Here is a 72,089-nt window from a genome sequence, read left to right as displayed (position 1 = left end):
GTCTAACCGTTAACTGTAACCGTCCGTTATGGTCTAACCGTTAACCGCAACCGTCCGTTACTGTCTAATCGTTAACTGTAACCGTCCGTTACTGTCTAACCGTTAACTGTAACCGTTCGTTACTGACTTCCACGATGGTTCATCATACATAGCCGTTAACCACTATACGAGTTTTCACCCGGGAGGCGATTGGTCCTGGAAATCTGTTCCTGGCTCGCGGTCTAAACAGAGAAAGTGTAATATAAAATGGCACCGCCATATCCAATATTCTTTCTCCTCGGCACAATATTATGTATTGCATATTCAGTAGCGATAAAAGGACGCCATCTTTTTATTTTTCCCTCTAGTGACAATCAACGTCTTGCCGGGATTTATTTATGGCGTAGACGTTACAGTTAAGGTCCCGTAAGTTCTTTCACTCTTACTGAGCATAAGTGTGAGCGAGATGGAAGGCTTGCCCGGTACCGCAGATATTCTGTTTCAACATGGGTCATGTAAATATAAAATCTTTTTCACCACACAAGCTAGTAAAGTCTCTCTTCATTGCTCAAAAACTGACGAAAAAGTTGCATTTTATCCACATGTGGAGATTGTGGAGCAAAACAATCTGATGTTAAATTTTGAGTTGTTTCCTTGTTAACTGAGTGCTTTAATGACGTTCATTTGAATTTGGTTTTGAGTATTTTCTTCGGATTGGTGTGATGAAAAATTTTGTTTCACTCGTGGGCAAAATTTGTTTAACCCTCGTGCCTTGAAAGCCTCGCACCGCGCAAGATTCCACTTTTCGAACCACTCGCTACGCGCGTGGTTCAATTTTGGAATCTTTCACTTGCTCGGGTATCAATATTAGCACGAGCGGTTAAACAACAATTTTGCCCCCTTGTAAAATAAGTAACTATATTTTCGTTACTTTGGTAAGTTCTTCTTAGTCGTATACTCTTGTCAGAGTGGTCGTGGTCATTGCGGTCGTTGTACGGCTTTTTTCGCTGTTTCCCGCCATGCTTCTCTATTTATTGCCTGCCGCGCGCACTGATTCAGAGGTGACCCGGTGAGAGCTTTCACTTGGTCGGTCCATCGCATTGAGGGCCGCGATCTGGGTCTTGTGCCATCCACTCTGCCCTGAACAACCAGCCTCTCCATCGCGTCGTCTTCCCTGCGCGTAACGTGACCGTAGTAGCTAAGGATGCGAGAGTGAACGATTGCCGTAAGTCTTTGTGTAACTTTGAGCTCCTGGAGAATTTTGGTAAGTTATATACAGGTATACCTACCCCCATAGGTAAGTAATAAAAGCAATCTCAAAAAGTTTTATTAATTATACAGTGTGTGCCACCACAAGCACAATAGATGCTAAATAAATAGGAAGTACGCATCACTAGAATAAAGGACTTACAGCATGGGGGCACTTTATTCCAGAGGCGTTGAAGCATAGACTAGCTTTGTCTATGGCTAAGCTGGAATAGGCATTGTGTAATGTCTAAGAGCAGGGTGTGCTTTTGTTTTAATTTATTGGATTGTTCTAAATTGTTAAAAAGTAAAAAATAATGTAGTGATATTCGTAATAGATTGGATTTGAATGAAACAATACCGTCTGTCGGTTGTCTAGAAGAGATCGATCTTTAGCGATAAGGCCGACGAAGAGAGAGAAGAATAACTTTGCGGTCCGAGCAAAATAACGGTACTTTTTCTAAGAAATTCCATTTCGGGAGAAACGTTTTCCACTAACTCAATCTTAACAAATCACTTTGATTTTGATGTCGATCGCTTCAGCATAATATATTCTAGGTTTACAGGTTTTGTTTTTTTTTAATAAAATATATTTGTATTGCAAAAAAAAGGTAAACCTACCTAACCTACCCTACCTACTAACCTAGTTTTTCATTGTGTCAATAAGATACTAAAAAACACCTTACAAGTGCGAGTCAGACTCGCCCGCCGAGGTTTCCGTACTTTTTAGTATTTGTTGTTATAGCGGCAACAGAAATACATCATCTGTGAAAATTTCTACTGTCTAACTATCACGGTTCATGAGATAAAGTCTGGTGACAGACGGATGGATGGACGGACGGACCGACGGACAGCGGAGTCTTAGTAATAGGGTCCCGTTTTACACTTTGGGTACGGAACCCTAAAAATCATGGAGAATAGAATATATTTAAAAGTGGTTCTTATCTTTCATAGTTAAAGATATGTGTTGTGACAATAAATAGTATTTTATCTATTTATCTATCGTTATCTAGATTATTAAACCCTATCTAATACCTAGATAATTATATCTTCTCAGTTAATTCCAGTTGTATAAGTTCAGCAAGTATTTTCTACAACAAGATGTATTTTTTTCCGCAAAGATATCGAAGACTTTTTTGTGTAGAATTTAATAAGCTTTAATGTTGTCTCACACTATATTTTCATATATTTAGATTTAGAGTAAAACTCGAATTTCTCCTGGATGGTACACATTTTCGAAGATGGCTGCGATTCCTCGACGTCCCCAAATGTCAAATAGTGTAAGCATGAAAAAGGGGCCTTTAACTTATATACATACCAAATTTCATGACTGTTCCAGATATTTAGAGCTTGGTCCTAATCCGATTATGCTACCTATAGATAGGTTAGGTTTGTTTTATGGCAAGTCTAAAAAGTTACGCGTTTCTGAGAAAAACCAAATTATGACTAACAAAAATGCGGACAAACAATACATTATGACTTAAAACTTTATAGGAAACAAAAGAGACCCAAAAAAATCATTAAAAAACCTTTCAAAACATACACCAAATACTAGTAATAGCCTAGACATTACCGGGGCAGCTGCGTCCAGCCAACTACCCTCTTTTCTTCCATAAAACGTCATATATGTATTAAAAAAAACTTTACTTACGCCCTTAGAATCTAACTACAGGACCTATATTGATCAAAAAGGCTTATGTAAGTAAAATGCCGGGTCGATTTAGGTCCTTAAAGAGTTGACAGAAAAGGGCACTACAGTGAATGGGGGCTTTAATAATTGATATGTTTACCCTTCGTCATGTTTGAGGTCCGGCCGGGCAAAGATTATTTCCGTTATTTGTGGTTTATGCCTACTAGTATAGTATGAATTTGTTCAAATTATTTTATTATTAATATAAATTATAAATTATTTTTACTCCTAAGATTCTAATTTGTTTAAGAAAAAGCCATTGTTTCTTTTGTGCGAGCGGTAGGCTCCTGTATTGGGCGCGTAAAGCAACAAAATGTCGTTTCGTTTAAAAAGGTTCAAATTCTTTGTAACATGTTTTGGAAATGTAGGACGATCGACCACCTCAATGTAGGCGAGCGCTCATATTATGACATAGATTTGAACATTAACATTATCAAAATATAATAGCTTTTTAAGATATTGTTGCTTTGCCACGTGGCTAATACAAGAGCTGACTCAACTGACCACTCGCATACTACAATGGTTGCTTTTTTTAATATTATAGGACATTATTACACAAATTGACTAAGTCCCACAGTAAACTTAGTAAGGCTTGTGTTGTAGGTACCTAGACAACGATATATATAATATATTATAATTATAAATACTTAAATACATAGAAAACACCCATGACTCGGAAACAAATATCCGTGTTCATCACACAAACATATGCTCTTACAAGGATTTGAACCCGGGACCATCAGCTTCATAGGCAGGGTCACTACCCACTAGGCCAGACCGGTCGTCAAAACTTTTTCATTGTGATTGACAATCTGCATATACAATTTATATATTACAAAAACACATTTTCATAATACTTTCAGAGAAATAATAAATTACTAATCAGGGCTAAGATGATAAATCTTACTTTTACAGTACATATGGGGCTACTTTATAGCACTAGTGCGAGAAGTAGCATATTATGTTACTGTGTCGAACATTTAAAGGGCCATATGTACTGTAAAACGTTGTACGATACATGTGCGAATAGGTAATTCGCAACTCGTGTCGATTTAAAACACTCCCTTCGGTCGTGTTTTAATTTATCGCCACTCGTTTCGAATTTCCTATTTTTCGCACTTGTATCGTAATGTACTATTTTAGGTAAAAAAAGTCTAACGATACTAAAAAGACAGTAAACTTTAAAAAAACAAGTTACATTATACTTTGCCCGTTCCAGTGACCAGTGCGTGCAGAAAAAGTAATTGTTCATTGTCTATGTTTTAAGTAGTATACGGCCTTAAAAACAAAAAAGTTATAACTCTATATTGTCATTTCAGTAAAAAAATACCTTAATTTTCAAGGCGCTTACGTCATTATTCACGATATTTCTAAACAAATGTGACATTATATGACGTAAGTAACTATTTTACTAAGGATCCTTTTCCCAAAACTCTTCACATTGAGGTTGAAATTGCACTTATGCTATTTTTAAATAAAGAACCTTATAGGCATTCGAGACATTTTATTTTTACAAACTTATTTCTATCGCCCTGAAAATACTGTTGAACTTTAATAACTAGACAGTAAGGTTCAAATTCTACGTATTTTATTAAATTAAGTGAAAATGTAAGTTAATGCGCCATATTCTATTCCTGCTTGACCATTAAGTTAAAGAGGACTTGAACAAACACTTAAACGGTTTTTGAAACGCTTTGGGAACTGCTTTCAAAGGAAATAAGGGAAATGAGTTTGAACTCATTATTGATTAGTTTAATAATACCGACATTATATGCCTGTAAATAGGAATATGTACTTACGAGGAAAGAATAGCTTTGCGATAGCGAAATAACGGTCCTTTTTCTATGAAACTCAATTTCGGGTGAAATAGTTTTCCACTGACTAAATCTTAACAAATAACTTTTATTTTAATGTTGATCGCTTGAAAATAATATATTCTAGGTTTATATGTTTCGATAAAACATATAAACCTAGTTTTTCATTGTGTCAATTGTATGAGTTCAAGTCTCACCCAAGACAGTAATCTCTGGCATATTTATTACATCCTTAGCAAACGCCAGTTATTTATTTATTCAAACTTTATTGCACAAACAAAGAAAAATGTACAAATGACGGACTTAATCCCAAAAGGCATCTACCAATTAACCATTGGGTCAAACAAGAGACATATAAGTTATTCACCCTAGCTTAATACATCGCCACTTTTTTTATACTACGTCGGTAGCAAACAAGCATACGGCCCGCCTGATGGTAAGCAGTCTCCGTAGCCTATGTACGCCTGCAACTCCAGAGGAGTTACATGCGCGTGCCGACCCTAACCCCCCCTCGTTGAGCTCTGGTAAGCTTACTCACCGGCAGGAACACAACACTATGAGTAGGGTCTAGTGTTATTTGGATGCAGTTTTCTGTAAGGTGGAGGTACCTCCACCAGTACTTCCACTTGATTCCTTCACCGTGGCCCAAGCCAAAAGCTCCATGAACAGACATCCATTGACATATATCTAAGGACGGGCCTTACGGGCAATAAGAATGGGGCCAGTACAGCGTCACGCACACGAATTCGAGCCAATCGTGCAGTCTAACGCCACAACGCGATTGGTTGATGAGTTCGCATCACGCGCGCGATTGGTCGCAACTAGTTGCGTTAGACTGCACGATTGGCTCGAATTCGTGTGCGTGACACCGCTGTACTGGCCCCATTCTTAGTGCCCGTAAGGCCCGTCTTTAGATATGTCAATGGTCTCAATTAGTTGCGTTAGACTGCACGATTGGCTCGAATTCGTGAGTGACACCACTGAACTTGCACCAGTCATTACTCATTAAAGGCGAATTCGGGGTACGTATTTTTGACAATTCTAAATTTCAATCAAGTCCGATATACATAGCAAAACTGTAAGAGTTCCTTGTTGCCTACGGAACTCTAAAAAGCTTCATATTTCCCGCAGTAATTTAAACGTTACGCACATTAAAAAAAACCGCGTTTAATACGGATTTAACCCATATCAAAACCATTAATTAGTAACACCACTTCGACCCTCAAAGAGAACTCACAACGCATTTAATTTCGCGGTGAAAATGCGTCCTGACTACACTGAATAAATCTCTTTAGGTTCAGTCTGAATCATAAATATATACACAACTTTTCACTTTTTTTCAATGGATAAAGGATAATAAATGTATACTTATTTATGAGCTAGATGGTACGCAACGCGTGGAAAAATTAAAACTAGAATGAGTACGCGAATAAAACGTAAAATAAAATAAAACTAGTTCATAAAACAAGCTTTTATTTAACTTGCCCTGTTATTAGGATGTAAATTTGTTAGTGTAGGTCTAATATTGGAAGCTAAATTTGACCCACTTCCCGATTTCCGATTGAGCCGAAAATTTGTATACATATGTAAGTCGGGTGACAATGCAATATTATGGTACCATCGAGTTGATCTGATGGAGATAGGAGGTGGCCATAGGAACTCTGTGATGAAACAATGTAACCTCTGTTTGGGTTTTTTTAAATCGTCTCGATGAGTATTAGTTGCCTGTGGTAAGAAGTACAGTCAGCAAGAAAAGCTTGTGCCAACAAAACGCTCTCAGTACCACAATATACAATAGATTATCTGTTTAATTACAATATAACTGCTAAAGTGCTTATTAATTTAGGTCAGTTTTTGCTACGTATTTTTTTAAACTTAATTTTGTAATTTTCTCTAGAATCAACCTTATAGGATTTATAATTATAAGTAAAACCTTATTTAAAAATATATGGATCTCAGATGAAGCAATAATTGGAAGAAGTGCGGTTATAATATGTATTTATATTTATTCATGTATTAATATAAATATTTTCTTTTACTGGGCGCCATAACCCCCTAGGGCGAGCCTTCAGTAAGATATACTTGGAAAATTTCGACCTTGGCCGCCGTGACCCCGGTGGCCGAATGGCTCAGGCACCTGCCGTGATAGTAGAGGAAGCTGGTTCGATTCCAGCCTGGGGCACTGGAGGCCTTGGTTACGTATTATTAGTATATGACATTTATTTCAGTTTATAATTTATTTTGTAGTGTTTTTACATGAAATAAAAACAAAGTAAAATATTTTCTGAAAATAATTTAATATGTTCTAATACTTCTAATAATGTATTATTACTTTTGTATGTTAAGTGGAAATGATCTCTCATAGGGATAAGTTCGTCTATGTACAGTCGCCATCAGATATATCGGAGCGGCCGGGGCGCTCACAAATATCTGAACACGCCTCTATTGTCAAGACGCTAGAGTGCATATCCAGATACATTTGAGCACCTCGGCCGCTCCGATATATCTGATGGCGACTGTACTGCACCATTATATTATCCTTTAATATTATTAATCCTTTTTCGTACAATGAAGTGTTTATTACTTACTATAGGGAATAAATATACTTAATCAAATATTTTATGTGAAAAGCGCTGGCGACCTAGCGGCAAGGAGCGTGCGACTTGCAATCCGAAGGTCGCGGGTTCAAAGTTCATCATGAGTTTTTCAGAATTGATGTACTAAATATCACTTGATATTGACCAGTCGCTTTTCGGTAAAGGAAAATATCGTGAGGAAACCGGACTAATCCTAATAAGGCCTAGTTTACCCTCTGGGTTGGAAGGTCAGATGGCAGTCGCTTTCGTAATAACTAGTGCCAACACCAATTCTCGGAATTAGTTGCTGAGCGGACCCTAGACTTCCATGAGCCGTGGCAAGATGCCGGGACCGCGAGGAAGAAGACGAGAATTTTATGTAGGATTTTTATAAAATCCAACTGTGGGAATGTTCTGTGGTGGGTCTATGGACAGGTTTGTTTTGGTTATATGTGTGAAAACATTTATTTACATAATAGATATATATATACAAGGGTACTACAGCGACTAAACTAAACTAATAACTAGCTTAAACCTAGCGGTTATTTTAATTTAAAATGTTAATGTTAGCTTGAATTACATAATACAATGACCTCTGATTAATAACAGTATGTGATAACCACTCTGAAGTTTAAGTTTTAACATACCAAGGTAATTATTAATATTTATTATACCTACTAGTTGATGGAGGGTAGATTTAGTTTTATCTGCCAACAAACTGTTCTACTCTTTAGCCGATTAGTAGTTTAAGGCTTTTTGTAATCTTCTTTTGATTCAAATAAAAAAAAAGTAGTGATACATTACATGTAAAAATCACGCGCTCTATGAAATACGCCTCTAAAAACTTTTAAAAATATTTTTTCTAAAATCGACGCGTCAACATTTATAAACTGGCAACATGAAAACAAAAGCTGAATGCGTGCTACAAATTAAATCAAAAAGTAATTTCTCAATTTCGACACAATTCTATTTGCAATACAGTTGAAAATTGAACAATTATTTTTTGGAGCGTATTTTCGTTATGGGCAACAGAAATCCTGTCAATATGAAATGTTGCGAACCGAACACAGGTTTTTTGGTTTTGTCATAGAACTACGATGGAAGTTTATAAATTAATTAAATATTAACGTTTGAACCATTAATCATACATAAACTTAAAAATAATAATAAAAACTATAAATAAACTTAAAATAAAGGTTCTATAAATAAAACACGTCCTCCAAGTCACTGCCGATGGGCAGTGTGCCCAGAAGGCTGGCCGCATTGCCACGTTGAATGGCAAATGCTAATGCGTTGAGCAAAATACTGGCCAGCCTTCTGGTCACCTGTGGCGTCTATAAGGCGCGCGGCTAAGTCCCTGTACAGCCGGCGCGCGCTTGGCCCCCACGGCCCCAGCGTTTCGACACTAAACGCCTCAAAAATATAACTACTGCCGAGGGTGGCATATTTGCGGCGTTTGAGGTCTTCTGCCATGGACGCGGCATGACCAGCATCATTTTTGGTGCCCGGAAGGTGAGACGGCGCGAGGGTGTCAACGCATGTAGCATCCCAGACTAGCGGCCGTCCCATCCTCCAAGGCACCAACGTCATACCGTCGGGCCTCTTGCCATCGTCACTAGCCAGACCGACGGGCTCAAGTATAGCCGGAACTTTGACGCTGACAAAGGCCCTTCGGATGACGTCGTTGATGCTGGCATGTCTAGGAATGCGTCCGGCGCTTCTGCTACAGGGAAGCCCATGATGCCCATGACTGTCCACCATGGCACCACAACGGTAGCGGTGGGGGACGTTTGTTACAGTCCCTATGCGCAAGCAGAACTGATAATTCCGCTACTCGATGCTAGACGTCGACTACGAAGATAATAGTCATTTTTGTACGAAAACTGATGTATGGAGTGAGCACTCTGTTACTTATTTTTCTATAGTTGTGGTTTTGTCAAAGAGATTCTAGATGCTTTTTATTTGATGCTTTCTATTTTGTTATTGAAATAACGTGAATACACGGTGTATGACGTTTTGGTTCATTTTCTGTAGACAATAAGCAGAGTAATCAATATCTAATAATAATAAAAAAACCGGCCAAGAGCATGTCGAGCCACGCTCAGTGTAGGGTTCCGTAGTTACTCTTCCGTCACAATAAGCTAAACTGGAGCTTAAAGTATAGTAAATTGTTAACCAAGGGATGAAACGGTACCTTTCACCCGAGTTAAACAAATAGACAAATTTGCATAATCAGTACCTAATTAAAGTAAGTCTTTTTACTATGAAGGGAAAACTTTTTGCGATAACTCAAAAACAGCTAAACTGATCATGTCCGCTAAAGTTTTAATTTAATGTTTTTCTTAAGCTCTACTTCCACGATTTTTTTCATATTTTTTGGACCTATGGTTTAAAAGTTAGAGGGGGGGGGGACATATTTTTTTTTCTTCCGGAGCGATTATTTCCGAATATATTCACTTTATCAAAAAATGTTTCTTGAAAACTCCTATTAGTTTTGAAAGACCTTTCCAACGATAACCCACACTCTAGGGTTGAAGGGAAAAAAAAAATTTCACCCCCCACTTTACGTGTAGGGGAGGTACCCTAAAAAAATTAAATTTACAGTACATATGGGGCTACTTTATAGCACTAGTGCGAGAAGTAGCATATTACGTTACTGTGTCGAACATTTAAAGGGCCATATGTACTGTAAAACGTTGTACGATACATGTGCGAATAGGTAATTCGCAACTCGTGTCGATTTAATTTATCGTCACTCGTTTCGAATTTCCTATTTTTCGCACTTGTATCGTAATGTACTATTTTAGAATTTATTGTACGACTGTCGGCTTTATTGATTTATATATCCATGCCAAATTTCAGCATTCTAGCACTAACGACCACGGAGCAAAGCCTCGGACAGACAGACAGACAGACAGACGGACATGGCGAAACTATAAGGGTTCCTAGTTGACTACGGAACCCTAAAAACACAATGATTCGTGTATGAGATACAACCATATCTATTTTTATGATAAATAGGACTATTTTGTTCATTTTCCTCTTACACAAATTCACAAAAAAAACAGAGTTACCTACCTATAAATAATTAAATTTTTGTTTAATATAAGATAGATAGATTAGTCTTTATTGGCACACCTCAGTAAAAATATACAAGAAAAATAAACAATTGATTAAATTTAGAGGCAGACAACAGGCGGTCGTATCGCTAAAAAGCGATTTTTTCCAGACAACCTTTGTGTAGCGGAAATAGAGAAGTTAATCGAAAAAGTAGGTGTTGCTAAACCGTTATGAAGCCTACATTCACACACACAATAAGACTACTTATTTACCTAGTAGTTTTGTAGTTTCAGAAAACTAAATCAACAATTCTTAATTTTTTTTGACCAAAGGTTATCTGAAAAGTCTTCATAGCATAAACATGAAATACAAAATAACCACAATATCCCTAAAAAAGGAAAAATAACGCAGTTTATGTGAGAAAAATACTATCATACAGTCAAATATGAATAGCGGGTATGATATGTGGTTACTTTTGTGTTATTCGCCGCGTTCTATATGACCAGATTTTCTTTTATATTCAGTACCCCTAGTGTAAATAAATTCGATTTCGAAACGTGACGTACGCGTTTGCGTTTAGTCTCATTTTGTATTGGATTTAGAAAGAGCGCGCCAAGCGGGACGTTTTGGAAAGTCAAAATCCTATACAAAATGAGACTTAACGCAAACGCGTTCGTCACGTTATGATGTCGATCAAAGTTACACTAGGGGTACTGATGCTGGCACATAGAGCGAAAGAAACGGGATTATTGGCGAAAAAACTGAATTTGGGAGGTGTATTCGTTTTAGGTTTTACCTGACGCGCGGTCTATATTTAGAAGCTTTTAGCAAAGAGTTGAAATAGAGATGGATTCAAAGAAAATTTTATAGCCGCAGTAAATTACAGCCATCTTTAGACACATGATTAAAACTTTTAGAACGCCATTTGACGTTGATCCTTATTTTTTCAATGATATGTGTTATATTTGTTAAATATCAAAAAGTGGCGCCATCTTACCGGGTATAGGCCAAAGGTTGTGGCGCCATTGCTCGAAACGATGCCGTCACACCTTAGGCTTTGATCTTTTTCTCGCCTTCGGCTTCAGGTTTAAAATTGACACTTATTCATAAATTCATGTCTACGGCCCTTATAACACACAATTTATTATTAAAACTTAAGGTAGTTTTATCTGGCAGTTAATTTATTTGATAATTAGCTATCCAACACTTACCTCAGACTTTGTGAAACGGGCCCTAACTGTCACAAAGCCTTTGAAAACGTCATCTTCTTTGAGGCCCTGTTTCAAAGCCTTTCAAAACGTCATCTTCTTTGAGGCCCTGTTTCAAAGCCTTTCAAAACGTCATCTTCTCTGAGGCCCTGTTTCAAAGCCTTTCAAAACGTCATCTTCTTTGAGGCCCTGTTTCAAAGCCTTTCAAAACGTCATCTTCTCTGAGGCCCTGTTTCAAAGCCTTTCAAAACGTCATCTTCTTTGAGGCCCTGTTTCAAAGCCTTTCAAAACGTCATCTTCTCTGAGGCCCTGTTTCAAAGCCTTTCAAAACGTCATCTTCTCTGAGCCCTGTTTCAAAGCCTTTCAAAACGTCATCTTCCTTGAGGCCCTGTTTCAAAGCCTTTCAAAACGTCATCTTCTTTGAGGCCCTGTTTCAAAGCCTTTCAAAACGTCATCTTCTTTGAGACCCTGTTTCAAAGCCTTTCAAAACGTCATCTTCTTTGAGGCCTTGTTTCACAGTGTCGAAGTAAAGTATTGGATAGCTAATTAACAAATAAATTAACTGCCAAATAAAATTTCCTGCAAAGCTTAGCACTTTATCTACCATTGCTTATTTAAAGTTTGTGAAACGCCAACGATTACTATTCGCCAGATAAGTGGCAAGTAGTTTATTCAGGACTTTACTTGGACATTGTGAAACAGGCCCTAAAACTTAAGGTTTTATCAGGCAGTTATTTGTATTTATTTTTTTGCTGAATATGGGTTTAAAAAGGTGTACAATAATATATTTTAGTTCAACCATATTCTGCTTAGTGTAGACTGCAATTGAAGTAGGTATAGAAATAAAATAAGAGAAATATTAAAAATAACATTAACATTTTCATTTGACGACCGGTCTGTCCTAGTGGATAGTGACCCTGCCTATGAATCTGATGGTGCCGGGTTCAAATCCTGGTAAGAGCATTTATTTGTGTGATGAGCATGAATATTTGTTCCTGAGTCATGGGTGTTTTTTATGTATTTAAGTATTTATATATTATATATATCGTTGTCTAAGTACCCACAACACAAGCCTTATTGAGCTTACTGTGGGACTTAGTCAATTTGTCTAATAATGTCCTATAGTATTCATGTATAGAATAAAAACACATTTCACAAAGCCATAAAAATAATTTCTTTTTAAACTTGTTGATTGGAAGGTCTTTTATGTCAGCTGGCAACCTGTTATAGTACATTACGATACAAGTGCGAAAAATAGGAAATTCGAAACGAGTGGCGATAAATTAAAACACGACCGAAGGGAGTGTTTTAAATCGACACGAGTTGCGAATTACCTATTCGCACATGTATCGTACAACGTTTTACAGTACATATGGCCCTTTAAATGTTCGACACAGTAACGTAATATGCTACTTCTCGCACTAGTGCTATAAAGTAGCCCCATATGTACTGTAAAATATTTTTATGCACATATAAAACGAACTTCTAGCTGTTTGTTTGAGACAAGTTTTTGGCAAAAATAGTAGATTGCGCTGTTAATTTATTTGATAATCAGCTATCCAATACTTTACTCAGACATAGAAACAGGCCCTCTCACAAAGTCTTTCATAGCGTCACCAACTTTAAGCATTATATCTTCCACTTTATAAATCTCTATTTTCCTCCCCTACGCATAGCAATATGGCGTCTTAAGTCTTGGCATACTTCCTTTTAAGTTAGATCAAAAGATCTTTACATAGGGGTGACGCCCTAGCCTAGGCTAGGGGACCTAGGCACATAGGTTTTAAGATATTTAAAGGGCTTGTTGTGCAAATATAGGTAGTTTTACAAGTATTAATTCGTTGGATGGAGTTCTATTTTTACGTATATAAAAAGATTGACTGCTATGTAGTACATTACGATACAAGTGACATTGTGTATGACATTTGACATGAGTGGCAATAAATTAAAACACTAAATCGACACGAGTTGCGAATTACCTGTTCGCACATGTATCGTACAACGTTTTACAGTACATATGGCCCTTTAAATTTTCGACATATTTATGTAATGTGCTAATTATCGCAACATATGTACTGTAAAAGTTATTACGATTTAAATGAGTACTTATTTCTTGTAATTAAAACCAGCTATTTATAATGATCCCTTAATAGTTATTAAGATCATTATAATAATAAAAATCCCTTAATAATAATAATAAAAATACTTTATTGTGCACTACAAAGAAAAATTCATGTTACAAACAAAAAAAAGGACATAAGTGAGTAGGTAACAACAGGCGGACTAATCGCTAAAAAGCGATCTCTTCCAGACAACCTGTTATTCTTATCTTATCTTATTTTAAATTTCATTTACAGTACATATGGGGCTACTTTATAGCACTAGTGCGAGAAGTAGCATATTATGTTACTGTGTCGAACATTTAAAGGGCCATATGTACTGTAAAACGTTGTACGATACATGTGCGAATAGGTAATTCGCAACTCGTGTCGATTTAAAACACTCCCTTCGGTCGTGTTTTAATTTATCGCCACTCGTTTCGAATTTCCTATTTTTCGCACTTGTATCGTAATGTACTATTCTGGTTCAAGCTTTTGTCGCTGACTGTACTTTTCTTACCACATGCAACTAATACTCATCGAGATAATTCTAAAAACCCCCAAACACAATTAGGTTGCGTTGTTTTATCACAGCGTTCCTGTGGTCATCTCCTGTCTCCATCATCAGATCGGCTCGATGGTACCATACTATGGCATTGACACTCGACTTACATATTACAGATGTATGCAATTTATTTGTGAAAATGCTTTAAGCCTAAATTCAACATCGAAAAATCTAAAATCGTTATCTGACTCTTTATCGCCCTTGCTTATTCGAGTGATAAAAAAAAAAATGATTTACCGATGTACATGTCACAATGTCATATGCATTTTGTACTAAGCATGTGTCGGAGCACTTTTTTTTTTTTATGGTAGAGGAGGCAAACGAGCAGACGGATCACGTGATGGTAAGCGATTACTGCCGCCCATGGACACCTGCAACACCAGAGGGGTTGTAAGTGCGTTGCCGGCCTTTGAGATGGGAGTACGCTCTTTTCTTGAAGGTTTGAAGGTCGTATCGGTCCGGAAATACCGCAGGCGACAGTTCATTTTGCACTTAGTGCAAAGATGCTGAATTTCAGTGGAACCTTAATCTTATAAAATACGAAATAAAATATTATTAACATGAAAATACTAAAAACAATCCGAACTAGGCAGTCATAAAAATAATTTAAACTATAAATAAAGATACCCAGGCGAGAATATTGATGTGTGAGAATATGAAGTTTTAATTTGTTTTTATATGAATAAAGTGAAGCAGCATTTGCGGAGGAATATTATTCCAGCATCGCGTGATAGAGAGGCAGGTAACGATTTTCGATGTTGGCGATAGGAGGTCTCTATTGTTTGACCGCATTTTCGTTAGTCATAAATTGCTTTCACTCTGAAATGCATAACTTTTCAGGATTGCCATAAAACAAACCTAACCTAACCTATCTATACGATAACCTTACGAAAATCCTGACAGTTTTTGTAGCAAAATTTATTGTTTGTTTTTGACAAAATGAAATATCGACATGTCTATTATCGATGTTACCTTAACGTTACCTATATATCTATATTTTATGAAGTGTAGATACGACTAATGATAATCTGACAATCATTATGATTTTCAATAATTATGACAAACAGAGGGATCCGGGCGATAGGCTATCTGCTGTTCTGTAGACAGTATGTAGGGCTACTGTCGCCTCAGACGTGGTAACATCCCTGTAATGCACATTAATGCGTGCGTGTGTTTAATCTGACAAGAAAAGTGCACCGCCGCGTCGCGATCAAAGGCCTACGTAGAACTAGTGAGGCTTAGTATTGCCACGGTACTGTCCTGTTAAGCGACGAGTAGGCTACGTTAATCTACATCTATAGCCATAGTGTGCCTGTAATTAAATTAAATGATCATTTACTTCGATAATCTAGGATCATACAACAAACAACAACATAATACCACAGAATAACTAATAGTACGATCACGTCTGAAAATATATATACGGAAGAGTGCCATAAAGATGTATACATCTTAATATACGGGCAATAAGGTCGTGTACCTACACATATTTTTGGGACTTTGTTCGCATCGATATTATTAGAAGTGCCTGTACTACCGTATTGTCTATCTATTTGTATACTTTTAAAGTGTTTATGTAGTGTTATGTGTATATGTACGGTCGAGGAAATTGATTCTTTGGCAATTTGCGGTTCAAGAAAATTTGGTTGTCATACTTACGCAATGAGCTGTCCAATATAAAGTGAACCGTAAACTGCCAAAGAATCAATTTCCTCGACCGTACATAACACACACTCAATTTTTTTGGAAATCGAGTAGTGTAATTTTACAAGCTTTTATTTAACTTGCCCTGTTAGTATGTATATTTGTGTAGGTCAAATTTTGGAAGTAAAATTTGACCCACTTTTCGATTTCTGATTAAGCTGAAATGTTACATACATATGTAAGTTGGATGACAATGAAATATTATAGTACCGTCGAGCTGCTCTGATGATGGAGACAGGAGCTGGCCATGAGAACTCTGTGATAAAACAACGCAACCCAATCGTGTTTGGGGTTTTTAGAATCGTCTCGATGAGTGCCTGTTGAATTAAAAGTACAGTCACCGATAAAAGCTTGTACCAAAAATGAAATTTTTGTCAAAAACTTATTTTCATTTCATTTCATTTCATTTAATCCATTGTTTTATCATGTTCATCAGTACATAAAGATCTTATTTTTAGACTTAGTAGGTACCTACATGATACTCTGTTAGGGCATACAATATGGGACATGTTACTTAATCCTAAATAAAAATTACAATAATAAAATTATCATGCAACACTTGGTTTAAACTAAATTTAAACATGAGAGCAATTACTAAGTTAGTTTATAATTATAACAAGTCGTGCTTGTCAACATAATTACGTACCTATATGCTAATGTTTTACATTAGAGTAAATATGTAGATAAATTCAATTCATTCTCAGTAAATATAAAATTAAATGTTTTATGTCATGTTCGCTAAAGATTGATCCTTAAAAAATTCGTCTATGGTATAATAACATTTCTCAATAAGTATCCTCCTTAATTTATTTTTAAATAACTTAATGTCGCTGAATTGTTTAACAGTATCGGGAATTTTTTGCATTATTTGGACACATCGATAGAAGGGACCATTTTTAACCATGACAAACTTGCTAGGCGGTAAGATAATTTGATTTTTCCGTCTACTCTCGGGTTTGAATACTTCCGTTCCGTTAAATAAGTGGGGGTGGCTCCTGACAAATACTGCTGCCTCCATAATATACATAGAGGGTAGTGTTAATATTTTAAGGTCTCTAAAATGTTGTTGACAACTATTTGGAATACGTGTATTGGTTAGAACAACTATATTGCTCCAAAAGACGACTCCATATCGTAGTAACCATAGAACAAAGTCATGATTAGTAACTATCTACCACTATCTTGAAAAGCGAATGGTGTTGGTGACTAACGTAATTTCTTGCAAATGTTATTTTCGACCATTATTGAAAAATGTGTATGTTTAATTGAAAATCAACAAAATATTACTGAAGCACAATAATAAGCAACCAAAAATAAAGGTTAGGTATAATAACTGAAAAAAAAAAACCTTAACAAAAACCCTATCATGATGGGGTTTTGAGATTACTCAGTTTAAGGTTAAGGTTATCCTTTCAAACTTTCAATAAGTAAGTTTATTGACATTACAATCAGGTAAAAGTATGTTAGGGTTACCAAATGATAAGGATACCGAATTGATTGGGCTACTGAATTGATAGTCAGCGTAAAGAGGGGTTTTTCGGTACTTGGTGTTTTGTAATGGCTTTTTATGTCAGTATATCGTGTCTGTCAAGCGCTGGTGACCTAGCGGCAAGAGCATACGACATGTAATCCGGAGGTCACGGGTTCAAACCCCGGCTCAATAAGTATTTCGGAACTATGTACGAAATATCATTTGATATTTACCAGTCACTTTTCGGTGAAGGAAAACATCGTTAGGAAACCGGGCTAATCCCTAGGCCTAGGCCTAGTTTACCCTTTGGGTTGGAAGATCAGATGGCAGCAGTGTTGGCCGAAACCGTTAAACCGTAAATTGTAACCGTTCGATACGGTTTACGTTTCAATTTGTAATGGTTATAGTCAATTGCAATAAACGTTCGGCCAACACTGGATGGCAGTCGCTTTCGTAAAAACTAGTGGCTATGCCAATTCTAGGAATTAATTGCCAAACGGAACCCCAGGCAGGCAGGCCGTGGCAAAATGCCCGGACAACGCGAGGAAAAAGATATCGTGTCTGTATGTATGTAAGTCTACGTTGCAAGAGCGAGCTCTAATAGGTGTTTAGCTGCGGCGCATAATGTCGCTATCTGGGCCTAGAGCCGGCCTAGAAACGTGTTTACATCTAGCCCTAGATTGATATACACTCTGTATTGAGTCCTTTTGAAGCCAGCTTTTAGGATACATTTCACAACATCTGTGTCTAAGATATACAGTGTGTATTTTTGATGTTATTGGTTTTACAAGGGCGCAAAGTTGTTGTTTAACCGCTCGTCTATATTGATACCCGAGCAAGCGAAAGATTCCAAAATTGAACCAAGAGCGTAGCGAGTGGTTCGAGAAGTGGAATCTTTAGCGTTGCAAGGGTTTCAAGGCACGAGGGTTAAACAAACTTTGCCTCCGAGTGAAACACAAACATTTTCACCACACCAACGCGAGGAAAAATATAATAAAACCAAATCAAATCCAAATACACTTACTTAATAAAAAACATATCATTCAAAATCATCATTTTTCTGACTTTAAGTCAGCTAACATGAGGAAAAAACTCAAAATTTGCATCTGATTACTTTGCCTCAAGTTTTGAACAGTCAAAAGGGCCTTTACCAGGTGGTGTGGTGAAAAAATCTTTCAGAACATTATAGTACTAAAACCTACGTCTAGTTTAAGTGTGCAGTTTTATCAAACATACACACTGTAGGTAAAGTAAGGATATTTAAAGATGTAAAGTAAAAAAACTCGTACAGTCACGCCTAAAAATATCGATACAAAAAATGTGCCAAAACTATATATACACTACTTAATTTTTTTTATTTTTTTATTATTCAAATTAGTTACACAGCATTACAGTATTACTACTAAGGCACTGCGAACTACAAAACATATTAAAAAAAATACAAAGCTACGAGATAAAACAAATAATAACAAATACAATTTAAACATTGGATTTGGGCGACGACACGTAACAGCGTGGCTCCGTAGCGTCGTCTGACTCGGCGTAGGATTCGGCAGGTTGCCCCGGAACCGCCGAAACATCACACCCAAATATATGAGCAATAAAGTCGTGTATACATATTTATGCCACTTTTTTCGTATCGATATTTACAGACGTGTCCGTACACACCTTTTTTGGGTTTCGAGTACTGCATCTCTTACAACGGCATTAAAAATGACATCTATGATAATCAATAAATCCTGGGTTAAACGATAGATATATAGAAGCGAAATTCAATAACTGCGGGTTTCGAGGTAAACTAAGAAATAATGCAGCCGCCATCGCCATTTTGCACCGCACGCTACCCAGCTGTCTCTACATTGAGCTACAATCCTAAACTAGAGTCCGTCTAAGCTCTCTACATAGACTTTGGCGTGACAAATGACATGATAAACTATGAGAATATAATGAGATGAATTGTTGAGGTTCTGTGAGACGATGGATGCACGTCCTTCAACTGTTTGAATGTGGTTGTTATATCTTAGTGTGGTAACCTGCCTAGAAACTGTCGATGCCTAATTAGTAATTGTACCTACATAATATTATTAGTTAACCTATTTTTGTTTCAATTTGTTTGTAGTTTTGCGGTGACTTAGTATATACTGTTATGCTGTACAACTATTTTGGAAATAAATAATAATAAATAAATAATAATAATAAATATATATTTTCTTCTTTTTAGGGTTACAACCACAACCTCCTAACTCCTATTCCCTCTCGGTCTTTTTAGGGTTTCGGACGGGTTGTTGTGGACTGTATATCCATAGGTCGCTGGTTCATATTCAGCTCGAAGGACCAATGTTGAGGATGCGAGCTTGCGGTGGTTGTTAATAGTCCAGAAAATATCCCAGAATGTTTATTACACTGTTATGTTACATGAATTATGTTAAGTAAAAATGTTAAATAAATAAATAAATAAATATTATAGGACATTATTACACAAATTGACTAAGTCCCACAGTAAATAAGGCTTGTGTTGAGGGTACTTAGACAACGATATATATAATATATAAATATTTATAAATACTTAAATACATAGAAAACACCCATGACTCAGGAACAAATATCCATGCTCATCACACGAATAAATGCCCTTACCAGGATTTGAACCCGGGACCGTCGGCTTCGTAGGCGGGGTCACTACCCACTAGGCCAAACTGGTCGTCAAAACCATGTTAATGTTTAAAATTGTTAGGAATGCATCCGGTCGCGACGGTTCCGAAAAGTGCATTGACTTGTGCAAACGGCCGCATCGCCTGTCACGTGTTCACGTGTACGGTGCATGTGCACTGAACAGTACCCAAAGGGTCAAACGGGACCCAAATTACTGAGACTTCGCTGTCCGTCCGTCCGTCCGTCTGTCACCAGGCTGTATCTCATAAACCATGATACCTAGACAGTTGAAATTTTCACAGATGATGTATTTCTGTTGCCGATATAACAACAAATACTAAAAACAGAATAAAATAAATATTTAAGGGGGGCTCCCATACAACTGACATAATTCTTTTGCCGTTTTTATAAATAATGGTACGGAACCCTTCGTGCGCGAGTCCGACTCGCACTTGCCCGGTTTTTTTTTAATCAGTACTTTATGGTGTTGCTTTTAGTTGCGTTTGTAACGGGGCCCACTGATTACAAGTTAGTCAGACAATATGAGCCTGTCATTTATTCGCAAAAGCTGACAAATATAGAAGGTAGAGGTGAGGAATACAATCTCCATGTACCAAAAAGTGTCCGTCAAAAAACCTCAAATAGCTAGGGCTACATCATTGGAGAAACGAAACCCGCCAGACTCCGTTGGCTCGGGCACGTAGTCCGGATGGGTGAGGATCGTGCAGTCTGGAGGGCGTACTCTGGAGTTCCAAATGGCCGAAGACCGTCTGGACGCCCTAGGTACCGCTGGAGAGATGAAGTGCAAAAAGACCGTAGCGAACTCGGCGCCGTCGACTGGACAGAAACGGCTTTGCACAGAGAAGCATGGCGGTCTTTGGTGTCGGAGGCCAAGATCCACTTCGGGTCGCTGCGCCACAGCAGTAAGTAAGTAAGTAAGGTAGGGCTACGATATCATAGACTACGTGAAGAAAAAATTCAATATACAGTGGTGTTACTATAACTAATTTAAATCTAAAATAGACCCTTGAGGCATTGTACCAAGGATGCTGGCGGAATTTTCTCGTTGTATCGCAATGGCTTTTGGACCCGGGTACGTCCTTAAACTACGTCCAAAAGAGAGGTATGGGCATTGTGAATGTCATCTCGCTTTGTGTGGTAGGGCACAACCAGAGGATGTCATTCCAGATCTAGAGCAGAGCCCAACTGGGGAAGTACGTCCACCTTACAGAAAACAGCAGCCAAATAACACTAGTCCCTACTCATAGTGTTGTGTTCCTGCCGGTGAGTAAGGTTGCGAGAGCTCAACGAGGGGGCGGGTTTAGGGTCGGCAACGCGCATGTAACTCCTCTGGAGTTGCTGGCGTACATAGGCTACGGAGACTGCTTACCATCAGGCGGGCCGTATGCCTAATTGCCACCGTCGTAGTATAAAAAAAAATGCTGATACGTTGTGCGAGGAAGCCGTCAGCTCTTCGGTCACCAGTTACGTCAACCAGACGTTTCGTGATTTACTGCTGCTATTAAACTCTTACCAAATTTAAAAAGAAAGGTTCAAACTTGTCGGCACTTTCTCCATTATTTTGTACTTCACAGAAAAGGTACGGTCACGTCTGTAAATATCGATACGAAAAAAGTTCCAAAAAAATATGTATACACGACTTTATTGTCCATATATTAAAGTAGTTAGACATATTTTTGGCACATTTTTTGTATCGATACTTTCAGACGTGACATAAAGTATTCTGTTCTGAGTTTCTAAGTAAGAATTTATAAATTTAAACTAGTACCTATTTTTCAAAACGAACGAAGCTTGTTGCAGAAATTGTGTCTGACGAAGCATGGGGCGGATCATCTTTGTATTTGTTAATTAATATTAATATATGCTTATTTTTAACCGACATCAATATTTCAAAAGGAGGACATTATCAATTCGGTTGTATGTTTTTTTTTAATGTTTGTTACTCCATAACTCCGTCTTTTCTGAACCGATTTGACGACCGGCCTGGCCTAGTGGGTGGTGACCCCGCCTATGAAGCCGATGGTCCTGGGTTCGAATCCCGGTAAGGCCATTTATTTGTGTGATGAGCATAGATATTTATTCCTGAGTCATGGATATTTTCTATGTATTTAAGTATTTATATATTACATATATCGTTGTCCGACTACCCACAACATAAGCCTTCTTGGCTAACCATGGGAATTAGTCAATTTCTGTATGGCCCTATAATATTTATTTATAGAAGCTGAAGCGAAGCGAAGGGCTTTAATAACTCGAGTTATTTTGTGTTTATTCCCTCCGATTTAGGGTCAGATATTTTTTAATCAGATTTCATCGCCTAAATTATAATATTACACAAACGTAAAAACGAATTTAAATGTAATACTCGTATTTAAACATAATATAAAAACAAGTCTAGAGAAAAAGAGGCTCCCATGCATAACCGCGTAACTGAAAAGCGAAAAAAGAGGTTATTCAACTTTTCATCCCCTTGTAATAGATCCCTAGAAACGTTGAAGGGTTCTTAAAACTACATAAAATGCAATGTTTTCACATAGTCATCGTTCAAAAATTAAAAAGAATATATAAGACACGAGAAAATTATTCAAAATAAACCCTAAGTCAACCGCAGTAAAGTTTTCTTTTCGGTAATTTTTGTATTAGGGTTATTTCGTTTTTAGTTGAATAGTGCAGTTCCTTTTGTGGTATTAAAATCCCACACTGATCGTGTTTTTAAAGATAGGTGTGAATGGCAGCCATTTTTGTTTTACGTTGAATAGTGTTTTTAGGGTTTCGTTGTTAAAATGTGAACCCTTTTTAGCTGCTTGAAAATTAATACACCTGGGTGCATACATAAATGTTACTTTGTAACATATATATTGGCTACGGAGACTGCTTACCATCAGGCGGGCCGTATGCTTCTTTGCCACCGACGTAGTATAAAAAATATATCAGATTTTTCTATCTTATATGACAGAAAGCTGCCAAGATTATTATCACTTAAATATATGAATATAATTAAGTAAATACCGTAACTATTTTTATACTGAAATAATATTGTGATAGTTTTCAGAGCCCCTGGTGTAAATTTATTCGATTTCTAAACGTGACGTACGCGCTTGCGTTAAGTCTCATTTTGTTTGGGATTATGAGTTTCCAAAACATTCCGCTTAGCGCGCTGTTTCTAAATCGTATACAAAATTTACGCAAACGCGTTCGTCACGTTTCGCTATCGAATAAACATACACTAGGGGTACTGAACTCTGGAATTAGATACAAAGCTTCTAAAAATACTAAACAATTAACAATAATATCAGACGCCACCGATGATCATACTATAGAGCTGGCAGCTTCCTCGCTCAAAAAACTTGTTTTCCGGTACAGCAAAGAAATTTTGCCAGCATCTACGGCACCATGCCAAAGGGGGTTTTTAGTAATTTATTTTAAAATTAGTTTTATTTATTTTTAAGTCTAGGTTGGGTTTTTTAATTCTGTTATTTTGTTATTGCCAATTCCTTAATAAAATTTGCCCCGTTAAAGTCTTTATTTTTTCCACATAATTTTGTTTTTCTACTTGATATTTCAATGTGCATGTATCACAATGTTCATATTTTTATAAATAGTTACAAATACATATTATATTATTCGTAATCAGATCCTAATTGACACGCTTCTTCACTCACAAAAACCTCAAAATCAATGCCGAGGTGTTAAAGAGGGGCCCTTTGTTATAATACAACCCTATTGTGCCTTGACACGTCAAACACCATTTACTACGGAACCCTAATGATTCACAAAACCCTATATTTTACCCTAAATCGGAACAGATTTAAGGCAACCTCGTAGACCAAGGTAAAATGGATGTAAGTTCATATTTCGCATTTTGTAGATATGTGAGTTGTGCGTCTTTGTCAAGTGGCGGGGCTCAGAGGGGTTGTAATAATTGTTGAATAAAAGTGAATGTACTGTTTGTCATGTAGGTTTTGCTCTGGTTGAGGTAGGTTTGGGCTTCACTATTTTAAATATAGTATTTTAAGGTAAGTAGCGGTGGCGGAATAGTGATAAGTTATACTTTCAGTTGGGTTAGGTTAGTTAGTATCATAATTAGGGCTTGCATGACGGATCTGAAATGTATGGGAAGATCCGCGGATCCGGAACCAGATCCGGATAATTTCATACATTTCGGATCCGGATTGCAAACCCTAATCAATAGAAGGTAGAGTTAAGGAATAAAATCTTCATATACCAAAAAGTGTCCGATAAAAAACCATAAATCGCTCCAATACCTAGAATAATTGAGAAAAAAATCTAATCATAGACAGCGCACTTTACTCCGTCAGTAACGTCTAGGTTCTTAGCTACTCTAGCGCAACTCTGGAGAGATTTGGAACTATTATTTATAGCTGACAGCTGGACACTTTTCCAACAGTTATGCCTATGGAGATTCTATTCCTTGCCTCTATCTTCCATACCCTAATCATTCATATTTCGTGATAGGTTAGATTTTAAACAAAAAAATCTGCGCATCATCGTGGATGATACGAACTATAAGATATGTGATCAATTGATCATTCTACTGATACGTCGGACCAGACACCAGACTACATACCTGTAGCCAAACCTCTTTATTAAAGCAAGGCTTTTTGGTAACTAGGGAATGCAAACCGGTTTTAACCGAAACCTAAAAAACCGGTTAAAACCGGTTTTTGACGGAAACCCAAAACCGGATTTTTAGAATTTGAAAAAACCGGTTTCGGTTTTATTCGTGTTTTATATTTACCTAAGTTGCATGTTTTAAATGTTGTATAAATCGGTCCTAAATTGGTAACCGGATAAAATTTCTAATTTTGAGTAATTTCGTCTGCCGATGGGCGCCTTAACGGCCCGGACATCGCGCGGCGGCGGCAGCGGCGAGCGGCGACCATAGGTTGGAGCGAGACACAGCGATCCGACCTTTTGTTCCCACCTATGGCCGCCGCTCGTCGCTTCCGCCGCCGTGCGATGTCGTGCCCTCGTAAGTGTTATATCTTCATCGTTTGGTTAACACGTATATACCCCCTTTGGCACCTGTTTGATAATCACCAATGCCGTAATCTTGACATTCCTGGCTACTGCAGTGAAGTTGGCCGAATAACAATATTATAAAAATAAATGTTGAATATAAACTGTAACTTATGAATAATTAATTAGAATTAGCTATATTCGAAAATCTATATTAATTAGGAAATAAAAAAGACCATTAGGTTGCGTTATTTTACACAGAGTTCGTATGGCCACATCCTGTCTCCATCATCAGATCAGCTCGATGGTACCATAATATTGCATTGTCACCCGACTTACATATGTAGGTATGCAAATTTTCAGCTTCATCGGAAACCGGGAAATGGGTCAAATTTAACTTGCAAGATTTGACCCGTAAGCGCATAATAATAGGACAATAAAGCTTGTAATAGGCCCTTGAGGCATTGTACCAAGGATGCTGGCGGCATTCCCTCGTTTTATCGTAATACTGATACGTTGTGCGAGGAAGCCGCCAGCTCTTCGGTCACCAGTTACGTCAACCAGACGTTTCGCAATTTCTGTCTTAATATGGAAGGTAGAGTTAAGGAACGCAATCTCCATAGGCAGAACTTATGCAAAAGTGTCCAGTGGTCAGCTATAATTAATAGTTCCAAATCTCTCCAAAGTAGCGCTAGAGTAGCTAAGAACCTAGGCGTTACTGACGGAGTAAAGTGCGCTCGCTGTCTATGATTTGATTTTTTTTCAAGTATTCTAGGTATTGTAGCGCCACCTATTTAAAGTTTTTTGATGACACTTTTTGGTACATGGAGATTTCGTTCCTTATCTCCACCTTCCGTACATCAAAATATATTTGATGGAGGCCATATTTAAAAGAAGAAGAACTATTACCTAACCTGTCCCAACCTTCATGTAATTTTTTCTTCTTCTAAACTGTTCAAAATACTGACACATTCTTCTAAAAGTGACACGACAAAAACACAATGCAACGATGTCACACCAATCCATCCAACTAACAAAAACCCACAAATTTCCATAGAAAATGCATTAAAATCCATACAACCCTCCAAATTACATGAAACAGTGAAACTTAGAAAACCTGATATGCTGTTCTCATAAGCAGAAGAAATATAACATCGGAATAAAGATAACCCAATGGAGAAGGATGATGGTATGTTAATCAATCTAATGTAAATACTACATTATACTAAATTTAATAATTTTGCGGAATATGGTCAAAATATTCATTTATAGTATTTTATGCAACAGTTGTATAAGAACGGTCAAAAAAGGCGAGTGGCGTGAGTTAAGGTCTTCGCACACTATATCAATTCCACACCAACTCAACTCACTTTTGGTTCAGCTTAGTGGACGACGAGTGGACGACGCGTAGACCACCCGACAGTACTTAAATGTTAAACATTGTACTGTAGGACATACAAGATAAGGCTTTAATTTCAATATTTAATTTTGAGTCGAGTGGCTGTTGAGTTGTAATAGTGTGCTAAGACCTTTACAATGTGAGCCGGAGCCGCAGGCGTAGGCGAACATTGTAAAGGAATACGCCACGAGCATTTTGGCCACCGTAGCCTACGGAGACTAACAAGCAACGCTAAGCGGTCTTCGTAGTATATGGGTGTTGCTATATTTCGGGTGTCACATGCGTTTTTCTGACTTATGAAGTAATTATTTTTACTATGCAACCAAATGAATATTTTGTAAGTTGGCAGCAATGCACTTAGTTTAAAACTGTATTCGTTTTGGTTTTGTTAGGTTGGTAGCCATTAATCGCAGTAACGTTATAGCGATTAAAAGCACAAGAGCTTTTATGAGATAGACAATATAGACTTTTCTTGAAACCTTTTATGTATGTTCTTATATTCGTGTTAATGAATGCATAAATGACAGATAACAGTAGAGGAGTAGGAAAAAGAGTAAAAAGCATTTTGTACTAAAAAGTCCAATAAATGTTTCCTAAATACAGGCATTTCAGATTCGCTTATTGAATTGGGTTGGAATTATACAATTTGGGTGCCATACCATAAACACTTTTTGCACGCAGGGCTGTTTTTAATTGCTGATATGAGATTTTGTGTCGCTGCCGTGCACTATTATAAACAGGAAATTGATTAATACTTAATTTAACATACATAGCAATTTCAAAAATATATAAACACGGTACAGTTAATATTTTCAAATTAATAAAATATGGCTTGCATGATTCAGGTATCTTTAATATAAATTTAATATGTTTTTATTTACAAGGACGCAATTAACAAGGGTCTGTTTCACAAGTCTAAAGTATCGGATAGCTAATTAACAAATAAATTAAGTGCCAAATAAAACTTCCCTACAAAAATCTCCCAGAGGATATAGTATAGGCCCAAAGTGTCAATGAGTTTAAGAATAAATTAGATGCGCACAATGCAAATTCTACTCAACACTGAAGACTTTATAACTGACTCTGGATACAGGCATTATTAGTTTTTTCAACTGCCTGCCTGCTTTACAAATAATAATAAGCTTGTGGCGAGCTGACGGTGAGTGGCGACACCGCGGACCCCTATTCCAGAGGGCCCTTTTATTTGGCCCTCGCCTCTGCGCTTGCCTTCACCGGCCGGCCAGAGTGGAGTCGCAAGAGCGGGACCTATGCTCCAGGTTGGCAGTGTAAAATGTCATAACGCCGGCGGCCTGCTGAACGGATTACCGGGATCTGGCTTCCGCAGTCTCACCTCTCGACAACCTCACAGCTGCTCCAAAGTGTTGCCCTATTGTCGCACTGTGCGTGCGGCCGTTGTGGGGCCGACTCAATGAGTTGGCGAGTCACCGCCTGTCTTACACAATTCCGAGACTGATTGTCGCGGCAGGTGTCCGCTAGTCTCCTCCCATAGCCTATTATCCAGTCCATCCAACTTTCAAATCAATAGCCTTATGACCTTAGATCCCATCGCAGCACAAAAGTGCTGCACTGCAATAGTCTTTGCAAGTTTGCACCTGGCGGGGACCATCTCCGGATGTATCATATTGTGCGCTCGGAGATGGTATCCGCCACGTGTATCCCTTGCTTGTAGATTAATTTGTCTTAAAGGGCCTCTGCGCTGTTGGCTTCGGCCCCACGCATACCTCCCAAAGGTCCGGGACCCCATGGTCCCGAGATATGGTAAGACAGATAATAATAATAAGGAAAGTAAGTAAGTACCTAGACTTGGCTAACGAGATAACCGCCATGTGGGATGTTGATTCGACGATCATTTGTCCCGATAGTCGTTTCAGCGAACGGTCTCATAGCGAAGAGTCTCGACCAACACCTTAAGAGACTCTCGCTAGGTGGTTGGATCAAGGGTCAGATGCAGAAGGCGGTGATCTTGGACACGGCGCGGATAGTCCGGCGGTTCCTCTTTCTGCGGCCCTGACCACCGGCAGCTTGGGCCCTGCCCCGCTGCTGGCGGCACCCTAGGTTAGGTTTTTTATAATGTGTTTATATCTTTTGTATTGTTTTGTAAGTTAACTTATATTATAGACAGTTACAAGTTTTTATTTAGTTTCACCTGTCGCGTTGTCTGACGGTCTGTAATCAAATCTTGCAAGTTAAATTTGATCCACTTCCCGGTTTCCGATTGAGCTGAAAATTTTCATACATATGTAAGTCGGGTGACAATGCGATATTATGGTACCATCGAGCTGATCTGATGATGAAGACAAGAGGTGGGCATAGGAGCTCTGTGTAAAAGAACGCAACCTAATGGTGTTGTGGGTTTTTAGAATTGTCTCTATGAGTATTAGTTGCCTGTGGAAAGAAAAGTACAGTCAGCGATAAAAGCTTGTATCAAAACCCACTAGACTAGACCGTTCATCCACAAAAAACTCCTTGAAAAGCACTCCTCTTCTTCTGCCTCGCCTTCTTCCCGTTACCTGAGGCCGTCTATCCCAATCATGCGATGCCATTTATTCCTTTCTTGGGTGTCTCTGTCTTGTTCGTGGAGTCCCAACACCTTCATGTCCTTTCGAACATTCGCCATCCAAGTTGTTTGCGGCCTAACTTGAAAAGAACTCCAGTTTCACTTTTCGAACGAGCGAGCGAAGCTCTTACATTCAATCATTCAACTTAAAATACAGAGGCTGGCTTGGAGCATGTCCCGGCATTTCGATGTTTAAATTTTTTTATGGTCAATCCCATGGAAAACCTTGTTCAGTATGACCATCTTAATTTTAGTATTCCTGACCACAACCCCAAAATCATCCAGTATATATCGTTGCCTAGTACCCACAAAACAAGCCTTATTGAGCTTACTGTAAGACTAAGTCGATTTATGTAATATTGTCCCATTTTAATTTATTATTTATTTAGCCCACACACACACACTACACAACCCACACCCAACCCCAACCACCACCACTTCCACCACTCCCCAACCACTCTTCTAACCACTAACCACTTCCAAACCACTAACTAACCACTAACCACTAACCAACCACTAACCACTGCCCAATTCTGAATGACAGATGACAACGACGAGACTGCAGGCAAGGCCCGCTTCCCCGTCCTCCCCTCCCTAATCTCCCTCCAGCAGATGAGGAACCGGCTCAATACCGCCCAGAGCGGCAGAAGGCTGATGCAGTGGAGCGCCTTGGCTACTGGCGCCGAGTTGAGAAGGATCGCTAAAGAGTTAGGCATGTGAGTACTAAACATATATTATTACCTAGCCGGCAGAGTTTCTTACCGCTCCCATATTGGGATACCCTCCTACAATCTAGAAGGGATTTCAATCTTTTCGTCCATGTCAGAGGTGTAGGGTTAGAGCCGGCGTAGCTTTGTTTGACGTTCATAAGCGCATTGTAATATGCCTACTTGAAAAATAATCTTTATCTTACTAGCGATCCGCCCCCAATTAAGGAGTAGAACATTAAAAATTTATACACCTAAACCTTTCTCAAGAACCACTCCTCCACACATGAAAATCCATTTAATAGTTTTCGAGTTTATCGCAAACATACAGACGCGGCAGGGAACTTTGGTTTTTATAAAATGTAGTCATGAAAGAAGCCCCTGGCGTCCGTTGACACGTGGACGACATTCGGAAGATAGCGCGTCACTTCTGGATGAGATTAGCTCAGGATCGGGGCAAGTGGTGTACTGGAAGAGAGGCCTATGCTCACCAGTGGGCGATAAAGGGTTGATATGATGAAGATGTAGTGATCATAATCGCTATGTGCGAAGTTGGTGGTTGGGGAAGTGTCACAAATTCACAAGGGCGGTGGCACACTCGTGTACTATCGCGTGAAGCGACGGTTAAGCATGCCTAAGGCTGTTTTCAAATGCACCCAAGAAGCGGTCAGTTATTTACATTATCCACCAATGGAAGCAGTCTGTGATTTTTGACTAGTAACTTTCACTAAGTAATAAATAAATAAATAAAATAAATAAATATAATAGGACATTATTACACAAATTGTAATATAAACCTAAACCTAAACTGCCTTTACAGTACGGAGCGAATTCTGTAGCTTAAAAATATATTATAACGCCTGCAGTTTCTAGTGCCGCAATATTGCACATGTATCAATAAAATTGTTCAGGCGCTGAACTAAGGGGAATTGCTAAGGAGCTATCTTTTTATCGTCTATTCTAGTCTATTCTATCGTCGGACTGTAAACTTTAAAGCAATGAAGTAAGGTCTACCAATGATCAGTTAAGCTCTTGCCATCGCCCAGAGCGGCAGAAGACTGAAGCAGTGGAGAACCATGGCGCAGAGTTAAGCAAGGCTTGGAACCGGTTTATAAAATACCGGTTTATTTCTCCGGACTTTTATAAGAATGCGAACGTTTTAAGAACTTTATTGTAACCTAAAAAAACAGTTTATTCGACGAGCTATGGCCGGCCTGAGATCACGTAAACATAGACACCGACACAGGAACCGGTTTTTAATTATTTAAACCGGTTAATTTGACAGGAACTGTTCTAATAAAAACCGGTATAAAAATAACGGTTATTCGAGTGAAACCGGAATTAAAAGGTTTTGCCCCATGATAATGGTTTGGAAATTTAACCGGTTTCCGTGCCTTGGAGTTGAGTAGAATCTTTAAATGGTTACGCTTGTGTTGTGAGTACTTTATGTATTAAAACTTTATTGCTCGTAAGTGGAAATGACAAACTTAATGCCTTAAGCCATTGTTTCCTAGACAGCGACTTAAAAAAAAAAATTATAGGACATTATTACACAAATTGACTAAGTCCCACAGTAAGCTCAATAAGGCTTGTGTTGAGGGTACTTAGACAACGATATATATAATATATAAATATTTATAAATACTTAAATACCTCTACATACTTAGGGCTAAAATAGTAGTTTGTGTCACAAGGAAGCAAAATGATATTTAAGCCGGGATTTGAATCCAGAACAAAGCGAAGGATTCTATAATAGAATCCCGAGAAGAGCGAGAGATTCTGTAATAGAATCCTGAGCGTAGTGAGGGATTCAAGTGTTTACGCCCGAAGGGTAACGAACATAAGACAGATCACAAACACAATATAAACAAAATATATACACTGTACAAAGGCCAACTTATTTATTTATTTATTTTTAAATTTTATTGCACATCAAAAAAGGTACAAATGGCGGACTTAATGCCTCATGCCATGCTCTACCAGTCAACCATACGGCCTGTGATACGGCCAAACAGAAAAATGTCAAGGTGTCCCTATACGAGATCTCTTCCAGTCAATCTTTCCAGACAAACGAACTAACTGAATACTATGTACAGAAAGTAAATTACTCGTATGGTTAAATTATTACAAATGTTAATAATTAACAGCTCTTTTTATAGTATATCGGTGTCAAACAAGCATATGGCCCGCCTAATGGTAAGCAGTCACCGTAGCCTATGGACGTCTACAACACCAGATATATTACATGCGCGTTGCCAACCCTTTAAAAACCTGTACACTTCTTTTTGAAGAACCCCATAGTGTAGTCCCTCGGGAAAACCTCGGCTGTGTAGTAGCCGAAGCATCCGCGGGAGGAAAATTCCTCTTAAACCACACAGTACGCGACCATTTGGATTCTAGGGTGTGGGGATGAACATCCTGCCGACGGCGAGTGGTGCGGTGATAGAAAGCGGCCGTTGGCATCATGTCAAACTAGTATTTTAAGTATACAATCAAGTACCGTGCTTTTCAGTCAAGTACCGTGTATTGGCAACGAAGCTTGCTGAGTTGCCTAAGTGAGGTACGAGATTGAAAAGCTTGATTGTATCACTATTGTATACAATACTTTTTCTACGAGTCATCAAAAATAATACTTTAAACTAATAAAAGCATACATGTGAACAACCCAAAAGTATACCTACAGCTATTTAAGATACGCGAGCAGCCGCGATACCTTCATACTCGTACGCGCCCCGGCCGGGTGGTCAACGACACCTTCATGAGGCCCTGGTACAGTCAGCCAAGAAAGTGGTTTACCACTTTTCGACTCTATTACTTGACAAATAGAGTCGAAAAGTGATAAACCACTTTCTTGGCTGATTGTACTTGCTCCTTGCTAAATTCAATTTTTAAACAGTTTTTTCTCGATTTTGGCCACCGTAGCCTATGGAGATTAACAAGCAATGGTAAGTTCGTAGTCTATGGATGTTGCTATATTAAGGGTGTCACTTGTGCGTTTATGACTTATGAATTACGAAGCAATTGTTTTGTAATAAATTTTTCGTAAAAAATTGTATAGTAATACAACCTAAAATAAAATATTAATTTGAGCTATCTTTTTGTTTCGTCCTCTTGACCGCGGTGAGCTGTGATTGGTAATTTTCATTATAGTTGACTCAACCGTTTCGAAATGAATATTATAGTTGAGTTGGGAGCCCATACATGAAAAGTACCCAATTCCAGTTTGGTATACGAAATCTTAATTCAATCATTACAATCTACGAGTAGAAATAATCTTTAGATTACAGCCCATTGTATAAGCGGTAGAACACACACAAGGAGGCAAAGTCTCTCCTTAGACTTGAAGCTTTAATACCGCTTGCGATTTTGGGATCGTCGGTGATTCCTACAGCGCGCATTTGGACTGAGTCGATGGGTCCAAGCTGGCATGCATATATTATTATTTATTTATTATGTATATCTTTCCCATCACGGAACAATGGTGTTCCGGACCTTTGGGAGGCGTGCGCGGAGCCGAAGCCAACACGTAGAGGCCCTTTTGACACTTTAATGAAATGTAAGGGGTAGGTACACCTAGCGGATGTTGCCCTGGCCTTGCCCGTGTCATGGGACGCACGCAGAGGCAGCACCCGCCAGGGTGTAAGGACTATTTGAGAGTTGATGGAATCTAAAATGAACTGGGCTATTGGGTGAAAGCGATGGACTAAATACTGGGCTATGGGATAAAAAACCGGACGCCTGCCTAATAAAACTTATTATTTATTATTATTATTATCTGTTTGTCTCGCAGAGTGTACGTGTCGTTCACCGAGCAGGTTCGAGACGCGTTCATAATACTCGCCAGGTGTCGCTACTTCTACCCGAACCTTAACAAGATGGTGCTCGAGAATTTTCCGAAAAAAGTAAGTCTTCCTCTTTTTCTTCCTCATGAATAGGGTATCATCAGGCGGGTAGTTTGCTTGTTCAGTTCAGTTCAAATATACTTTATTCATGTAGGCCTAGCAACAAGCACTTATGAATAGGAAGACAGTATTACATATAATTATCTTAAGCTAATTATCAGAGCAATTTATTGATGTAAATATTATTCCATATATAATACTAATGAATATAATTCATAGATGAAATTTAATACTAAGAATTTCACAAAATTTCGTCATACAAAAAAAAAACAATTGTATAAAAAATACTAGTCTAGAATGTTTCTAGAATAAATTCTAAATGTCAAACAAAAAAAAACAACAAAGGAAGTACATGCATTGGAATATCCATTTCATCATCATTATTCAAATATAATAAATAATTAATCATTTCAATTAATCCCACGTTGTTTTATCATTCATGTAGTCTTGTATAATAAGCTTTAGAAATAAGATTACGCTTTACATGATTCTTAAATTTATTAATTGATAATTCAAATTAAATTAAATTTATCTCTAAGTGAGTCTCTATGGTTCATTTTATATATTGCTCGAATAGTCCTCTTCTGCAGAACAAAAACGGTATTTATCTCTGAAGCACCACCCCACAGTAAAATACCATATGACATAATGCTATGGAAGTAACTAAAATATACTAATCGAGCTGTTTTGACATCAGTTAACTGACGGATTTTGCTTACTGCAAAAGCTGCAGAACTCAGTCTATTCGAAAGAGTAGCAAAATGGGGACCCCACTGGAGTTTAGAATCTACTTGGTTGTCAGCTTTATAGAAAATACAATGACTTAATATGTGTGTTTGTTTGCAGGCTTGCGTGACTGTTGGCAGGAACACTAAGAGTATAGCTGGCTGCAGAATAGCTACTTACGGGATCGAAGATGTAAGTGTTCTTGTTGCAACTGCTGTGTGTGCATAGCATGAGTAATAGTTTCGTAGAGAATAGATATTCTTCTCTCGCCCCGAATTAATTACCTCACCCTGACAATGTCAAGTTTTGGCAACCAAATGACGCCATAAATGTCATCTTCCGTAGTGGATTTTCAAAGAAAATTTTGTAGCCATAAATTTGCCTTGAAAGGTGGGCCAATATGGCTACCGAGTGGGGCCCACGGAACACCATAGATGGTGCTGGCCGGGGTGCAGGCAGACCGAAAAGGAGATGACGACTTGGACGTATTTTATCCGGATTGGCGGGAATCTACAAAAGACAGGGTTGAGTGGAGAAAGTGAGGGGAGGTCTTTGCCCAGCAGTGGGACAGTCAGCGTCAAATACTTCGTAGCAGTCAAAGTAGCCAAATAGTTCGGTGCACCATATATTTAGTATGGTGTAGGTACCGAACTATTTGGCCACTTTGACTGCTACGAAGTATTTGACGCTGACTGGACATTAAATTAGGGAAAATGAAAAAAAAATGCTGCCATCTTTCGACACATGACTAAAATTTTTAGAACGCCATTTTTTTTTATCCTTATTATTTCACTGATATGTGTTAAATATCCAAAAGTGGCGCCATCTAACCGGGCATGGGCTAAATGTTGTGGCGCTATCGCTCGGAACGATGCCGCCATACTTTTGGCCTTTGATCTATTAATAGATGGCGCACTGTGGCTACAAAGTGTTCTTGGACAGTCCACTTCTATTTCAAATTATCTTTGGTATTAGGACTTTTCTGTATTATATTGACAGACATATGGTATGCGACGGAATTCGTCTATACGGTATGGAGGCTAGAGGTGCAACCATGACATCTTCATATTTAACTTGAATTTACTTGAATATATATGGAGCTCATCTGCTCCTAAGCATATCAAAGGTTAAATTCAAAACACTGACAGCAACTTCACTCCCTCAATAACGTCGTTCATGTCATGTCCTTGTGCTACCCAAGCGCCACCGGAGAGATTGCGAACTGACACAGCTTTACAGCTGCCAACTGACATTTTAACAACAGTTATTCCATAATAGATTGTTTTCTTTACCTCTGACAGTATGGAGGGTATACTGTCATCGTCTTAAATTCTGTTATTTTCTCGCTAAACTTTGTTATGGCCGTTATGGGATACTCAACAACAATGTAGTGTATCTACTTATATGTCAATTTCCACCTTTTTGCATATTTTCCAAAAAACGAAACGACAGAAAATTTATATCTAACTACCGAACGTGCTCACAAAATTTAACGGTTATTGATTGAAAAATTAGGCCCACAGAAGGGAACATCCTAAAGCATTTTGCCCAATCTGAAACGGACACCTTCAGCTTCGGTCAATAATATAAATGCAAATTTTCAGAACTGCCCCGACTCCTACCCCTTCCTCGGCATCGACAAGGGCGGCGAGGTAATCGCCGAGGCCAAGCAAACCTGGCACGAACTCCTGCGCAAGATGATCTTCATCGAACAGCTGCGGTCCAACTTTATGAGTCTGGACCTGTCCCATGATCAGACTAACAAGTAAGTGATTTTCATTTTGACATGGGAGATGCCCTAGTGCTCCTCACTGTCACCGTATATGTCATCTTGAAACTGTCGATTCACGAAAGTTGATACGAATGGAATGAACTAAATCTTTTTGTATTACTGACACCTGTATCGGTATCAAAGAGAATTTCAAATAGAGGTGCATTGTTAAAGAAAATTTTATAGCCACAGTAAATTTAGATTTTTTAGGTTAACTGGAAGAGATCCCTGGAAGGGATAAGTTCGCGTTTGAACAAATGATGTGTGTTCTTTCCTGTTTTATGTTTCTTTTTGTACAATAAAGTGTTTTACTACTACTACTACTACTACTATTTACTGCCATCTTTCGACACATGATTAAAACCTATAGAACGCCGTTTGACCTTAATATGTGTTAAATTTGTTAAATATCAAAAAGCGGCGCCATCTAATAGATCAAAGGCCAAAGGTACGGCAGCATCGTTTCGAGCGATGGCGCCATAAACTTTAGGTTGTGCCTGGTAAGATGGCGCCACTTTTTGATATTTAACAAATTTAACATATCAGTGAAACAATAAGGATCAAAGTCAAATGGCGTTCGAAAAGTTTTACTCATGTGTCGAAAGATGGCAGTAAATTTACGTGGCTACAAAGTTGTCTTTGACAATCCACCTCTATTTCAAATTCTCTTTGATCGGTATACAGTCAGAGCCACCATTTTATTGGTTGGTACAATACAGACTGATATTTTATATCAATTATTCATTACATTCGTGCCAGCTCTTGTGAATCGATCTGTTCAAATAAGTCACCGTCAATGGATTTGACAGCATCACGGCGTCATCTATGGCCATTGGAGCACTAAGACGTTTCCCTTACATATTTAATTTAAAATATGGATTCATTTGTCTTAGAGGCCTCTTACAAGGACTATATCTTTAATTTAGGGGTCTTAGAGGCCTCCCACGAAGAATCTTTAATTTAGAGGCCTTAGAGATCTTTTAAAAGGAAAGCTGCCGGTGGATGCCTTCCGCCTACTTAAGAACTTGCTATAATTACAGTGTTGGGCTTATTATTTAGTTTGATACCTTCTATGAAATACAATGCCTTGAGAAAGTTCAGATTTTATTACCAAACAAAAATAAAAATCAGGCTACAAATTAATGAAACTATGACTGTGAATTTATAAACTAAAAAACGTACGCTATATCCCAAACATATCAATGTTATGCCAAAAAGCCTTACACCATTTTGGAAAAGAGCTAATACTCTTCAAACAGCTGGATCGATATTTATCAAACATAGCTAAAAACCAACGCAAGGAAATTCACTTACAGATAAAAAAAATCGGTCCATCCTTTGGAGAAGTAGTATGCCACAGAAAGACAGATAGACAGACATTGGCGTCAATAACACTCCTCGATGGAAGGTAGAGGCAAGGAACAGAATCTCCATAGGCAGAACTGTTGCAAAAGTGTCCAGCTGTCAGCTATAAATAATAGTTCCAAATCTCTCCAGAGTAGCGCTAGAGTAGCTGAGAACCTAGGCGTTATTGACGAAGTGAAGTGCGCTGTCTATGATTAGATTTTTTTTCTCAAGGGTCTAGGTATTGTAGCGTCACTTATAGGGAGCGTGCATGAACTGTAGGAGGCAGCACAGGAGCCGTCAGATTTTTGGCGCGAGGCGTAAATGTGATGTTTATTGTTCCGATGTAACCCACAAGATGGCACAACCTACTATGCACAAGAAAACACGTGACGTGTAAATGATTATGGTTCCGATTCAGGCCACAAGATGGCATACCCTCCAACGCGCACGGTCCCTACATGTGCTTTTTTGTCGGACACTTTTTGGTATATGGAGATTCTGTTCCTTGCCTCTACCTTCCATGCACTCCTCTTTTACGTTGGGGATTCAAAACTAAATTACATAAATACTGATTTCGCTACAAATCTAATCAGTGCTCATACTTTACGTCGTGTTTTTTCTCTGGTTGGTCATCAGAGGGCATACCGCGAATATAATCGAAATTCCGTCTTGCATATTCGAGCGACACGACAAATAAATTTCGATTTTCGTTTTACGCGGTAGGGTCTCAGATTTACGGATTATAGAAGAGGTGTGTGAAAAAAAATTGTGCCTTTATTTTTCAAATGTCAACTTTTGACAGCCAGTATTAATTACATTATGGAGTGTAGAAAAAGGAGCAAAATCAAAATGAAGTGTATATCAAAAAACAAGTTAAAAGGTGGCGCCACAATACACCGATTATTAAATGTCATAGACCTAGTATTTTATATAGATGTGCTACACGCGTGTGCTGTGTGGGTCAGAACAGACGCAATGCGACAAAATTAAAAACACGTTTTAACATTCCTGACAACATACCAAAAACAACCTACGTAATTTGGTCGGGTTATATGTTGCCACTCCCCCATTTCGCCTGTATCTTACTATACTTCTATATTTCATGTAATATCCATGAGCCTGCCTAGCGCCACCGGAGAGATTAGTAACTATTATTTAAAGCTGAAAGCTGATCAATTTGCAACAGTTCTGCCATAAGAGATAGACGTCCTTTCTCTACCGTCCATAGGAGAACTGTTACTAGTGTCCAGCTGACAGCTGTAAATAATAGTTCGAAATCTGTGCGGTGGCGCTAGGGTAGCACAAGGATATGACACGAACTTAGACGTTATTGACGGAGTGAAGTGTGCTGTCAGTGATTTGAAATTTTTTATCATATTAAAAAATTGTTCGCGATGTATGGTGGCGCCACCTATTTAAGGTTTTTTGATGGACACTTTTCATACACAGATTGTTCTCCTTACCTCTACCCGCCATAAGTTCCCCCATAAGAGATTATTCTCTTTACCTCTAGCCTTCATATGGCAAATGAAATGGTCTCATCGCACGAGTTAAAATAACTATAAAAGTCTGATTAGAGCTGATAAATAACCCGACGAGAATTATGCCATAAGAGGCTCATCTGGGATAACCGCGAAAATCGAAGTTCGTCAATTGCGGGCATTTTTCTCTTGTCACTCTAACTACGTCTTAGTGAGAGTAAAAGAAAAAGTTCCCAGCAATTTGCGAATTTCAATTTTCGCGGTAGGCCCCCTGATGTACTGCGCGCAGCTTGACATCAGCGTCAAATATTGTAATGTCCGTAGATATAAGATTCAAAAGATGAAGTCAAAGCCAGCTGTCACCCTCGCCACACACATTCCCACGATTAACAATGTATAACCAGATACTGTGACCATGTCGATAAAGTTATATCGATAAACTATCGACATTTCTTACAATTTTAATTTTACTTGAATTTTAAATTACTATACCTAAAATTAACAGAAAACGCTTTTATTCTTTATTGTGGTTATTCGGTCACGATTTTATCGTCACGTCACTGGTTGAAACGAAGGGAAAGTTCGGATTTTTAATTACAATACATAAATAAGTACTAAAATATGTTTTCTTTAAGAATTGAATTAGTTCATTATACACCGTGTTTTTATTGAATTCCGTTAACTTCGGGGTATCGGTAAGTACGTTTAAGGAAACTAAATGGCTTTGTTAATAAATTTAAAATATATATGTATATATAATTTTTTTATTATTTTCATTTTTATAAAAAGTTGCATATAGCGTTGTTGTAACACGGGCATTACATTTAACTCAACCAAACAATTGAAAACTGTGACATAAATATTATTTCGAACATCGATCGTCCGAGATAGTATGTACGCTAAGTAGCAAATGTATTAACTCGGACTAAACACTAATCAATATGTAAAAAGGTCCTAAGGGAAGTGTACACGCTCGTAAGAGCCTTATAAGATAAAAAATTAATTATTAATTATCTCCGAAATGGAGTTAATTAGAATACAGGTGTCTTTGAGAAAGTTACTTAATTTAAGCTCAGGGATGCACACTTGAAATTAACGAAAAAAAAAAAAACACGGTGTATAATAAATGTTTATTACACATTAGCATTTCAAAAGATATCTAAGCTTCGAATAATCACTATTCCGTTCCGCTGTGTAACGCTTGTCGACCAGTCTACATCCCTAAAAACTATTTTTACGCACACATACACAGCAGTGTAACCACCAAATTAGCTACGGCTTGATTATTCAATTCTGTATTGAGAACAGACAACGTTGGGGCCTTGGTAATACTGTGAAAAGTGAATTTTATTTTAACCAATTAAAACTTTTAGTGACCAGTTAACTGTTTTTTATATACGGGAAAATTGTGTATTTGTACCGTTCAAGTACGGGTTGTAAGTTATTTTAACTTTCAAATTTAAATATGTTATTAAAACTCGTTTATAACGTAAGTATTCCTTAGTGATTAAAACTAGAATTAGAAAAACATTTTGTGGCAAAATGTATACTTAACCAACAGTGCTTATACTTAGTTAAAAATATGAAGAGTACTTAAGTAGCGGAGATCCATCGGCAGTACAGTCAAAAGAACATTAACAATGGGCTAAATTAATTGTCAACAGGACACCGAGTGAAGAATTTGAACATACAAAAAATTTGAACAAAAACTCATCACCATTTGAATTTCGGTAAATTGTTAAGAAGTTCCGAATGATATAAAAAAATACATGATATAAAAAGAAGACATTTTGTATTATATAGAATAAAAGAATTTGACTTTTAAAAACAATTAAGAGAGAATAAGCTAGGTAATTAAAACTATGGCTGGTTTTGAAAACGTTATTTACAAAATGGATTCTTTGAAATCATCTGAATCGTTATTTGATGATGTATCTATTAAAGTGTCAATAGAAACAATCAACTGCATTCAGAACATATTGACCAATCTCATTTCAAGAGGAAATGCGCTTATTAACAAAACAGATGACAGAAATGAATTTGTTGATACTAACACTGAAATAATAGATTTTAATAGCAACAATGCAGGACCGAGTGATAAAATGAGCGAAATGATATTTAAATTGCTAGAAATACAGAAATATGAATCGAATATAAATATAATTCATAACCATCCACCTGAGATAAAAGAGATTTTAGGGTTGTTTAAAAACCAAATTTCTGTCGTTAAAGAATTATCAGAAGTCATTTTAAAAGATAGAGCTATAAAATACAGCGTTGATATATTTATTAAGGAATGCAAGTCTATGGAGATAATGCTTGAGTCACATGTTATATCAGAAGTGAAAAAAAGTGAAATTAATATCCTCAATGATAATCTTTCGCAAAAAATTCATAACTTTTTAGTATTATGCAAGAAATATAAGAACACGTTGAGACAATATATAGCAGGAATGAATAATAAAATAAAGTCAGAGATGGAATTGATAAAGCAAATTAATATTGTTATTGAATTAAGTAAGAATATCAAATTAGAATCCAACACCATAGAACGTTTTAGAAATGTTTGTGATAGTACTATTAAATATCTTCAGCGGCGTGGAAAAGAAGAAAGAAAACCAGTAATGGTCGAAGAAATCAGATATATGGATTTTATAAAAAACAAAAACTACCACCACCACCATCATACACCACCGAGCGAGTGCGACTATTGCATTGGTGTAAAATTAGAAGAGAATGAGTTTAAAACAGATTCTGAAGAACTTTGTGACGCTTGTTGTGCTGAACCGGAACCCCCTCCATCATTTACACTGAGTAGTGTGTCTTCAGAAGTTAGTAAAATGGAGAATAAGAAAGACGATTTTAAATTCATCGAAGGTAGCTGCCACGCAACAAAAGTACGCAAAATCACCAGAATCAACCGATTTTTAAACTCTGATGGAACAATCCAAGAAAATAAAGATATAACGACTATCAAAGAATTAAATTTTAATTCCGATCCGACTAAAATGGTAGAATTTGACAAATTTGAATTGTACAAACAGATTAATAATTATGAAATAATTGATATTAAGACTGAAGAACTAACAGGCAAACCATACGGGAAGAGTGATTTTAGTAATGTCAACGATAAAGATGAAATAATTGACACTAAGAATGACAAACTTACAAGAAAACCAGATGGGAAAGTTGTTTTCAATACTGCGAATGGCAACAGTGAAATAACTGGCATTAAAACTAAAAAACATGCACGAAAACCAGAACGGCAAGGTGTTCTGAGTACTGTTAATAATAACAATGAAAATAATGTCATTATACCTGAAGAACATGCCGGAACAAAAGTCCGCAAAATCACCAGAATCAACCGATTTTTAAAATCTGATGGCACAGTCCAAGAAAATGTAGAAGTTACGACTATCAAAGAAAAAAAATACGATCAATCTACAATGGCAGAATTTAGCGAATTTGAACTGTCAAAATATTATGATAACTTTGAAACTATTGACATTAAGACTGACGAACATATAGGATCAGCAGACGGGAAAGGCGGTCCTAGTACTGTTAAGTTCTTAAATGTAGATCATAACAAAGGTTTTACTAAAGATGCTAAAGCGAAATCAGAATGTATCTTAGAAGATTTTGCTATGATACATCCAACATTACGTGATTGCCTATCAGCACAACAGATTAGCTTTGTAAACATTTCCCAAACTAGCTTCGAAATGAGTTCTTTTGATAGCAGAGATTCGAATGGTGGTCCCTCATAGATACAAGTATCAGACATTTTCAATAAAAAAATAACATCTATCATTGTTTTTATTTATGCACACCTAGATTTAGGAACAAAAATAAATAAATATAAAATATACAAATTTTAGTTTTAATGATAAGTAACAGTTTTTGAGAAACAGTTGATGTTAAGATGATCAGTCAAGCAATGTCATTTTGATCCTGACACTGAGAAAATGTCTTGAAATCTCCGTGTGAAAGTTTCCATTAGCTAATATGAATCAAATTCACGCTAAGAACATTATTTGATGAATGAAAGAATATGACATTTCTTTAAATTACAAGATGTAATATACTAATGTGGTTTAGGGATATAAATTAAACTAAGTCCAGGTGTGTCTGTGATTCAAGGTCTTATGTTGAAAATACTCAGTTCTATTGGATGATCATGTTTAGTACTTCAGTCAAAACGATATCAACTTTCGTTTTGACCGAAAACGTTTATTCGAAATCGCATACCTCCAATATTCATTATCCAGCTTATTGCCAGATGGCGTCATTATTCTTCTTCTTTGCCATGTCCCGTTATTTGGGGTCAGCCCTACCTCGTTCGATGGCACCAGGTTTTTCTGTCCTGGGTTGTCTGCGTATTGATCTGCGCTAGCTCCAAGTCTATGGGAACGGCTGTCCACGACATGGTAAGGGGGCCTCACTTTGTCGTTCTTCCATATCTTCTTTTGCTTGAATATTGGAATAATGCGACTTTGTTTATTAATTTAAGAGTTACCCTCAATCTTTAAGTCTAAATCGTCCATGACAAAACAGATATTTATCCGAATGATAATTTTCTCAAAAACCTTTACCTTAATAGCTTGATTAAAATCCATATTAGAGTAAGCTTTTGCGGTCTCTAGCTCAGTCAGATACGCCAGACTCTTTTGACATGAAAAGAGTAAATTTGTAATGAAAAAATAAAGTTTGCGTATTTTGAGCATCGGAAAAGTAATTTTTTTTGAGTATTTGGCACCTTAAATAATGCAATTAAAAGGATCTGTCTATATTTAAATATTATAAATGTACTAATTAATATTATTACAATTACATTGAATGGCGGTCAGAAACCAAGATTTCAAAATATATATTCTACAGTCTATTCTTCGAATTTCAACTAAGTACAATTTTTGTGTCATATATCATTTAATCATTTTCAATTAATTCCGAGAATTATAAATATTATGATATACTTACTTCAACGAACTTAGTGATCTTAAGAATTAATATTCTCGAGTAACAAAAATGTCCTCCCTCACGAATTTTGTGGAGTATGTAATTAATAAATCATTTTCCTGACATGACTTTCATATACATTACTTTTTTTTAAATCTTAGCCATATTATTTGAAGTGAATATAATTATATGGTCATGCACAGCTGCTCTTACTATTCATCTTAATATTCATATATCTTGGCAAAAAAAAAAGTTGTTTTTTTTTTTTTCTATAGGAGAGCCATACATTGCTTAGTATGCCTACTTACATATTCATCTCGTTACATATGGCAAAGGGTTAGAGAACACCCCTTATATAGATGCAAAATGAATAAAAATACTATAAACTGCTATAACACAGTTTTGTGACGTGATTACTTTTTGAGAAATACCTATATCAACCAGCATTGAATAATATTTTCTTATTTTAGAATTTGTATTGAGCAATTTTTTAAGAATCGAATTTCAGTTTCAAATAATCTTAGTACGAATATTTTCGTTTATTACCTAATTTGGCATTACAAGCAAACGGAAATGACCATCGGCAGCTTTCTACGACAAACACAGTTAGTATTTCTCAAAAGTTGTCTCGTCACGAAATAAATTTAAAAATGTAAAAATTACAAGATCGTCTTATTTCGTGACGGGGCATTTTAGAAATACACAAAGATGCGATTTAAAATGTATTAATTCTCATTAGGAAATCCAATGGAAATATAATAAAAGCAAGAAAACTAACTTTACATTGGTTTCTATTGGAAGCTTTGAAAAAAGAAGAATATTTTAGTTTAAATAAAGCGCTAAAAGCGAAAAATCAAAATAAAAAGAAGAAAAGAAAATCAGAGAAAGTTTATATTGTAATGAGAACTACCAGTCTTCCACTTGTTTCCACTTGTTGACTTTTTGTAAGATATACAATTAAAAATGGAGAAGCAAAGAAATTTTCCTAGTCTTGTAAATAAATCGACGGAGTCTCTTAATACACTCAGCTTTGTCGAGTATCTTTTAAGTGATCTTGAGTCATACGAAAAATCATTTATTCACGAAGCAATTAATATGAAAGACTTGATTAATTCGAAGACTGGAGGACGTAGTTTATACTCAAATTCCCCTGAAAAATATTTCGTTGTTGCACAGTTAAACGACCATATGCATACGATCATAGACGTTCAGAAAGAATTGTCGGACGTTGACAAAGATAAACTTATTATGAAGAAATTGCCCAATAAAGGCGATAAAAACTATCTGAATCAACTCAATTTTTCTGACATTACTCAAATAACTGAAGACCAGAAAGAAGAATCAATCAGTCCTAGTTTTGAAGATTTGGAAACTACGTGGAAAATGAATAGTGAACGCGGTGAACTACAAGAAATAAATAATTCATCCTCAAACAAATTTGACAACTTCATGCAAACATGTGGAATTTGTAAAGCAAATAATGATGAATTTGAATTTTACTATACAAATAGCTCCAGTCACAATTCAGAGTCTCTATCTACACTGATAAGCCAGATTAGCAATGTTGTAGATATTAGCGGGAAATTTGAGAATGTTGGTGTTGCAACTTCAAATATAGACATGTTTATCAATCCTAATGAGATTTTCAAAAGTCTTGAAAAACGTAAAACAAAACAAGGCAACACCCACAAAGTAAAGCAACCTTCAGACTCTGTTTGCTATTATTCGGGAGCGGAAAACGATTTGAGAATCCTCGCTAATGTTATATGTAATCATTTCTCTGATTTACCAGCAAAAAAAGATAGAGTGAAAGACTGTGACGCTTGTAGTCGTAACCCATCAAACCATAAAGCTCCAAAATCTGCCGAAATAAATCAAGATGTTATTCAGTGCGATGACTGTAATTCTGATGAAGAATATAAAACAATACGTACAATAACTAAAGTAACAAGATACTTAAATCCCAATGGTACAATCCAAGAAGTCAAAGAAACATTAACAATTAAACAAATTCCAGAAGATCCTAAGGAAAAGTGCTTGCATAAAACACAATCAAAAAGTCAACAAATTGACTCCTGCTGCGCATCTAAACCTAAATATAGCAATAAAAATAGAAATGAACATGACCCTGAAGGTTTAAAGGAATGCACAAGACCTGATTTCACCAAGAAATCTTCGCAAGGACCGTCGTCTGAATATCAAGATCAATGCGAGTCATGTATACAGCACAAGCAAGATAAAGGACATAAACAAAGATCTTCAAAAAAGAAACCAGAAAGATCCAAATGTAACGTTTGTCCTAAAGAAACTGCTTCAAAAATAGATTTAGATTGTGATTTGTGTGATGAAGACCTACATAAAGGTTTGAAATCTAAACAAACCACAAAATCTATGACTACTGATGGGTGTAAGATTTGCCACGATGATAATAAAAACATTCAAAAACAGGAATCGTCAAATGTAATATGTGCCAAATGTGAAATCTCCAAAGAACAGCTTTGTGAAAAACATAAGAACATTTCTAAAGCAGACAATTTATCCATGCATTGTTGCACGGTTCCTAAAGAAGAACCAGATGATTGTGCACGATGTAACGAGCCAGTCGTAAAATCTAAAGAAAAAAACCAGCAAAGAGGAAATACAATGGCTGGCTTAAAGTCTGATTCTAAATGTAAGGTGCGCTGCGCTGATAAAAATAAAATGACACCAAAGAAATCAAAAAATATTTGTGATATCTGTTCTGCTAAAATGTTGCCAAAATGCAAGTCTAAACCATCGCCGAAAGTATCCTGTTGTAATAATATAACGGTAAAAAACAATAATAAAAATTGTCTAAAATCAGATGTAGAATGTGGTGCTTGTTTGAAATCTAAACAAACCACAAAATCCATCTCAACTGACAGCTGTAATATTAGCCGTAAATGCACTAATAAAAACCACTACACTAGTAAGCAAAACCAATCACCAAATATAAAATATGCCAAATGTGAAATTTCCGAAGATGAGCTTTGTGAAAAACATGAAATAAATTACAGTCATTTTGACTGCATGGCTTCTAAAGAAAGACCAGACCTAGAAGATTTCACAATGTGTTTCGAGTCACCCGTAAAATCTAATACGAAAAAACAACAGAAAGAAAATACAATGGATTGTTTGAAGTCTGATACTCAGTGTAATGTTTGTGCTGATGAAGGTAAAATTAAATTGAAGGATTCAAACAATAGTTGTGATGCCTGTTATGCTAAAATGTTGCTGAAATGTAAGTCTGAGCCATCACCTGATATATCCAGTTGTTCTTTTACTTTTATTTTTAAAGGTAAATCTAAGATGACTAAAAAAAGCATATGCGATACTTGTTTTGCCAAAATGTTGCCTAAATTCAAGTTGCAAACAACTCCTGATGAACCATGTTGTCATGTTCCAGTCAAAGAAAACAAAGTAGATTGCTTAAAGACAAATGTAAAATCTTGTGCCGGCAGTGATGAAAAAAGAACCAAATCCAAGGCAACAAAAAACACATGCAGTAAGTATTCTGCCAAACCCAGGACAACAAAAAACACATGCGATATGTGTTCTGCTAAATGCAAGTCAGAACCTTCATCCGATGTGTCAATTTGCCAGAATTCGGCCAAAAAAAAACCTGGGTTGTTATTACCTGAACAAGCAAAGTCATCTGGCACAGTTTATAAAGTTATGAGCTCTAAATCTCCTTGCTGTGCTAAACCTGTTTGCCCCAATGAATCAAAAGTCCAAATGAATATTGGTTCCGTATCTTATACTTCCTCCACCTCAAATTCAGTATGTAGTGCCTTTTCTCATAGCATTTCAGAAATCATATGTGGCGATTGTGGTCAGGTAGAATTGACAAAGAAAAATGAACCTTGCTGCTTACAAGATAACAATACTGGTTGCGAACATATTCCAAAAAAAATACACGATGATAACTGCTCATGTCTAGAAGATGACCAAAAACAAGACAAAATGAAAACTTCTCTTTTACCCAATTTACCAATAACCCCACAATGCACACAGCCGAAAGAAATTAATAAAAAACAAGTACCCGAAACTTGTAGTTGTGAAGATATCGCAAAAAATCCAGAAGTAATATATCCAGAAGACGATGATTGCGTGTGTCCAGAAGATGACCAAGTGAAGAACAAAACTAAGTGGGTTTTTGATCGAACCGAAACTACTTTACCCCCACTGCCTAAAACCCCTCATTCCACAGAACCGAAAAAATCAAATAAAGAAGTAAATGATTCGGCTTCACAAATGTCCCTCTTTTCAAAATTATTGACATATTTTCCTAAACCAGTACAAATATTAAATATAGACAAAAAGGAATCAAAAGATGATGAAATATGTTCCTCATGTTCCGCATGTCAACAAAACTCGAGAAAAGATACAAGCTCACCAATTTCCATAACTTATTTGCCGGATTCTGGAGTAATATTAAGCTTTGAACAACCAAAGCAAAAAGAAAAAGAAATATGTTCATGTAAAGAAATATTAGGAGAGCCTGATAACAAAACTCCATTGGCACAAGATTTTGGTTTATATGAGTCTAAAACACGCGTAATAACTCGAGTAACACGATTTCTGGACCCAGACGGCATTGTCCAGGAGAAAAGAGAAGTTATTACTATCAAACAAGAAATGCATGATCCCGAAGTAAAGTCGATAGATGATGTTAAAACAACGTCTTATTGGGATGAATCAAATGTATACAGTGCAGAATCCGAACAGAAAACAAAATAGTAAGAAGGGAAACATGAAAGATAAGATATGGCAATTTATCACTGATAAATATATGTAAAAGACAAAGAGGAAAGACAACATACACAAACAAATACATTATAAAATTTCTCTCAGTACGAGCCATTTCCTATGGAACATCAAGCTCTAGGTATACATTGAATAAGTATACTGACTTAAACGATTGTAATACATGTATTTCTATGTGAAATAATAAAAAATATTATTGTTTTTCTTCTTAACCTTCATTCTGAGACAACCAGCCAAACTACCACTGTACGTTATGAATAATCCTATCCCATCGTATGTTCTCGGAAATGTTAGTAATTTTTGTACCGACTGAATGAAATAGCATGACACGTTCGTACGTTTCCGCGAAAATACGATGGTAAAGAATTATTCACTACATGTTTATCACAAACAAATCCAAAGAAAACTAGATTTCAATGCCCTTACATTATTTTATTTCCTCTTTTTAAATGTTGAAACCTCAAAATGCGTTATGCACAATAATTTATCAGACGTAAATCAACGTTGCTTTAAATTTAATAAAAATAATAAATTAATATTTTTAAAATGAAGGGTTATCAGATTTTAGTCATTTAGGAACAAGGGACGAACCAGCAAGAAGTATTCTGTAAAAGCTATAAAAATATCTGATACGTTTACTTCTTTATATATGATGACGAACATAAATACAATAGTAACTTGAAAATATGTAATAAAACTGATAATAATATTAAAATTCAAGATGTTTTGTTTCGCCTTGATTTTATTTTATTTTAATGTATCTACTAATACAATGTACTTTATTCTTTTTTGGCGAGTAGCAGTAGTATAGTAAAAGGTAAGAAAATAATAGGTAAGAGAAACAGGACACAAGCAATAAGTTAACGGAATTCACCATCGGCAGCTTTCTTTCAAATATTTTACCCCTTGTATGCTTATACTGATCCATGCGTGGGAATTTAAATCTATTGATTAAAATATCAAGGTCACTTTTTAATGCTCGACTTTCATAGGAGGCATACGAGGGGTTAATGTGTTATATAAAATATCAAAGCAAAAAATTAAATTGTCTACAGGAAAGCAAAAGTTTTGGGTAAAATTATCATACCCAGGACAATGGTTACGATACGATACATTCTGTCAGAATTGGAAGAGTTGGAGAGAGAAGAATTTTTCAGACTAAAAAAAGTGTTGGAAGTGAAATATAGACTTAAAAAGAAAGCCAAAGCTAGAGCTAAAGATGCGGAGAAAAAGGAAATGGAAGAGAAAGAATATCCACGAGTTGGGAAAGCGTCATTGAAAGCAACTGCTTGTGTAGCCTGTGGAGGCCCCTTCCATCCAGGTCAACCACTGACTGACCAAGCGGCTATCTCAGAGATTAAAGACAATATTGATAAGCTACTATCTGCAACGGAAAACTATGAAAAGACGGTTTCACAGGGAGAAGATTTAAATGACTTCAAACGAACCGCAAAAGAATTGAAAAACATATTACGCACACCACCGTCGAGTATACCTGATGATGTGGATGTTGAGAATTTATGTGATCTATGTAAGGAAATATATTATGAACAATTGCCGAAATGCGTAACTTGCGATGAACCTATAATTCCAACTAAAAGTTTTGAAAAGACGGTTTCACAAGGAGACACTTTAATACATTTCAAACAAACAACAGCCATATTGAAAAACAAATTACGCAAACAACCTGCAAGTATACCTGACAATGTTAATATTGAGGATTTATGCGATTTGTGTAAAGATGTGTATTATCGACAACAGAGATGCACACTTTGCGGTGGACCTTTAGATAGGACGGATGACACTCTAAGAGTCGCAGCTAAAGAGAGCAGGAGACTGTTACTAGAACAACTTGAAACGTTACTTACTACTATAAAGCAATACGAGAGCGAAGGCCGGCAAGGTGATGAACTAAAAGAATTTAAAGAAAACGCCGCTGATTTAAAGAAAAAACTCGAAGGGTCACCAATGGATATGGACAAATTATGCTCAGACTGCATAGAACGAATGGCCAAACCCGAACGTCCTTTACCCAAGATACCTAGTACATGCGCAGTTTGCCATGGACCTATAACTGGAATGGATGAAAAGCTAAGGGTCGCAACTAAAGAAAGTAGGAGACAGTTACTGGAGCAACTTGAAGCATTACTTGGTGTTACAAAACAATACGAAAGCGAAGGTCGGGAAGGTAATGAACTCAAAGAATTTAAACAAACTGCTGCTGAATTAAAGAAAAAACTTCAAGGACCACCTATACCTCATGACGTGGATATAACCGCACTATGCCCAGATTGTAAAGATCGAATGAGCGATCTCGGGTATCCTATGACTAAGGTACCTATCACACCAGGGTCTGTTTCTATAAAAGCTTCTAAGGTTTCAATAAAATCACCACCCAAATCAGGCAGCAAAGCTGCTTTTTCAACAGGCACCAGCATGGCAAGTAGTGAAATGTCTTCAGATTTACAACTAGGCGTATTTGAAACTGAGGAAATAACCGAAATTATACAAGTGAAAAACCCCGATGGCACTGTCTCTGAGAAACGTAGGGTTATTACGATAAAGAGGAAGCCTAAAGATGACGACAAAGCGAGTGGTTCTGGAACTTCCAGTTTCAAAGACAGAAAAGTAGGACTTGTATCTGTAATTCATGATAGGAAAGGGTTGACGAAAAGATTGCCAGGTGACGCACAGTCAGAGTATGTAATTAGGCCCTTACCTATGGTGGATCCTATGGTAAAATCCAGTCTTTCATCAAGTTGTAGATTTGATGAAGTTTTGCAAGGTTTCACCGAGCTCTCTCTAAGGGATAATTCAAACGGTTCTGAAATAGACAACTTCGTTGAGAGAATCTCGAACGATTTCTCTATTACACATTCTAGAAAAGAAGATAAGACAGATGAAAAAGAAGAAAATGATAGTTCTATAGATTCAGAAATGCCGGAGAACTAAGCTCTTGTAGTTAAACTACGAAACAATGAGCAAAACCGGTGCTTTTAAAATATTTAAGAGTTAATTGACAAAGAAAGCTGGCGATGGTCGATATTAAAAATCTGTAATCTTGACTACGCCAATAAACAACAATTCTATCGATCTTTTCTTCATTACGCCATTTTCCTCATTCCTCTGCTGCTTGTCGGATCAGGGCAAGTTTGTTCACATTCCTATATAAATAAATAAATATTATAGGACATTATGACATAAATTGACTAAAGTCCCATAGTAAATTCAATAGGGCCCGTGTTGTGGGTACTTAGACAACGATATATATAATATATAAATATTTATAAATACTTAAATACATAGAAAAACCCATGACTCAGGAACAAATATCCGTGCTCATCACACGAATAAATGCCCTTGCCTATATCATCAGTAATATACCGTACAACGTACTATTACTAAATTATTACCATTTTAAGTCGTTTACATTCCTTATTATCGACAATTTTAACCGACTTCAAGATTTCAAAAGGAGGAGGTTCTCAATTCGCTTGTGTTTTTTTATGTATGTTACAATACAATACAATACAATACAATACAAATATACTTTATTGCACACCTCAATACAGAAACAGTACAAATAATACAAGAAGAGGTAAACAACAGGCGGTCTTATCGCTAAAAAGCGATCTCTTCCAGACAACCTTTAGGTAGCGGAATTAAAAAAAAAAAATGTAAATGAAAATGCTACTCGTACTTCATAACTCCGTCATTTCTGAAACGATTTTAATAGTTATTTACGATACAATTGCGATAAAAAGGAAAGTCGTAACGAGTGGTGATAAATTAAAACACGACCGAAGGGAGTGTTTTAAATCGGCAAAACGGGACTTGGCCTCCGACACAAGACAGCGCCACTTTTCTCGGTCCTGTGCGGCCAATTGTTGACTCGAAGTGCGCGCAGATCCGCCTCCACCATGTCGCTCCAGCGAAACCTGAGATTGGGGCTGGGGAGTTTAATAAGCTATTTTAATAAAATAATATCGCCAGATGATAAGCTAAAACCACTAATTACTAAAAAAAATATTAAACAAAAATCAACCTAACCAAATCATGTTCGTAGTAATATGGTTCATTATGGCTACGAACTTGTGGTGGTAATTTTTTTTATACTACGCCGGTGGCAAACAAGCATACGGCCCGCCCGATGGTAAGCAGTCTCTGTAGCCAGAGGAGTTACATGCGCATTGCCAACACTAACCTCTCCCTCCTCGTTAAGCTCATCGCATTCATGAATCGTTGGCATGTATACGATAATTAGTGTACTTATATTTTAAAATCAGTTATTTGTGTAGATAATTATGAGCTATCCGCCCATTCAGATATATTTGACCGTCTAGATTGACCCAAAATAAAGACATTGCTCTAATCGTTGGCATGGACACGGTAATTAGTGTACTTACTTATATTTTACAATTAGTTATTTGTGTAGATAATTATGAGCTACCGGCCCGTTCAGATATGTCTGACCATCTAGACTGACCCGAAATAAAGACATTACACTAATCATTGGCATGGCCACTTAAATTATATTTTAAAATTAGTTATTTGTGTAGATAATTATGAGCTATTCGTTCGTTCAGATATATCTGAACGTCTACATTGATCCGAAATAAAGACATCGTTCTGGCATGGATGCGCGAAATAAAGACATTGTTCTAATCGTTGGCATGGATACGGGTAATGCATACATCGGTTTTTGGTGCGGGTATGTTTTACACTAGCCAAAAACAGGAAAAACTATAAAAACCGATACTATTTTGATATTTCTAAGCGCATTTGGAGCTTACTGTCTATTTTTAATTCATAGTTTGGTAATTATTTTACAATAAACAATGTTATAAATATACGAAAACATTCCCGCACCGAATAGCCCGATGTAATTAGTGTAATTTTATTATAAAGTCAGTTATTTGTGTAGATAATTTTGAGCTATCCGCCCGTTCAGATATATCTGACCGTCTAGACTGACCCAAAATAAAGACATTCCTCTAATCGTTGGCATGGACACGGTAATTAGTGTACGACTGGTCGTTTTGTGTGTCTCGCTCTAGTGCGAATCAGGAATGCGCGCGTAAATTAGGGCTGTTGACTAATTAAATGGTAATTTCATTTAATATATTTTACAGTACATATGGTGCTACTTTAATTCTAAATAAAAGCTTGTAAAAACGAAGATTAATGAAGGTCATTCTCATAGTTTAATAGTAAAGGAAAACCTGCAAAAAAACAAAATTTCTGGAATCATAAGAACAAACAGTCTGATCTGAAAAACTAGGGATGAGTTGAAAAATAAATTGAAAAGATAAGATTAAGCATATGTATTATTTTTAATATCATCCTCTTCCTCGCATTGTTGAGGCATATTTGCCACGGCTCATGGGAGCCTGGGGTCCGCTTGGCAAATAATCCCTAGAATTGGCCGTAAGCTCTAGTTTTTACGAAAACGACTGCCATCTGGCCTTCCAACCCAAATGGTAAACTAGGCCTTATCGGGATTAGTCCGGTTCACGATGTTTTCCTTCACCGAAAAGCGACTGGTAAATATCAAATGGTGTTTCGTACATAAGTTCCGAAAATCATTGGTACGAGCCGCGGTTTGAACCCGCGACCTCCGGATTGAAAGTCGCACGCTCTTGCCGCTAGGCCACCAGCGCTTCGCTTATTAGGGTTCCGTAGCCAAATGGCAAAAAACGGAACCCTTATAGATTTGTCATGTCCGTCTGTCTGTCCGATTCTGTCACAGTTACTTTTTTCCGAAACTATAAGAGCTGTACTGTTCAAACTTGGTAAGTGGATGTATTCTATGAACCGCATTAAGATTTTCACACAAAAATAGAAAAAAAAACAATAAATTTTGGGGGTTCCCCATACTTAGAACTGAAACTCAAAAATCTTTTTTCATCAAACCCATACGTGTGGGGTATCTATGGATAGGTCTTCAAAAATGATATTTAGGTTTCTAATATCATTTTTTTCTAAACTGAATAGTTTGCGCGAGAGACACTACCAAAGTAGTAAAATGTGTGTCCAAAGTGGTAAAATGTTGAAAGAGATCTAGTAAGTAGTTTTTTTTTATATGTCATAAAGGAACCCTTCATGGGCGAGTCCGACTCGCACTTGGCCGCTTTTTTTAAATATAATAACAGAACTAATCTCTCCACAGTCGGTTAAGCCGGTTCTTGTTACTAACTGCACAATAATGTGGAATTGCATAAAACCGTATTGTAATCTAAGGTTTTACAACTACTTATACTACAGAGTTCGACTAACAGCAATAATAATTGGAAATAGAGGTGGATTGGCAAAGAAAACTTTGTAGCCACAGTAAATTTCATTCTGGCCTCGAATGTCCAATTCCCCGTACGTCCAGTCTCCGTATGTCCATTGCCCCGAACGTCCAGTCCCCGAATGTCCATTGCCCCGAACGTCCAGTCCCCATTTACTGCCATCTTTTGACACATGATTAAAACTTTTGACTTTGATCCTTATTCTTTCACTGATATGTGTGAAATTCGTTAAATATCAAAAACTGGTGCCATCTAATAGAGCAGCCCTGACTACCCGCAGCTTGGGCCCTGCCCCGCGGCTGGCGGCACCCTAGGTTAAGTTTTTTATAATGTTTATTATGTATTCTGTATTGTTGTGTAAGGGTTTTTATTATTTTACTTTTATATTCATGTTATAAAAAATCTAACCTAAAATGTTCAATGAATAAAGAGAATAATAATATTAAGCAACAATATAAATTAAGGAAGCTAGGCAAAGGCTTCTTCTCATGAGCGAGAGGGATAGGGATATAGTCTTCACGCTCGCCCAATGCGGATTGGGGACTTCACATACCTACACCTTTGAATTTTTTCGTAGATGTTTGCAGGTTTCCTCACGACGTTTTCCTTCACCGAAAAGCTAGTGGTAAATATCAAATGATATTTCGTACATAAGTTCCGAAAAACTCATTGGTACGAGCCAGAATTTGAAACCTCTGCTGAAAAGGGCTCAAAAATTTGGATTGTATTGATTATACCCTTTGAACTCTTTATGTCATAAAAACAAACATCATTCAAACTCCAAGATCCCGGGGGCAAGGGAGCTAATGTAAACCTTAGTCGAAAGTGTGGCGGTTACTTTGACAGCGTCCGCCATAACACCTATAGTTGTCCTTGGCGCTATGGGCACGACTAGTAACGACGACTTTAGGTGTTCTTGGCGTTCATGGGCCCGGATTGAGGGACCTAGGGCCTCCAGGCACTTGAAATAGCACTTGCATTTTATGGGCCCCCCTTCTATATCTCAATACTAGTGCTAGGTTGCCTAGGCCCCTAGGACTGGGCCTTGTGGGCCTAGGTAGAAATCCGGCCCAGGGCGTTCAAAAGGTTAATTATGGTGTGCTACTCTGCAGCGGCGCCACCACAAAGAAAATTAATGAAATATATGATGAAATGATGTACCTAAAACGTACATCATGTACCTATAATGTTTATGGCTGTACCTGTACTAGGGAGCAAAATAATGCGCATTGAAAGTGGCGCCGCTGGGGAGCATACTCTGTAGCAGCGCCACTTCTGTGTAGTACACATAGACAGAAATAATATTAGCTATTGTTTTCTTATGGAAATTGATGTACTACTGCTGTTTATTACGTACGTATTGAAAATATTAATTAAAATCACTAATTAGTGATTTTATTTACTTCCATTCATTCCGCGTTCCGTGGGAGTCAGAATGGCGGGTGGATCTGAGCGAATTTTAACAAAATATTTATAAACATATTGTATCTTCTGTGTACCTCAATAGCTAATATCATTTCTATCTATGTGTACTAAGTGGCGCCGCTACAGAGTATGCTCCCCAGCGGCGCCACTTTCAATGCACATTATTTTGCTCCCTAGTACAGGTACAGCCATAAACATTATAGGTACATGATGTACGTTTTAGGTACATCATTTCATCATCTAATTAATTAATTTTCTTTGTGGTGGCGCCGCTGCAGAGTAGCACACTAATTATGTCCCTAACTTCTCAATCTCGTGGTTACACCAGTAGGCATAAAGTATAATACTTATAATAATGCAGTGTAATAATGTTCATGACTTGATTATTGCTATTAGATAAGGCCTAGTTGCTGCTAATGAGTCAGCTTTAGGATTAGTTTCACGCTCTATCTCTTGTTTGTGCTGACAAAATTTTTAGTCGTTTAATATTTGTTATTTATTTCTTTCCAATTTGTTTGTTTAATTGCTATTGTTTATTATTCTTTTTTTTAATGTTCTGTACTTTCCGTGGTCACTCGTTTATTGCACTGACAGAAGACCAGCGTTGGCGCATCCAGGCTAACACCATACTGAGTCGGGGGACCATTTCGTGGCTAACATGGGTCATGTAAATATGTCAAATTTGTATAAGCTTTTATGTTTTTACAAAGAAACCGTCGTCCACTTTTGTTTTAATTAAGAAGGTATACGTTAATAGGTAATTACAATGTATGTACAGGAGTGTTCAAAAAAAGGGAAAAAAAATATTTGGTCAAATTTCACAAAAAGTCATAAAATAAAAAATTCCTCGGACGCCATGAACGCTTATAGGCAGCCATCATGAATACATAGTTCACCATATTGCCGAAATTGTAATAAACTATCGTATATAGTAAATACTTAACAGACTTAAAATAACTATACTTAATAGTACATTTCGATACAAGTGTGAAAAATAGGAAATTCGTAACGAGTGGCGATACATTAAAACACGACCCAAGGGAGTGTTTTAAATCGACACGAGTTGCGAATTATCTATTCGCACATGTATCGTACAACGTTTTACAATACATATGACCCTTTAAATTTTCGACATAGTTACGTAATGTGCTAATTTACGCACTAGTGCGGAAAAGTAGCACCATGTGTACTGTAAAATAAATATAAAAACTTTGGTATGATGCTTTGGGGGTAACTTAAATGGCCAAGGGTAGACAAGTAGCCTTGCCACGATTGCCACTAACATAAGGTAAGGTTGCCAGAGCTCAACTAGAGGGGGCGGGTTTAGGGTCGGCAACGCGCATGTAACTCCTCTGGAGTTGCAGGCGGGCCGTATGCTTGTTTGCCACCGACGTAGTATAAAAAAAAAACATGCGAGTACAAGCGAGATGCACAGAAAGTAACAGACGTATTCTAATTTTAAGTATATGATATGAATTTGATGTATATCTAATCCAGATTCATATCTTATAATTAAAATATGTCATTGTCAAACCGGTGGTAGCCGTGCTTATACAAGGTATCCGTGAGCATTGCGAGACATTTTAACTAAATATTCCTGGTAATATTTAGAAAATAAAATGTCATATAAAATTTTCTGGATTAGGCCTAGTGTCAGAGATAATTAAATGATTTTCGAAATCATTATTTTGCCATAAGTCGGTACAAAACACATTTTTGACTGCGGTATTGCCACTTTGAGGTCTAGTCTGGACATACCTATTGATTGACATCGAAAAATTTAAAAAATGTATTCGAGAGGCTACCCCCAAATAAAAATAAAAACTTTATAGTTAATGTTGAGTTATGTGTTTATCAATTAAAATTACGTTTTATGTACAGGAGTGTTCAAAAAAGGGAAAAAAAAAATATTTTGTCGAATTTTACAAAAAGTCATATAACATTTTTTGCTTCTGTTGTCATCAGGAATGCACCGTTAAAATCTCTCGCAATGTTGTATATATTGTCACACAAAGGCTCTCAATCACTTTCAAGGTCAAATTGCGAAAGCTTTGCCTTAATAAACGCGTCACGAACTGACCGACTCCTTTCTATTGTTAGATACTTAGCCATTGTACTGTCTTATCTACGATCTGTATTAGTATACCCATCTACAGTCAGCCGCAATAATATTTATACGTCTAAGAGAATTTGTAGAGCCATAGGAACTTGTCACATGTTTTTGCGGCTTTTGAAGAGTAGCATATTATTGCAGGTGACCAGTCAGCTGACGAATGTGTTCAAAGCAGGAAAGTGCAGTCACGTCTGAAAAAATCGATACGGGCAAAGGGCCAAAAATATGTATACACGACCTTATTGCTCATACATTAAGGTAGTGTAAACATATTTTTGGCACTGTGTCCGTGTCGATATTTTTAGACGTGACTGTACATCAAGCATCAATAGTAAATAACGAATCGGGTTTGAATCGTAGTTTACCAAAAATAATTAGAAATAGAGGTGGATTGTCAAAGAAAACTTTGTAGCCAGAGCAAATTTACTGCCATCTTTCGACACATTATTATTTCTTTATTTATATAAACTTTATTGCGCAAACAAAGAAAAATGTACAAATGGCAGACTTAATGCCATAGTTTCGAGCGATGGCGCCATAACCCCTAGGTTGTGCGGGTAAGATGACGCCACTTTTTGATATTTAACAAATTTAACACATATCAGTGAAACAATAAGGATCAAAGTCAAATGGCGTTCTAAAAGTTGTAATCATGTGTCGAAAGATGGCAGTAAATTTGCTCTGGCTACAAAGTTTTCTTTGACAATCCACCTCTATTTCAAATTCTCTTGGTTGTTAACCAAGGGATGAAAGGCACTCATTTCTGTGGAGGTAGTTTGGCGCTCGAACGCAGTAAGAGCGTCAATAGTCCGAGACTGAAATGGTGCCTTTCACCCGACTCTACTTTTAATTTCGAATATGAGGAAAGTAAAATACATGTGTATTTAAAAAAAATACTAAGGGCCTCCGCTAGCTGGCGCGGGTGCACGGAGCGGACGAGCGGGTTAACGAAAAATAGTATGAGCGTATGAGCAACGCTAACTGAAGCGGACGCGTGCGGCGGATTTCACCTACAAATATGTACAACCGCGTGCGTGCGCACGAGGCGGGCGTCCGCGCCAGCTAGCGGAGGCCCTAAGTATTGGGACCGTGCGAAGTGCGTGGTGGGGGTAAGTAAAGCGATCCCAGCGCATAAGGTGGTAAAAATTTGAACTAACTGCGGATAGGGTCTTTAACATTTCGTACAATTATTATATGGCTCGAAATGAAACTTTGATTTACGATTACTCCTGAAATATTCATTTAAATTGTATGGTGTAAGGGACCATTGTAATCTGTATGAAATGCTTAATATAACTAACGTATTTATTTTGATAATTGTTAATAATGTATCCATGTAAATAGCTTTGCAAATGCCACATATTACGTGATCTTTTTCTAGAAGTTAAGAATGGATATAGTAAGTTATCCTTAAAAGATAGACATTTCACATCGCGGACTTTTTTGTAGACCTATAAATGAGAAACAACCATACCATACATTGTGTTGTTATAGCTCAAACAGATTAGGCAACGTTTTCAATTAAAGCTCCTAGCCAGCGTGATTTTTTCCGACAACATCGTTATATTTCAAACAATTTACACAAAACCTTAACAAGTTATATACTTAAGCCTTCCTCAAGAATCACTCTATTGATAGATGAAAGTCGTATGAAAATCCGTTCAGTAGTTTTTAGTTTTGGAGTAGTTTTATAAGATGTAGTGAATTGACGTTTTCCCCTAGAATTGCGGACACTAGGTTGCGTGACAGTCGTGCACGCTCCCAATAAACTTTTATATTATTTCTTGAGGGCACTTTCAATAAAATGTTTATGTTATAGAAACACAATTACATGTCCATTTAGTTAGAAATATAGTAAACACCCCTATAATGGAACAGGCACCAGTAATGGGATGGTATGGACAAATCCTGTAAAACAAGTATTTACCAACAGTTTCTAATCGCTGACAACATTTTACCATAAACAAGAGCCAAAGAGCTGCTTAAGATTATTTTTTCATTAATATTTGTTAGTTTGAAAACTAATGATGCCATACATCCCATGACCGGAACAAAAAATAGTTTTCATTGGTTAATAATATTGAAACCAATTGCAGTTGATATCATTAAATACATAGAAAACATAGAGGATGAATTGGAAATTCAACTTTTAAAGCATAAAGCGGTAGAAAACTTACAGATGTCGGTGAAATATCAAAAATTCTCGGATTATTCTCTTAAATGTCCCATAATTGGGGCCGTTCACATAATCTTATATTTTTAAGATTGTATGGACTATGGCAAGGATATGGGGATGCAACCCCTGTTTAAGTTATTCAGTTACAATTATGTTTATATGCTACTGACTCTTTTTATAATTATATTTATCAAAAGTAAAAATCTAAAAGTATACATTTGTAAAAAAAAAGTAAAAAATAATTAAAAACTAAGTTAAATTAGTACGGTACCCTCGGTGGGCGAGTCCGACTCGAACTTGTCCGGTTTTTAATTTATCAGTACCCCTAGTGTACATAAATTCGATTTCGAAACGTGACGTACGCGTTTGCGTTTAGTCTCATTTTGTATTGGATTTAGAAAGAGCGCGCCAAGCGGGACGTTTTGGAAACTCAAAATCCTATACAAAATGAGACTTTACGCAAACGCGTTCGTCACGTTATGATGTCGATCAAATTTACACTAGGGGTACTGTACCCCTAGTGTAAATAAATTCGATTTCGAAACGTGACGTACGCATTTGCGTTTAGTCTCATTTTGTATTGGATTTAGAAAGAGCGCGCCAAGCGGGACGTTTTGGAAACTCAAAATCCTATACAAAATGAGACTTAACGCAAACGCGTTCGTCACGTTATGATGTCGATCAAATTTACGAAAGTCTAGTCTTAAACTTATACTCATATTACCATACCCTTGCGACATATGCAAAATTGTACATCTATTAGAAGCTAACTGTTGTCGTGTCTTATCAGTAACACGTGATTTGTACGAGTGTGTCCATGTATGGTCTGTACAGTCAGCCTCGTAAAGCTTAAAAGGAGGTTCCAATCACTCACTTTAGAATGATTATTGTGAAAGTAATTTTTTTTTTCTCATTAAACGATGAACAAGTTTGAGGACCGATCTGGCCTTGTGGGTAGACCCTGTTTGAGGCCGATGGTCCTGGGTACGAATCCCGGTAAGGGCTTTATTTGTGTGATGAGCACAGGTATTTGGTCCTGAGTCATGGATGTTTTATATGTATTTAAGTATTTGTATATACTACGTCGTACGTTGTACTACGTCGGTGGCAAACAAGCATACGGCCCGCGAGACCGCCCTCGGCCTCCAGAGGAGTTACCCGCGCGTTGCCGACCCTAAACCCATACATATATATGGGTACATATGTTTGTATATTATACATACATATGTACCCACAGTACAAGCCTTCTTGACTTACTGTAGGATTTAGTCAATTGTGTAAGAATGTCCCTATAATATTTATTCATTTATTTATTCTAAGGGTAAATTAATGATGAAATTAAATGACATTTTCAGAATCAGCCGACATTAGAGAGTGTTTCGCGCCTACTCGAATACAATTTATAGGCATACAGTATGGTTTGACGACTTAAGTACTGACGACAGTACGGTATAAGGTTTTGACGACCGGTTTGGCCTAGTGGGTAGTGACCCTGCCTACGAAGCTGATGGTCCCGGGTTCAAATCCTGGTAATGGCATCTGTTCGTGTGATGAGCATGGATATTTGTTCCTGAGTCATGGGTGAATCTTATGTATTTAAGTATTTATACATATTGATATATTATATACATCGTTGTCTAAGTACTCTCAACACAAGCCTTCTTGAGCTTACTGTGGGACTTAGTCAATTTGTGTAATTATGTACTATGATATTTATTTATAAATACAATTAAGTATAAATATACCTACTATAGTTCGTGTCATCCACGATGACGCGCAGATATGTCAAATCTAACCTCTAATAACATGACAATACAAGTCAAGGCGCGCGTCTTCGTGAATGACACGATCTATTACAGTCGACAGCTGTTTAACAATATCTATACTCGTATTAACCCTGGATAATCCTAAGTCAAAACTGGATGTACTTTTAGGGACTTGGTTAGGGTCCTGATGCATTATGAAATCGCTACCGCTACTACGAAGCTTATGCGGACAAAATTTGTAATGTATATATGTATAATAACCTACCAGAAGATATTTATAAAAACAGCCTCGGCAATAAAAATACTTGTAAAAATGCATTCAAGGTGCTAAATCGGGTGAATAGGTAGGGTGGTTGGGGCAATAATTCAAACCCACATTTGGCAATCTGCGCCATCGATTTTAGTGACGTGTGAACACGTGCATTGTCCTGGTGGAAGATAACTTTCTTTGTCAACATTCCAGGTCTTTTTATCTTCAGAGCCTCGCGTAATCTGCGTAATAACTCGTAATAATAGTCGGAATTTATAGTTTTACCTCTCTGGAGATAGTCAACCATTATTATTCCCTTTGCATCCCAGAAAACAGATGCCATGACTTTTTTGGCCGACAAAATTGCTTTGGCTTTTTTGGGAGGCGGAGATCCAGGACGAACCCACTGCTTCGATTGCTGTTTGGTCTCTGGTGTATAGTGATGGACCCACGTCTGTAGTTACAAATCTGTCCAAAAAGTCTTGAGTATCGGCTTCATACAGGTCTAGACATTCGCGTGAATTAGTACGACGAGCGATTTTTTGTTCCACTGAAAGAAGCCTCGGGACCCATCTCGCCGACACCTTGGAAAAACCTAATTCGTTGACTATAATATTTTGAGTTCTTTCATAAGAGATGCCTACGATGTCAGCTATTTCCCGCACCTTTAATCATCGTTTTAATCGTCTTTCATTATCGTTTCGCATATAATTGCCACATTGTCCGTGTTAGTCACCGTTGTTGGCCTCCCGGGACGAGGGTCATCTGCGATACTATCTCGTCCACGCTTGAATTCAGCTACCCATTTTTTCACCATCGTATATGATGGACAGGATTGCCCTAATGTACTTTGCATATCATCATATATTTGCTTCGGTGTCAATCCCTTTTTATGCAGGTATTTAATCACGGCACGCTGCTCTTATTTCTCCATTTTCACGATATCTACCGACACGTAACTTTAAATATGCCGTAAAATTGCTTTTAAATATAGACGCCAATTGTAATTTCGCGGGAAGACAGTTGTATAATGACAGTTCAAAATTGCGGCAGAAAAAAGAAAAAAGTTTTTTTTTAATTTGGAATTTTTTCGAATTTTTCATTCAACCCTCGTATTATATATATCGTTGTCTAAGTACCCGCAACGCAAGCTTTATTGAGCTTACCGTGGGACTTAGTCAATTTGTGTGATAATGTCCTATAATATTTATTTATTTATGTCAATCAGTCAAACCAAATTTGCAATTATCGTATCGGTGTATGCTTACGGTTTCGTCTATCACAACTTCAACCAGTGTGCTCAGACCTTTATCCGGAAAACGTACAGATCTGAGTCTGACAGGTCGGAAATTTCGCCGCGAAAACGTCACCCTTTTTTGCCCTCCGCGGAGTTGTGCTTTACAACTATTATAGTGCGAATTTAACTTGTATGCTTGTATAGGATCAAAGACAATTTGAAATAGAGGTGGATTGTCAAAGTAAATTTACTGCCATCTTTCGACACATGATTAAAACACCATTTGAAATTTAGAACACCATTTGACTTTGATTCTTATTCTTTCACTGGTATGTGTAAAATATCAAAAAGTGGCGCCATCTTATCGGGCATAGGCCAAAGGTTGTGGCGCCATCATTCGAAACGATGCCGCCATACCTTTGGCCTTTGATCTATTACATGGGATGGAATGGAACCTGGAGACTCTGCCGGAACCAGGAGATTGAAGATCTGGTATCTGAGCCGAACATCATTGGAGAAACGAAAGCCGCCAGACTCGGACGGCTCGGGCACGAAGTCCGGATAAGTGAAGATCGTGCAGTCTGGAGGGCGTAAGACCGCCTGGAAGCCCTAGGTGCCGCTGGAGAAACGAAGTGCAAAAAGTCCTTATCGTACTCGGCGCCGTCGACTGGACAGAAACGGCTTCGGACAGACTAGCATGTCGGTTTTTGGTGTCGGAGGCCAAGATCCACTTCGGGTCGCTGCACCACAGCAGTAAGTAAACAAGGCGTCCATGACATCCCGGCATCTCATTTTTGCTTTGCCTGCATGCATCCCGACATACACCATCTATTTGTGCCGTGGGTCCGAATCGGTAACTATTTTGGCCCAACTTTCTATCCTACTTTAGTTTAGAGGTCTCCATCTACAATTCGAGTTCTGCAGTGGTTGCAACATGCCTTTCACGTTCTAACAAATAAGTAAGTGTGAAAGTGACGGGCATAGTGACAGGCAATAAAAATGGAACCATGCTGCTATCGCTGGAGCGCAGTTCTCCATACCAAATTATTAAAACATCGTTTGATTCACCTTTAGCATCGGAACACTGACATGGTAGTGAGCTGTCAGTTCGTATTTCGTATGTCCTCAAGTGTGAGTAACGCGTCAACACGCGATGGCCAGTAAAAAGTACAAAACATACCTTTGTCCTTGTAACTGGCAGCCCTTAAACCTCATTTCAAAGACTTGTTTAAGGTTTTAGCTGGGGAGACGGCGATGCTAAATGTCTGATTACTCGAGCGTGGTAGAGATCTATTGGAATTGAAAAACTAACTAGATAGCAAGAAAAACAGGTAATATACACTTTTTTTTCAGCGAGCAGGAAAGCGTTAACAATTTTTTATAAATTTCCGGGGTTGGTCGAGGGTTAAAAAATCATTAAGTAGATTGAGTATTTGGCAATTTTGATCTATGTTAATGCTTTAACTTTTTTTATAACCTAATTAAGTACGTTTCGGTGGCCGTTCAAGTGGCCCTAAGGGGTAAAATGGAGTTAAAAGAATTAACGACCCATACGCGAAGTCACGAGCATAGTCTAGTCGAATTAATATTTTATTAGAGACCGTTTGTTTCTAAATAATAAAAAACAAACAGTTTTTTCGATAGTCCAGCATCCACCGCTGCCGTGTAGTGGGATGTCAGTTCATAGTGTTCATACGTCCATTCGTGTGTGAATAACGCGTCAACACGCGATAGTGCCCAGTAAAAAGCATAAAACTAGAGCGTATATCTACTACTTTTTTTAGGGTTCCTCATAATGTTATGGGGAAACTTCCTGCATGCATGTGAATGCATGCTGTTTGTGGACACCGGTCTGCATGTTACTCGGGCTACATGTTATGTTATAAGTACCTATGTAACTTTACTTTTGAGTGGCATTAATTTGAGACACTTCATTAGGTTCTTGTATGTTTGCCTGTTCTTGGTTTTTAATTATTTATATAAGAATTCTAGTCTTGGGGATCCTTTACATCTCTAAGGATATTTTTTTTTTATTTCTGACACTTAGACATTTTTACATCTCTGAGTAATTTTAGTATTTGTTTTTTTAACAAACTTTTTTTTTGTTATTCGACATTTAGAGACTGAATACATCTCTAATAAAGTATTTTTTTTAAATGGAGGATAGGCAGGTGTTTGACCACGATCACACCTGATGGTAAGTGATGATGCGGTCTACGGTGGAGCACGCTTACCTATGAGATACCTATTTACTCTAGCCTTGAAGAGATTCAGATTGTACTCATACGGAAACACAGACTCGGGCAGGGCATTCCACTCGTTGGCAATTCGCATAAGGAATGTTGAAGCGAAACGCTTCGTGCGTATTTGTGAAATACCTACCATGAAGCGACGCCGAAGTGCCGATTGTCTGGTAGACCGATGGTGAAAGTATGTAATATTTCATTGATTCCATATTCGTAATTGTTTTTTTTTTTGGAATTTTTGGTTATTTTTATTGCTTGTAAAAATATGACATGCAACAGTGCCACTGTGGTGTATTTGATTAATAAATGTTTGGTGTATTATGTCGCCGTCACGGCAGACGATGTGGTGGAATATGTTTGCAAGAAGACCCGTTACCTGTTGAGGGTATTCCAAGATTCGTTCGTGGTGCGCGCACCGCGGCCGCTACTGGAAAGACTGGAAACCATGGCCGAAGGACGTACATACAGTTTTTTTTTTTTTATACTACGTCGGTGGCAAACAAGCATACGGCCCGCCTGATGGGAAGCAGTCTCCATAGCCTATGTACGCCTGCAACTCCAGAGGAGTTACATGCGCGTTGCCGACCCTAAACCCGCCCCCCCCCCCCTCGTTGAGCTCTGATTTCGGCGGTTCCGTGAGAATTTCTGAATCAATCCTCACCGGAACAGATGATGCAGCAGAAAAGAATGTTGACAAAATGAATATTTAGCTTAACAGGCGTGTCGCGATTTATTTACTTGATATACATTTCATTTTGACACTTGGAGATACTTTACACCTCCAAATCTTATTAGTATTAGTACTCTGTCGTTGGAGACCTTTTATATCTCCAAATTTAATGCATTATTAACCTTTGAGACTAATATACATCTCCGTTATACTGTAATAATTATTTATTTTAACATTATAATTTAATGTTTTATATATGTTGATAAGTATTTTTCATGTATCTAGTCACTATATAATGTTACTGTAAATGTTGTATTGACTTTGATGCCTACTTGCAGAACACATTTTTGAACTGTTTTTGTTTTTTAGGTTTTAAGTAATATTTAAACACAACATTATACACACACACACACACACACACACACACACACACACACATACACCCCACACCACCATCATATTTTATTATTTTAAGTTATAATGTAATGTTTGACGATCATGATGAAAATATAAATATACTTTGGATGAATGTAGCAAAATAGTGTAATAGTCATCGTGAAATAAAGAAATCTAAATCTATATATATATTTGAACTCCGATACGACCTTCAAACCTTCAAGAAAAGAGCGTACTCCCATCTTAAAGGCCGGCAACGCACTTACAACCCCTCTGGTGTTGCAGGTGTCCATGGGCGGCGGTAATCGCTTACCATCAGGTGATCCGTCTGCTCGTTTGCCTCCTCTACCATAAAAAAAAACTCATATTTAAGTAGGTATTACTCGTAAAATTTAAGAGGTTAGGGAACCCTAAAAATAGCTCTAGTGCCGTGTCACGGGTGCACTCATCTGTGAGTGTAACTTCGTCTACACTGCCCACACTCAGAGACTGAGAATTCGTAGATTTTATTACAAAAACTATAAGGTCTATTATTGATCAATTATTGTTGCTGTTAGTACAGAGATCCGAAAGTGGCTAGTCTTTTTGGTTATCAGTCATGGTTACAGTTGCTGTGTTGGTAGCATTAACATATACTTAGGACGGGCCTTACGGGCAATAAGATTTATAGACCCGGGTACGTCCTTAAACTGCGTCCAAAAAAGAGGTTTGGGCATTGTGAATGTCATCTCGGTTTGTGTGGTAGGGCACAGCATAGCGGATGTCATTCCAGATCTAGAGCAGAGCCCAACTGGGGAAGTACCTTCACCTTACAGAAAACCGCAGCCAAATAACACTAGACCCTACTCATAGTGTTGTGTTCGTGCCGGTGAGTAAGTTTGCCAGAGCTCAACGGGAGGGTTTAGGGTCGGTAACGCGTATGTTACTCCTCTGGAGTTGCAGATACGCTACGGAGAATGCTTACCATCAGGCAAGCCGTATGCTTGTTTGCCACCGACGTAGAATATAAAAAAAAGAATGGGGCCAGTACAGCGGTGTCACGCACTCTAATTCGAGCCAATCGTGCAGTCTAACGCCACAACGCGATTGGTTGATGAGTTCGCATCACGCGCGCGATTGGTCGCAATCGCAACTAGTTGCGTTAGACTGCACGATTGGCTCGAATTCGTCAGCGTCGTTTCATTTCACCGTTTGTGTATGTAGATATATTATATGTCAATGGTAGGTAGGAACTCAAGTCTTTTAAATCTAAGGGTCTGTTTCACAATGTCCAAGTAAAGTCCTGAATAAGCTACTTGCCACTTATCTGACGAATAAAGTCATTGTTTGCGTTTCACAATCTTCAAATAAGCTTAACTGATAAACATCCTAATGCGGTTCATAGAATACATCTACTTACCAAGTTTGAACAGTATAGCTCTTATAGTTTCGGAAAAAAGTGGCTGTGACATAATCGGACAGACAGACGGACATGACGAATCTATAAGGGTTCCGTTTTTTGCCATTTGGCTACGGAACCCTAAAAAGCACCGATTGATTTAAATGTGAAAAGACTCACTAACATTTAATTATGTAATTTGTTAATATAAACAGGGGTTGCATCCCCAGTTCCTTAGTCAAGATAATCTGAGAGATGATCTAATGTGAGATAAGTACTACGAGTACATAATATTTCCTTGTAATTGTTTGTGAAAATAAACAGTTTAAATTAAAAAAAATATTTTTTTAGCTAAACAAGTGGCTGTGACATAATCGGACAGACAGACGGACATGACGAATCTATAAGGGTTCCGTTTTTTGCCATTTGGCTACGGAACCCTAAAAACGATTTCACGCGTCCTCCACTTCCGTCTTAATGTAGTTTAATCTGGCAGTTAATTTATTTGTTAATTAGCAATTCAATACTTTACTTGGACATTGTGAAACAAACTCTAAATTTTAAGAACTCTGCTGGTTTACGATTGTCTACGCTTCCATGATGATAAAATTCAATTGAAAAACAAAGATGATATTTACCCTAATGAGGAAAATACCCCATTTTTCCGCAATAAGACCATAATCAGAGCATGGGGCGGTCCGCTAATATTTCTCGAGCCCGTAATTGTGACAATGAACGACTATTAAACCTATAAAAACCTTAACCTAAAAAAACCAAGATGTCCGCCAACTGCGGTCGTGATTAAACGCAAACGGGGAATATCAAGACAAAAGTTTGGTAGAAATGTGATGAAGTCAGTACCTAAATTATTATATGTATTATGATACTCGTACCTATTCTATTCGACTTATTCCACTTACGTCAGATACCACTTAGGTCAGATTTTATTTTTTCATATAACAAAATTTGAGAAATTCCGTATAGGTCAGAAAATCAAAACTGCTGACGTAAGTGGAATGTTTTAATCCCAATTTCGTCAGGTCCAGTTAGGACAGAAGGTTTTTATTCCAGTTACATCTGATTACAGCTAGATCTGATCACATTTGCGTATCCCCCAATTAGCAAGTCAGCCATGAAAGTGGTCTACCACTTTCGGGTGACTATTACTTAACAATCTTGACATATAGAGTCTTAAGTAGTCGACCACATTTTGTGGCTGACTGTACATAAAGTCGTCAGTTTATAGGTAAAATTTATTATTTATTATTTGCTGCCTTGCAGTGATACCTAATGATAAGGCAGGCCATATACATGATACACGTTTTCCACTGCGAAATTTGGTGATAGGTCATTGGAATCCAATTAGGTCAGAGATGACCTAAATGGAATATTTTTTTTTGAAAATGACAAGGTACAAAAAATACTGGAATTAAATTATTTGACTATAATTGGGTACTTGACACATGTTGAATATTATAACAAAATTTAGTAAAATGGATAGAAAATGAGCCATCCATTATAAAAAATAGGAATTTAAAAAAATATATTGAGATTATAAAACAATACAATTTTCCAAAATCTCAAAAAAAAAAAGATTTTTTTTGTCTTTCAAAAATAGAAAAGAAAATGGTACCATTCGATTCCTTACCTTTTATTGAAAAAAAAAAAATGTATGACAACTATACACATAAACGCAATATTTCAGGGTCAAAATGGCAATTACCTTGATCTTCCATACATTTAGGACAAACTTATATGATGTGACGTCACATCACCTTATCATTTTGTTAGAGGCGTTTCAATCGTCGAGTGCGAGCGTCAGACTTTAACTCTCATTTTTGACCTTTGTGTTGCTTAAATGCTATGAGTCCCATATAGACATTTGATCCTCAGGAAAATCGAGATCGTTTGACATTATTTACAAAAAACAGTCAAGTAGCCAATTGTTATTTATGCGGAAAAAGCGCTGGTGGCCTAGCGGTAAGAGCGTGCGACTTGCAATCCGGAGGTTGCGGGTTCAAACCCCGGCTCGTACCAATGAGTTTTTCGGAACTTATGTACGAAATGTTATTTGATATTTAGGTACCAGTTGCTTTTCGGTGAAGGTAAACATTGTGAGGAAACCGGACTAATCCTAACAATGCCTAGTTTACCCTCTGGGTTGGAAGGTCATATGGCAGTCGCTTTCGTAAAAACTAGTGCCTACGCCAAATCTTGGGATTAGTTGACAAACGGACCCCAGCAAAAAAGGCCGGGACAACGGGAGGAAGAAAAAGAAAAGAATTGTAATTTATGTGGCCTTTATTTGAAACGCTTTCAATAAATACGAGTAGGACTGGTGGCCGTTAAAAACGAGAAGTGGACTTGATCAGTGTAAACCCAACGTTTAGATCCGAAAAATCCCGCCCCTTCCCATTCTGGTACCGCGACCTATTTCACCCCAATAATAATAAATACCGAAATCGAATGGCTCAAATATTGCACTGAGATATATACCGGATCGACCTAAAATTTATAAAATTTAAGAGGGACGACTGCTTCGCACTAACGTAGTAATCATTTTCCTCCTTAAATATTGAAATTATAGAATTAACGGCACCAATCATGGAACATTTAGGAGGAAATTTTGAGTGTTTTTGATAGTTCACCGACACCTGTAAAATTTCTACCGCTTTACGCTTCAGAATAGAATAGAATAGAAGAAATTTATTCAGAAAACGCTTAAGTTTAGGTACCTAATACATGAGACGACAGGATCAATTTATTATTAAGCGTCACTGAAAAGGTCTCCACTCAGCTTAATGTCAAGATACCACCTAAGGGTCTCGACGCTGGTCTTCCGTGGAAACCTTTCCGAGAGAGCGCAGCTACACGCTAAAGTACAAAATTTTATATATTTAAGTACAGTCAGCGTCAAATACTTTGTAGCAACCAAAGTAGCCAAATAGTTCGGTACACCATATATTTAGTATGGTGTACCGAACTATTTGGCCACTTTGACTGCTACAAAGTATTTGACGCTGACTGTAGAAAGTTGAATGTCCAATTCGTCCTTTATGTTTTCCATGTATGTATTTAGTGAAAGCTACTGCAATTGGTTTCACTTATTAACCAATTAAAACTGTAGTTTTTTGCTCCAGTCATGGAATGTATGGCGCCATTCATTTTCAAAATTACAAATGTTAATGAAAAATTAAACTGCTGCTCTTTGGCACTTGTTTATGGTAAAATGTTGTCAGCGATGAAAAACTGATGGTAAATACTTGTTTTACAGGATTTGTCTATACCATTCCATTACTGGTGCCTGTTCCATTATAGGGGTATTTACTATAGTAGGTTTGTTAACCAAGGAATGAAAGGCACCCACTCCTGTCGCCAGGTACTTTAATAATCCGAGACTGAAATGGTGCCTTTCACTCGATA

The 72,089-nt window shown here is 37.3% G+C and overlaps 1 protein-coding gene across 1 annotated transcript; it reads left to right on the top strand.

Annotated features, from left to right (window-relative positions):
• Positions 1–25,318: 25,318 nt before the first annotated feature.
• LOC133531942 (uncharacterized) lies at positions 25,319–51,807 on the top strand. Its single transcript, XM_061870380.1, has 6 exons — positions 25,319–26,253; positions 29,586–29,757; positions 33,539–33,650; positions 34,497–34,568; positions 35,981–36,141; positions 49,772–51,807. Exons 1-6 carry the CDS (start codon positions 26,238–26,240, stop codon positions 51,666–51,668), a joined length of 2,430 nt encoding a protein of 809 aa, XP_061726364.1. The 5' UTR covers positions 25,319–26,237; the 3' UTR covers positions 51,669–51,807.
• The last annotated feature ends 20,282 nt before the right edge of the window (positions 51,808–72,089 follow it).

This window comes from Cydia pomonella, chromosome 26, assembly GCF_033807575.1.
Source record: "Cydia pomonella isolate Wapato2018A chromosome 26, ilCydPomo1, whole genome shotgun sequence".
NCBI classification, from domain to species: Eukaryota; Metazoa; Arthropoda; class Insecta; order Lepidoptera; family Tortricidae; genus Cydia; species Cydia pomonella.
This window is presented reverse-complemented; position numbering and strand designations above follow the sequence as displayed.

Bases quoted from the DNA above. Each gene is read 5' to 3' on its own strand.
- LOC133531942 (XM_061870380.1), top strand. The intron at 33,651-34,496 runs GTAAGTCTTCCT...GTTTGTTTGCAG, and splicing joins TCGAGAATTTTCCGAAAAAA to GCTTGCGTGACTGTTGGCAG. The intron at 36,142-49,771 runs GTAAGTGATTTT...AATTGTCTACAG, and splicing joins TCCCATGATCAGACTAACAA to GAAAGCAAAAGTTTTGGGTA.